Source organism: Gossypium hirsutum, chromosome A12 (assembly GCF_007990345.1).
Source record: "Gossypium hirsutum isolate 1008001.06 chromosome A12, Gossypium_hirsutum_v2.1, whole genome shotgun sequence".
Taxonomy (NCBI): domain Eukaryota; kingdom Viridiplantae; phylum Streptophyta; class Magnoliopsida; order Malvales; family Malvaceae; genus Gossypium; species Gossypium hirsutum.
Window position 1 is genome coordinate 90,466,322 of NC_053435.1, and position 72,089 is coordinate 90,538,410.

General features: G+C 32.6%; 4 protein-coding genes across 11 annotated transcripts; 2 read left to right on the forward strand and 2 right to left on the reverse strand.

Moving 5' to 3' along the window:
• Window positions 1-22,624: 22,624 nt before the first annotated feature.
• Window positions 22,625-25,517, reverse strand: LOC107928662 (protein terminal ear1). Its single transcript, XM_016859918.2, has 5 exons — window positions 24,551-25,517; window positions 23,788-24,451; window positions 23,563-23,685; window positions 23,277-23,418; window positions 22,625-23,175 (listed from the first exon to the last, which is right to left on the reverse strand). Exons 1-5 carry the CDS (start codon window positions 25,248-25,250, stop codon window positions 22,867-22,869), a joined length of 1,938 nt encoding a protein of 645 aa, XP_016715407.1. The 5' UTR covers window positions 25,251-25,517; the 3' UTR covers window positions 22,625-22,866.
• A 13,585-nt stretch (window positions 25,518-39,102) lies between these two features.
• On the reverse strand, window positions 39,103-49,017 carry LOC107928660 (D-cysteine desulfhydrase 2, mitochondrial). The gene is made up of 7 exons (XM_016859916.2): window positions 48,818-49,017; window positions 47,718-48,038; window positions 47,133-47,175; window positions 46,654-47,001; window positions 40,646-40,775; window positions 40,326-40,502; window positions 39,103-39,628 (listed from the first exon to the last, which is right to left on the reverse strand). Exons 1-7 carry the CDS (start codon window positions 48,887-48,889, stop codon window positions 39,388-39,390), a joined length of 1,332 nt encoding a protein of 443 aa, XP_016715405.2. The 5' UTR covers window positions 48,890-49,017; the 3' UTR covers window positions 39,103-39,387.
• A 1,088-nt stretch (window positions 49,018-50,105) lies between these two features.
• LOC107928697 (actin-related protein 3) lies at window positions 50,106-56,144 on the forward strand. 3 transcript variants are annotated; one of them, XR_005906296.1, is made up of 11 exons: window positions 50,177-50,798; window positions 50,909-51,368; window positions 52,109-52,255; window positions 53,431-53,523; window positions 53,672-53,791; window positions 54,132-54,242; window positions 54,791-54,916; window positions 55,008-55,106; window positions 55,328-55,426; window positions 55,644-55,750; window positions 55,827-56,144. XR_005906296.1 is itself a non-coding variant. In XM_041083050.1 (10 exons), the coding sequence occupies exons 1-9, from the start codon at window positions 50,752-50,754 to the stop codon at window positions 55,406-55,408; spliced, it is 1,284 nt and encodes a 427-aa protein (XP_040938984.1). In that variant the 5' UTR covers window positions 50,106-50,751; the 3' UTR covers window positions 55,409-55,426; window positions 55,827-56,144. The 3 variants fall into 3 exon arrangements, 2 of the variants coding, with proteins under 2 accessions (XP_040938984.1, XP_040938983.1); XM_041083050.1 differs by lacking the exon at window positions 55,644-55,750 and having other exon boundaries at window positions 50,106-50,798; XM_041083049.1 differs by having other exon boundaries at window positions 55,644-56,144.
• A 5,416-nt stretch (window positions 56,145-61,560) lies between these two features.
• Window positions 61,561-65,727, forward strand: LOC107928651 (T-complex protein 1 subunit epsilon). 6 transcript variants are annotated; one of them, XM_016859906.2, is made up of 9 exons: window positions 61,566-61,968; window positions 62,390-62,708; window positions 63,152-63,500; window positions 63,673-63,805; window positions 63,928-63,980; window positions 64,268-64,370; window positions 64,923-65,083; window positions 65,178-65,291; window positions 65,391-65,727. In XM_016859906.2, exons 1-7 carry the CDS (start codon window positions 61,770-61,772, stop codon window positions 65,066-65,068), a joined length of 1,302 nt encoding a protein of 433 aa, XP_016715395.1. In that variant the 5' UTR covers window positions 61,566-61,769; the 3' UTR covers window positions 65,069-65,083; window positions 65,178-65,291; window positions 65,391-65,727. The 6 variants fall into 6 exon arrangements, with proteins under 6 accessions (XP_040938987.1, XP_040938985.1, XP_040938986.1 ...); XM_016859908.2 differs by having other exon boundaries at window positions 61,569-61,968; window positions 63,152-63,416; window positions 64,923-65,087; XM_016859905.2 differs by having other exon boundaries at window positions 61,570-61,968; window positions 64,923-65,087.
• The last annotated feature ends 6,362 nt before the right edge of the window (window positions 65,728-72,089 follow it).

Here is a 72,089-nt window from a genome sequence, read left to right on the forward strand (position 1 = left end):
AAAATATTGATAGAAAAATTTTACCGATTTAGTGGTTAGTTTGAAAAAGAAATTATTGAAGAAATTGGGTAAAATAAGGTATCGGGACCTCTATCTCTTAAAATTGAGTCGAAAATAATTTTATAAATATTTATGAAATGTTAGTAATGTGGTATTAAAATTTCCTTAGGAAATTTTAATGTTTGGATAGTTAATTAAATGAAAAGGACTAAATTATAAAAGTTGTAAAAGTGGATGAGATGATTAAATAGCTTAAGTGTCTAATGAGAGAGGATTTAAAAGGAAATTAGACCCAAAATTTATTTGGGCTGGATGGTAAGGGCATGAAATCAGCAGGAAAATTGATAAATTAAGGGCAAAATTGGAATGTTGCAAAATTAACTAAATAAAACTAGGACTAAATAGGAAATATCTAGATTTCTCTTCATTTCTCTACAATTCTAGCAGCTAAAAATGCCATAGGAGGGTTCTCTAAGATGGTTTTCCATAAGTTTTGCACCAAGTGAGTTAATCCTTGCCTTTTTCTTGTCATTTTTATGTTTCTAAGACTATTACAACTAGGCCTACTATTAAATTCATTAGTTTTTGATTTCATGGATGAAATTGAAAGTCACCATGGTTGAGTGCTGTAAGTTTATGATGAAATAGAATGAAATTAAAGCTTTAATTTGTTTATGAGATGATTTTATTAGGTAAGTTCAATAGAAATTGATTTTTAGGACCTAATTGTGAAAATGTTTGGAATTAAAGTCTATTGCTGAATTTTTTATCCCTAAAGGTTGTAAACTAGTTTAAGGTGATAGAATAAAGTGTTAATTGAGAAAAATCAGGTCAATTGAGAGGTTAATTGAGTAGGGATGAAATTGTTATTTATTAAAAGCTTAAGGGAAAAATGGTAATAAACAGCTTGCACTAAAACAATATTGAACAGTAGCAATAGACTAACTTTGAAAAATCACTATAAATTGTAGAAATCTAATTAGAAGATGAACAGAATATGAAATTAAACCTTATTAAGTCTAGTTTCTCATAGAAGAAACAATGTAAGCAATGGATCTATAAATCATCAGATATAATGAATTTTGTAAGACAAGTTCAGAATGAATTCGAGTTCCCCTGTTCTGACTTTGAAAAATCATAAAAAAATTGAATAAAAATAATTATAGGTTTAAATTTATATTTCTAGAATATTGAATGCGTCTATTTTCAATAGAAATAAATAGAAACATCATAAAAATTCTGTATGAAGAGATAATTAATTTTTAGTGAAGAAGGGTTAGAACTATCAGACAGCAGAACAGGGGTGACTTTAAAGAATAAACTATACTTATTGGATAAACCAAAAATTCTAAAAATTTTATGATAAGCATATATATGAGTCTAGTTTCAGGGAAAATTCATAGATCTTAATTTGAAGTTCCGTAGCTCGAGTTATAAATAATTTAGTGACTATGACTCAAATAGACAGCTTTGAATAAACTATAAATAATAATAATGAAATTATAGAAATTGTTGCATATGAACATGAAATGTATTAAATTGATAATTAAATTTATTTATTTAGATCCGAAAGATTCAAATACGAAGCTAGATCGAGGAAAGGAAAAAGTTCAGGATTAGTAGATTTTTGTACACGAACAAGTATCAAGGTAAGTTCATGTAACTTGAATTATATTCTTAAATGCTTGAAATGTATGTTATTGATGTGAATATGATTTGAATGTTCATTGTATGAAAATTGATGAAACATTGATATATTTCATAAAAAGGGGAAGAAATCCCTGTTGGATGGAAGGAAAATTCGATGGATCTCTGAGAAGGAATTGACGGTAAAAAGGATCTAGCCAGGACGGGTGATCCTATCCTGATATAGCCCTCCCGAAGAATATGTGTAAAATGGATTTATCCTGGACGGGTAATCCTAATTAGGGTCTGAATTTAGCCTGGACTGGTAATTCAGATCCAAGCTCATTAGAATAATTGTCCTTGCAGGGGAGTTAGCCTGGACTGGTAATCCCGACAATACTCTATGAGTTTATATTACAGGGGATTTAGCCTGGATTGGTAATCCCGCTATAAGGATAAGGTTCGTAGCAGTGTGCTCTTTGAAATGGAAATGCGCGCACATGAATATGAATTGACGGATCCGGAAATGTACACTAAAAGTGTACCTCTGAAAATCTATCGAAATTCTGAGAAATTCAACTGGATAAATATGGGGAAATAACAAGGAAATGGAAATCATGGTATTGATGAGCTCATCAATCATAGTATATATTATTGGTACATGGAAATTATTGTACTAACTTGAATGTTGAGTTTGTGCATGTTAGGGTAATAATGCATTGAATGGATTTATGAATGTTTATTGTATTGTATTGAAAATATTAGGCGAGTATAATTCTTATTACATGAGTTTACTAAGCACAAAGTTTATAAAGAAACTTTATAGTGTTAAGAGCTCGGAGGTCGAATTTGGTCGAAGACACATCACACTATCAACCTCAGGATTTCGATATATAAAGAAACTTTATTTTGGAAATCAATGGCATGTATAAGCTAATAAAGTAAATGTTAACGTGAAATGAATGTAAAGTTAGCCATTAGTATGGTTAACAAACCTAGTTTTGGGTATGTGATGACGTTATCTTATAAAATTGCATGAATTTATCTTGAAAATATGTTGAATTGGTTTGGTTGATGTGGATCGGTCTCGATTTAATATTGCAGGAAAGGTTAGATATTTATAAAAGGACTATATTGAATATAAAAAAATGGTAAACTTCGGTAATACCTCGTACCCTATTTTGGCAATAAATACGGGTAGGGGGTATTACATTTGTTGGTATCAAAGCTACGGTTTAGCCGGTTCTCGAACCAATGTAGTAAATACGGGATTAGCTATACATGCCATTTAAATTATTATTGATAGTGTGATATCTCCTGACCATTTAATTGTGTTTTTCTTCTAGTAAATGTCTACCGACCGAGCTCAATCTGAGGAAGCTTGGAGTCATGCTTCGGCTTCAGTACAAAGAGAAGAAACTAGCAGTAGAAGGCCCGAGACAGAGGGTCGAGGGGAGGAGGCTAAAACAGTCTTGTTTCAAATGATAAATGAATGGTCTAGTCAATACTTAAGAACTAACTCTGTAGTGCAGCAAGTTCAAGCTCCCCCTCTTGCTCCTCCACCGGTTCCTGAGATCCTACAGAGTACAAGTACTGAATCTGTCAGAAAAGGAAAAGCTCCAGTAGATAGAATTCTAAAATATGGGGCCGAAGAATTTCGAGCAGCAGTTGATGATGATTCCGAATGGGCTGAATTCTGGTTAGAAAACACTACTCGAGTTTTGGAGGAATTATCTTGTACACCAGAAGCATGTCTAAAATGTGTTGTCTCACTGCTAAAAGATACAGCTTACCATTGGTGGAATACTAAAGCTTCAGTTGTTCCGAAAGAAGAAATTACATAGGAATTCTTTCAGACCCAGTTCAGAAAGAAATATATCAGTCAGAGGTTTCTCGATCAGAAGAGAAAAGAATTTCTTGAGCTGAAACAGGGTAACAGATCAGTATCTGAGTATGAAAGAGAATTTGTTCAATTGAGTAAATATGCTCGAGAATGGGTACAGTCAGAAGCTAAAATGTGCAAACGATTCGAAGAAGGGTTGAATGAAGACATTAAGCTACTGATTGGAATTCTTGAAATTCGAGAGTTTGCTACGTTGGCAGAGAGAGCTTATAAAGAAAAAGAATTGAGCAAAGAAAAGAAACAGGCTAAAAGGGAAGCTCGAATTTTTAGTAAAAGACCGATGGGAAAATCTCAGTTTTTTGCTCCAAAGAAATTGAAGAAGTACCAGGATCGTTCTACCTCAGCCACTGGGTATTCGGGTAGAGAGCGAGGTTCTCAACGCACTAATCCAAGACCTTCCACTCCATCAGTAGCCAGTGTTGGCAGTGTTGGCACTCCTAAGTCGAGATGCCAGTACTATAATAAAGTTCATTTTGGTGAATGTCGATTAAAGAGTGGGGCTTGTTACCGATGTGGTTCTTTTAACCCTTTCCTCAGAGATTGTCCAGAAAGAGGTAAAAAAGAAGCTGAGCAGATATCGAAGCTAAGTAATTCAATTTCGAGAGGCAGACCACCTCGACCATCTAGTAATGTCAGTGGTAACCGAGGAGCTACGAAAGATATTGCAGGACATATGCCATTCGTGCCAGAGAAGATGCCTCAGCACCCGATGTTATTACTAGTACATTTTCTTTACTTGATATTGATATTACTTCATTGATTGATATATATATGTGTGTTAAACTTGCAATTGTTAAAAATTTATCTGTTGAACCTACTGAATTTGTGGTTAAAGTCTCGAACCCCTGGGTCAATCTGTTTTAGTGGATAAAATTTGTAAAAATTGTCCACTGAGGGTAAGAGGTTATTGTTTCCCGGCTGATTTGAGGTTACTACCATTTGATGAATTTGACATGATATTATGGATTGGTTAACCCAGCATGATGCAGTAGTAAATTGTAGACAAAAATATATTGTGCTAAAATGTCAGAATGGTGAGTTGATCCGGGTTAAATCTGATCAAACAGAGGGGTTATCTGCTGTGATTTCAGTAATGGCAGCACAAAGGTATGTCAAAAAAGGGTATGATGCTTACTTGGCTTCTGTACTCGACACCAAGGTATCTGAGTCAAGGTTACAGGCAGCGCCAATAGTATGTGAATTTTTCGATGTGTTTCCAGAGGAATTACCAGGGTTGCCACCAGAAAGAGAAGTGGAATTTTCCATAAATTTGATTCTGGGAACACTTCGATTTCCATAGCTCCGTACTGGATGGCTCCTACTGAATTAAAGGAGTTAATGACACAGTTGCAAGAGCTTGTTGACAAGGGTTTTGTCCGACCAAGTCATTCACCTTGGGGTGCTCCGGTTCTGTTTGTGAAAAAGAAGGACGGGTCTTTAAGACTGTGTATCGACTACCGATAGCTTAATAAAGTAACCATAAAGAATAAGTACCCGTTACCTCGGATTGATGATTTATTTGATCAGCTGAAAGGTGCTACTGTGTTTTCAAAGATTGATCTTCGATCAGGTTATTATCAATTACGGGTAAAGGAGTCAGATGTGCCAAAAATAGCCTTCAGAACCAGGTACGTGCACTATGAGTTTCTAGTTATGCCGTTTAGGCTAACTAATGCACCTACAGTATTCATGGATTTGATGAACCAAATATTCAGACCGTACTTAGACAGATTTGTAGTAGTATTCATTGATGATATTTTGGTTTATTCTTGGGATGAAGAAGAACATGCAGAGCATTTGAGAATTTTGTTGCAAATTCTGCGAGAGAAGTAGTTATATGCTAAATTTAGTAAATGTGAATTTTGGCTTCGAGAAGTGGGTTTTCTTGGACACATTGTATCTGCCGAAGGCATCAGGGTAGATCGAAGTAAAATATCAGCTATTGTCAATTGGAATCCACTAAAGAATGTATCTGAAGTTAGAAGTTTCTTGGGTTTAGCTGGTTATTATCGGAGATTTGTACAGGGATTCTCTATGATAGCTTCTCCAATGACTCGATTATTGCAGAAGGATGTAAAGTTCGAATGGACTGATGAATATTAGCGGAGTTTTAACCGATTGAAAGATCTACTAACGAAAGCATCTGTATTAGTGCAGCCTGAACCGGGTAAGGAATTTGTTATTTACAGTGATGCCTTATTAAATGGTTTAGGTTGTGTCTTGATGCAAGAAGGTAAAGTAATAGCCTATGCTTCAAGACAACTTAAACCACATGAAAGAAATTACCTAGTACATGATCTTGAATTATCTGCTATTGTATTTGCACTGAAGATATGGCGGCATTACTTGTACGGTGAGAAATGTCATATTTATACTGATCATAAAAGCTTGAAATATTTGATGACACAGAAATATTTGAATTTGAGACAGCGCAAGTGGCTTGAACTGATAAAAGACTGATTTGATTATTGATTACCATCCGGGTAAAGCTAATGTTGTAGCTGATGCTTTGAGCCAGAAATCTCTGTTTGTTTTACGAGCTATGAATACCCAGTTGTCACTGACTGATGATGGTTCAATCATAGCTGAATTGAGAGTTAAACCGACATTTTTACAGCAAATATGTGAAGCTCAGAAGAATGATGAGAAGTTACAGGTTAAACGGGCACAGTGTGAGTCAGGTAATGATTCTGAATTTCAGATTGGTTCTGATGGTTGTTTATTATTCATAGGTAGGTATGTGTACCTCAGAATTCAGAGCTCATACAGAAGATTCTACGCGAGGCTCACAGTGGTACTATGTCTGTACATCCGCGGAGTAATAAAATGTATAATGATTTGAAAAAGATGTACTGGTGGTCGGGAATGAAACATGATATCTCTGAGTTTGTATCAAGGTGTTTAATATGTCAGCAAGTTAAAGCTGAACATCAGGTACCTTCAGGGTTACTTCAGCCAATTACTATACCGAAATGGAAATGGGAAAGAATCACTATGGATTTTGTATCGGGGTTACCTTTGTCTCCGAGAAAAAAAATGCTATTTGGGTGATTGTTGACTGATTGACAAAGTCAGTGCACTTTATTTCAGTACGTATGGATTATTCTTTAGATAAATTAGCTGAACTATACATATCTAAGATTGTCAGGCTACATGGAGTGCCTGTCTCTATTATATCAGATAGAGATCCCCGATTTACGTCTCGTTTCTGGGACAAATTGCAAGAAGCCTTGGGTTTAGTTGTATTTCAGCACTGCATTTCATCCTCAGACAAATAGTCAATCTGAGCGTGTAATTCAAGTATTGGAAGATATGCTTCGATGTTGTATACTAGAGTTTGAAGGTAATTGGGAGAGGTATCTACCTTTGATTGAATTTGCTTACAATAATAGTTATCAGTCCAGTATTAAAATGACTCCGTATGAAGCTTTGTATGGTAGAAAATGTATAATATCGTTATATTGGACAGAACTCAGTGAAAGGAAGATACATGGGGTTGACTTGATCTGGGAAACAGAAGAAAAAGTAAAGGTTATTCGGGATAGTCTAAAAGCAGCTTCCGATCGTCAAAAATCATATGTCGACCTTAAATGAAAAGAGATTGAATTTCAAGTCGGTGACAAGGTATTCCTGAAAGTGTCTCCTTGGAAGAAAGTTCTTCGATTCCGTCGAAAGGTAAACTGAGTCCAAGATTTATCGGGCCATATGAAATCATAGGAAGAAATGGACCGGACGCTGATCGATTGCCATTACCACCGGAACTTGATAGAATCCATAATCTTTTTCATGTATCTATGTTATCGATCAGATCCTTCACATGTTATTTCTTCGACAGAAGTGGAGATTCAACCGGATATGACTTACAGTGAAGAACCGGTCAAGATATTGGCACGGGAGACAAAAGAGCTTAGAAATAAAAAGATAAATTTGGTGAAAGTATTGTGGCAAAAGCATGGGATTGAGGAAGCGACATGGGAACCGGAGGAGGCAATGAGGAAACAATACCCAAATCTCTTTACTGGTAAGATTTTCGAGGACGAAAATCCTAAATGGGGGGAGAGTTGTAATGGCCTAAATTCAAGGCTATCAGAATAGTGGTTTCGTAACCACAAATTTGATTTAAAGAGAAATTTATTTCAATATTTTTGCATGAAAATGGATATGATAGGAAAATCGTATGAAAATATTGATAGAAAAATTTTACCGATTTAGTGGTTAGTTAGAAAAAGAAATTATTGAAGAAATTGGGTAAAATAAGGTATCGGGACCTCTATCTCGTAAAATCGAGTTGAAAATAATTTTATAAATATTTATGAAATGTTAGTAATGTGGTATTAAAATTTCGTTAGGAAATTTTAATGTTTGGATAGTTAATTAAATGAAAAGGACTAAATTATAAAAGGTGTAAAAGTGGATGGGATGATTAAATAGCTTAAGTGTCTAATGAGAGAGGATTTAAAAGGAAATTAGACCCAAAATTTATTTGGGATGGACGGCAAGGGCATGAAATCAGCAGGAAAATTGATAAATGAAGGGCAAAATTGAAATATTGCAAAATTAACTAAATAAAACTAGACTAAATAGGAAATATCTAGATTTCTCTTCATTTCTCTTCATTTCTCTTCAATTCCAGTAGCTAAAAACGCCATAGAAGGGTTCTCTAAGCTGGTATTCCATAATTTTTGCACCAAGTGAGTTAATCCTTGCCTTTTTCTTGTAATTTTTGTGTTTCTAAGACTTTTACAACTAGGTCCTACTATTAAATTCATTAGTTTTTGATTTCATGGATGAAATTGAAAGTCACCATGGTTGAGTGCTGTAATTTTATGATGAAATAGAATGAAATTAAAGCTTTAATATGTTTATGAGATGATTTTATTAGGTAAGTTCAATAGAAATTGATTTTTTTGACCTAATTGTGAAAATGTTTGGAATTAAAGTCTATTGCTGAATTTTTTATTCCTAAAGGTTGTAAACTAGTTTAAGGTGATAGAATAAAGTGTTAATTGAGAAAAATCAGGTCAATTGAGAGGCTAATTGAGTAGGGATGAAATTGTTATTTATTAAAAGCTTAAGGGGAAAATGGTAATAAACAGCTTGCACTAAAACAATATTGAACAGCAGCAGTAGACTAACTTTGAAAAATCACTATAAATTGTAGAAATCGAATTAGAAGATGAACAAAATATGAAATTAAATCTTATTAAGTCTAGTTTCTCATAGAAGAAATAGTGTAAGCAATGGATCTGTAAATCATGAGATATAATGAATCTTGTGAGACAAGGTTAGAATGAATTTGAGTTCCCCTGTTCTGACTTTGAAAAATCATAAAAAATTGAATACAAATATTTGTGGGTTTAAATTTATATTTCTAGAATATTTAATGAGCCTATTTTCAATAAAAACAAATAGAAACATCATAAAAATTCTGTATGAAGAGATAATTAATTTTTAGTGAAGAAGGGTCAGAACTATCAGACAGCAGAACATGGGTGACTTTAAAGAATAAACTGTACTTATTGGATAAACCAAAAATTTTGAAAATTTTATGATAAGCATATATATGAGTCTAGTTTCAGGGAAAATTAACAGATCTTAATTTGAAGTTCCGTAGCTCAAGTTATAAATAATTTAGTGACTATGACTCAAATAGACAGCTTTGAATAAACTATAAATAATAATAATGAAATTATAGAAATTGTTGCATATGAACATGAAATGTATTAAATTGATAATTAAATTTATTTATTTAGATCCGAAAGATTCAAATACGAAGCTAGATCGAGGAAAGGAAAAAGTTCAGGATTAGTAGATTTTTGTACACGAACAAGTATCAAGGTAAGTTCATGTAACTTGAATTATATTCTTAAATGCTTGAAATGTATGTTATTGATGTGAATATGATTTGAATGTTTATTGTATGAAAATTGATGAAACATTGATATATTTGATAAAAAGGGGAAGAAATCCCTGTTGGATGGAAGGAAAATTCGATGGATCTCTGAGAAGGAAAACCCGAAAATGTACACTAAAAGTGTACCTCTGAAAATCCATCGAAATTCCGAGAAATTCAACAGGATAAATATGGGAAAATAACAAAGAAATGGAAATCATGTTATTGATGAGCTCAACAATCATAGTATATATTATTGGTACATGGAAATTATTGTACTAACTTGAATGTTGAGTTTGTGCATGTTAGGGTAATAATGCATTGAATGGATATATGAATGTTTATTGTATTGTATTGAAAATATTAGGTAAGTATAATTCTTGTTACATGAGCTTACTAAGCACAAAGTGCTTACCCTATTTTATTTTCCCCTGTTTTGTAATGTTAAGAGCTCGGAGGTCGAATTTGGTTGGAGACACATCACACTATCAACCTCAAGATTTCGATATATAAAGAAACTTTATTTTGGAAATCAATGGCATGTATAAGCTAATAAAGTAAATGTTAACGTGAAATGAATGTAAAGTTATCCATTAGTATGGTTAACAAACTTGGTTTTGGGTATGTGATGACGTTATCTTATAAATATGCATGAATTTATCTTGAAAATATGTTGAATTGGTTTGGTTGATTTGGATTGGTCTCGATTTAATATTGCAGGGAAGGTTAGATATTTATAAAGGGACTATATTGAATATAAAAAAAATTGTAAACTCCGGTAATACCTTGTACCCTATTCCGGCAATGAATACGGGTAGGGGGTATTACATTGTAGGTCCATATTAGGGACTTAAAGATGAAATTTGAGAAATTTTAAATTGAAATATAGATTTAGAACTCAGTTTTATTTGTTTATTAGTGTGTAATTTCAGTAAACCCTGTCCGGGCGTCGGATACGGACGTAGGGTGTTACATCCCGTGAGATGAAAATTAGATGGTCGATGTCTTAGCTACCTTAGCTTCCATGATTAAAGTGAACAAATAAGAGGATGTAAAACCTATCTAGATGAGCAGTTATGAGGCTCTGACCCATTGTTACAACATTGAGGAAGAAGAAAGAGATTATCACCCTTGGTACCAGGACATATTACGATATATAAAGAATCGTAAATACCCTAAGTAAGCAATCCAGAATGATAAAAGGACTCTAAGAAGGCTGGCCAATGAGTACGTCCTAGATGGGGAGATTCTATATAAAAGAAGAGAGGACCAAGTGTTACTAAGGTGTGTAGATACTGTTAAGACTATGAAGATCCTAGAAGAAGTCAATAAAGGTGTTTGCGGAACACATGCTAATGGTTTTACAATGACCAAACAAATCATTAGATTTGGATATTATAAGTCCACCATGGAAGGGGATTGTATCAATTATGCCAAGAGATGTCATAAGTGCCAAATTTATGAAGACAAAATTCACGTGCCTCCCTCACCTCTTCACGTTATGACTTCCTCATGGCCTTTCTCTATGTGGGGCATGGATGTCATTGAGCCGATCTCGCCAAAAACCTCTAATGGGCATCGATTCATCTTTATGGTCATCGATTACTTCACCAAATAGGTAGAAGCAGCTTTTTATGCCAATGTCACAAATTCAACAGTTAGCAAACTCTTGAAGAAAGAGATCATATGTTAATATGAAATGCCAGAAAGGATCATATCTCACAATGCATTAAATTTGAACAACAGCACGATAGCGGAGGTCTGTAGTCAATTCAAGATCAAACATCACAACTCGTCACCATATCACCCAAAAATGATTAGTACAGTAGAGGCAGTCAATAAGAACATTAAGAAGATCGTGCGGAAAATGACAGAGACTTATAAGATTGGCATAAGAAGTTACCATTTACTCTTTGTGCTTATCGAACGTCTGTCAGAACCTCCATCGTGGCAACACCTTTCATTGGTTTATGGAATAGAAGCAGTCTTTCCCATTTAAGTCAAGATTCTTTTTCTTCGAGTTTTATCATAGTTAAAGTTAGATGAAGCAGAATGGATCCAATCTCGATATGATCAGTTGAACTTGATCGAAGAGAAGAGGCTAAAAGCTATTTGTCATGGTCAGATATACCAAAAATGAATGATGCGAGCTTATAACAAAAAATTTCATCCTAAAGAATTTCATGAGAGGGACCTAGAGTTGAAAAAATCTTTCTCATATAAAAAGACTTCAAAGGAAAATGGATGCCGAATTGAGAAGAACCTTATGTAGTAAAGAAAACCTTTATTGGAGGAGTATTGATTCTCATTGAGATGGATGGTAAAAACGTGCCCAATCTCGTGAATTCAGATTCAGTCAAGAGATACTTCACCTAAAAAAAGAGAAAAAAAATAAAAAAAGAGGAAAGACCAATACGAAAACCCGTAAAGAATGTCTTAAGACCAAAGGAGTTTTGAGTTGAAAACACAAAAAGGGCGACTCAAATTTCGACCAAAGAATGGGCATGTAATAGTTGTTTCAACTCAATGGTAACAAGGAGGAGAAACTTTACATCCTGGGGCATCGATAGAGTACTCCAAGTCTCCCAAACACATATCAGGCTTAGATTGATCCTCAGCAATTTTTATCGGAGAAGCTCATACTATGATATCTAGGGCATTTAGCTTTATTTTTACCCACTTTATGTTTTATTAATGTTTACCACTTTGATTAATCTTTTCATTAAGGGTTTTTCTCCCAATAAATTTCAGTCTTATTCATTTTTTACGGCCTTGTTCAAGCATTTTTGCATTGAAATAACGGTTAGTGGACTAACAATGTTAAAGTATAAAAGGATTTATGTATATCACTCTGAAATTTTCTAATAGTACAGGGATATGAAATAGGACCACTAGTTAGGACTAACCAAATTTGAAAGTTGGAAAGATCTTGGAACGAATAGTCCAGATTGTGATTACCTCTTCGAGTTTTTTGTTAAAGATACTAGACCTGAACAAGAAGACATGGTAATACGTCAATGATAGAACCTTGACAAACAATAAGCAATGTCAACCTAAGCACTGAAAAGGGGACCATTTTCAAAAATGACATTCTGCATTTATACAAATATCATTCAAATATATCTAGTTAGGAGCATTTGATTCATTCTGATTATAACATCCTAATCACTTGGCATAAAATATAGGCTTATGAAATGGATTCTGCAGATCCTGTTCCCCTAGAGAGTGGTGTAATAATCAATGAAGCTACAATTCCTATACTTCTGAAGTTGCAGTGGGTCAGAATAAAACTACAATGGCGAATTTTATATCCCTAAAGTTGCAGTGGACTAGATTGAAGCTACAATTCTTATACCCTAAAGTTGCAGTAGGTTAGAATAAAACTACAACATTGAATCCTATATCCCTGAAGTTACAGTGGATCAGATTGAAGCTACAATTCCTATACCCTTGAAGTTGCAATAGGTCAGAATAAAACTACAATGGTGAATCATATATCCCTGAAGTTACAGTGGATCGGATTAAAGCTACAATTCCTATACCCCTAAAGTTCTAGTGGGTCGGAATGAAACTACAATGGCGAATCTTACCTCCCTGAAGTTGCAATAGAGCAAGATGAAGTTATGATTCCTATACCTCTGAAGTTGCAGTAGGTCGAAATAAAACACCAATAACGAATCCTATATCCCTGAAGTTGCAGTGGATCGAATTAAAGCTACAATTCCTACACCCCTGAAGTTGTAGTGGGTCAGATTAAATCTACCATAGTGTATCTTATCTCTCTAAAGTTGCAGTGGAGCAGATTGAAGCTACAAATTCTATACCCTAAAGTTACAATGGGTCGGATTGAAGTTACCATAGCAAATCTTATCTCTCTGAAGTTGTAGTGGAGTAGATGAAGCTATAAATCCTATACCCCTGAAGTTGTAATGGGTCGGATTAAATTTACATTAGTGAATATTATCTCTCTGAAGTTATAGTGAAGCGAAATGAAACTACAAATCATATACCCTTGAAGTTGCAGCGGGTCAGATGGAATCTACCATAATAAATCTTATCTCCCTAAATATGCAATGGAACAAGATGAAGCTATAAATCCTATACCTTTAAAGTTGCAGTGGGTCGGATTGAATCTACCATAACGAATCTTATCTCTCTGAAGTTGCAGTAGAGCAAGATGAAGCTACAAATCATATACCCCTGAAGTTGCAGTGGGTCAGATTGAATATACCATAACGAATCTTATCTCTCTGAAGATGCAGTGGAGTAAGATGAAGCTACAAATCCTATATCTCTGAAATTACGGTGGAATGGATTGAAACTACAACAGCAAATATTATCTTCTTGAAGTTGCATTTGAACAAGATGAAACTGTAACACTAAAATCTTACCTTTCTAAAGTTGTAGCAAAACGGATACAGTGAAGTAGAGTAACCAATGGACTGAAAGAGTGGGCTACTTGAAAAAGAAAAGCACCAGAGAAGTCGAGATTCAATAAGATCGGACAAAATTGGTCATCCTTTAAAGTCTTTGCTCCCTTTCTCGTTACACGATAATGAGCAAAAAGGGGAAGTCGTAGAAGCCCAATTTTACCTAGCCCAAACAAATAAAACAAAAATAAAAACAAAAAACAAAAACAAATAAAAGTCTATTAACAGTCCAAATTACAAGCCTAATGACCAATACCATTTGCAAACCCTAAAATCTAAAAAAACCTAAGCCCAAAGCCCACTATCCTAAACACATCAGAAACCCTAGTTTCCCCTTAGCCCTTCCAACAGTCGCCTCTGCCATGTTAGCAAACATGCCTCCTCTACCTCATTTCACCAAAATGGTAATGCGTGGCTCCTCAACGCCGTTGACCGCCCCAAGTACCTATAGAAAAGAGAAAGAAAACAAAAGAAGAAATAGAATATCAGAGAATAGGAAAAGAAAAGCAAAAAAAAATGATATTTTGTAATATATTTTGATTATAAAAATCGAAACCATGTAACGTAACAAAAAAAGATGAAGAAAAAAATCGAATACAAAAAAAAACTAAGTTGTTATCTATTTTTCTTTTCACTTTTTATTTCGAAAAATATAAGAAAATAAAATAATATTTTAAATCTTACCCGTTCATCGCCACTGGGAGGCCCTCTTCCGCTCTGTCAGGTCTCCGAACCCCTTAAGGTTCATCAACGGCCACATCGGAAAAGAGAGATAGAAAGGTCTCTCGGCTTCCAGTCGAATTCTGATTGAGTTTTCAAATGATCTATCACCAGATCCACAACCTACGCAAGAAAAGGGGCTCGGAGGAATTTTTCAATTTTTCGGTCACCGAAGGCTGCGATCGCCGTTCCCGATGACAGGTGACGATGGCGGAGACTCGCTGGCCCCGTGACTGGAAAGGAGAGATCTTGAAAGAAAAAAAAAAGAGAGAGGAAGAATGTTTTTTTTAACAGGTTTTAAAATGATTTTTTTAAATATTTTTTAACTTATATAGGATTAATGAAACTACGTCGTTTTGGCCTGGCTTCAAAAGCCCCAAAACGACGTTGTTTTAACGCTGACCAGAAGATCTAACCCAAATAACCCTAGAATCCAAGTGTTTTTTGAAGGGTTGGGAAATTTTCTTCCCAAACCCTTTCGCTTTTTTTTCTTTTTTAATTTCATCCTATACTCTTTTTTATTTATTTCATTTTTACCTTTTTATTTTATTTTCTTACATTTTGGTCCTTTGACCCACTGTTGACCTAAGGGAATGACATGGGGTTGGGAGAATTACCTATTTGGCCCTTTGTATCTTTCGCATGTTTTAATTTAACCCTTTATTTGTTTTTTTTTGTTTTTTTTTAATTTATACTTTGAATTTCATTTAGGTTTCAATTTAGTCATTTGCCTACTTATTTTTTTTATTTTTATTTTCATGTTTATTTTATTATTAAATATGATATTATGATTATATTTATTATTATTTACATTGATCAATGTTATTATTATTATCATTATAGTTATATTATTAATATTGTACTATCATTACCATTGCTACTATTATTTTATTATTTTATTATTTATTTATAATATTATATTATTTGTACTATGTAACAATTCCATTTTTGCTAAGTATTCTATTACGTTTGCACATAATCATACAATGCCCAAATAAATTAATTGCACATCACATTAAATATTATATTCATTTTTACCCGACGCATAGGAAATAATTAAAACCAAGACGATGTTCTTTAATTAGGGAATTCGAGAAATCGTGCCCTAACTTACGAGGTACGACTTTCTCCTTGAACCAAGATAATCGAACATCCTTTTAAAATAAAAACACATAAGAGTTAAGTAATAATTGAATAATGAGCAATCTTATTTTCAAGGATTCGAGATGTCGTGCCCTAACTTACGGGACATGACCTTTTCGTTTTGGTTACCTCGAGATAAGAAGGCCTTTTACATAAGTTTTAATTCAATTAGCAATATATTAATTAAATAATATCATGTAAAAAGGGATTGCATTTTAAATTATCTTCAGATTCTCAATATTCGTCGTCAAGACATTAAGTAATCAACTAAGTATCAATTTTGGGCATTATGAGGGTGTTAATCCTTCCTCATACATAACCGACTCCCAAACTCATTTCCTAGATTTTGTAGATCGAAAATCATCATTTCAGTAAGCCAACATTTTATTAAAATGGCTAAGTTTTGAGGTGATCCAATCACACCTAATTAAAAAGGATTTGTGACGACTCCATTTTCATTTTAAAATAAAAAAGTCAATATCCAAAAAAAAGGGTTTTGACAAGCAATATTACATTTTTAATTCCTATTAACCAAATCATATAGAATGGATATTCAGATCAATCCACCATCATACCAAATACGCATCAAGTGTTAATCGGGCATAAATGAACCGATGGCATAAATGAACCGATCACACCAACCACACCAGAATATGCCCGTACTCCTAGGGCATTAAAGATCTATCACAATATGTAATGCACAGCGCTAAATCTCCCACCTATCAAAACGGACCTTATGACATGCCAACTATACTCGTGACTCTATTCGGCAACGTTAATAGAGCAAATATCATTATTAATTTTATAATATCATCAAGCATATGCATATTCATTCAACCAATAGATCACAAATCACTCAATCAAGTATAAATGTACCTGTCGAACACATTCTTTTTTATAGTTAACAATTCCTGAACATATATTGGTTCAAACATATATATTTAGTTATTTTATGAACTCAAGTTATTAGAACATAAACTAGAGTATCTATCCGTTGACGACTTTGGATTTCCTTTTGTCTGAGGATGATCATGCATTGTCTTTAGCTACAAAATTAAACCCGAATAGAGAAAATTCATTAATTAGACAATCCAACATATTATAAACATGAATGCATTTTATTTGATTTAGTCCCTATACATCCTAATATCTGAAATGCTCGTTTCCCACCATTTACCCGGTCAAATTTAAATTTAACTTAATAAATATAGTACAAAGACCTCCTACAACCATTATTCATTTTTAACCCTGAATTTATATCCTTACAATTTAGTCCTTAATTACATATAGTTTAACTATATAATCTAAGTTGAATTTAACATTTTTTTACTATAATTTTAACGTAATCTATTACAGTCTTAACTAGTTGCAACATGCATGAATTAAATCTCTAAATCTTAAATTTTCTCAAGCTTTCCATCAACGGAAAAATTAAATAAAACTTATCAACACATTAATCTAATGCTTGGTTTTTCATACCTAACATTGTTTAACAAGGATTCAACAAAAATCACAATGAAAACTTAGCAATTTTCCTTTAGCAAGCCACGCCGATGGTAAAGGCTCGAGAGGAAAATTCTTTTCTTTTATTTCTCTTGTTTGGTTAACTTAAGCGGTCAAGGAAGAAGAGAATTAACTTTCTCTTTCATTCCGCTTCACTCACTTTTATACTTGGATTAATGGTAGGTCTAATTTAGCATACAACCATAATAAAATTTAAATTATATTACTAATGATAGTTGACATAATCATATCAGTCCTCTATCTTAATTTTATTTTGATATAATTATTCTACAGCCCCTAGTTTTCTTATAAATAACTATATATTAGGTATACAACAAATCATATAAATAACTAGTTTTGTTGCCCATTTGGATCTCCTTGGTTCTACTATTAGTAGCTTTATCAGTGGGATTATTGATTGTAAGTGTTATTAATTCCTTTACAAAAGTTGATAGAGTTTAATTTGTTCCACAATTTTAACATTATGAGGAAACCATTCCCACTCAAGAAAATTTGCATTTTTGTCTTTAACAAATCCTTCATACGTATCTTTATGAATTGTATCATATATGCCTGAATAGTAATTTTATCAGCCTTAAAGTAGTAGAAGTTATTGCAAAAGCTAATAAAATAATGATGCTAAAAATATACTTTGTTTTGAATAAATTGTTTTTATTTTTAAAATTGCATATAATTTTACTCAATTTTTGATAAAATAATAACTAAAACACTCAAATTAAATAATACATATCTATTTTTCTTGGTGAAACATGACAACTATAATGAAAACTATTAAATGAGGACTATGAAAACCAAAATGTTTTTAACCCTTAAATCGAGTCATAGTTTTATGATTTAATTTGAAATAAAAAACAAAGCATCCAACCTTTACTCTCTTTTTTTAATTTCACAGTGTTGTTATAGGTATTAATTCTCAACATTATTAATCAATTGGCATGCACTACAACCAAAATATGAGTAAAATATTTATCAAATCCAGAGTGTTTAATGGCAATACTAACCAACCCACATATATTTTGGTATTAATAATATTGAGAATATGAGTTGAAATTGGAGTATGCAAAATGAGTGAGCATGTGAATGTGATGCCAATCCTCAAGGACAAGATTTACATCCAACATAGCATCCAATGCGCCATCCCCTTCAATAATCAGATTTTCAGTATCTCCAATCAATCTTGAATTTTTTGAGTTTCCTAAGTTCAAGCACTTTTGACCTTTCAAATCAAATAAAATTTGAACATTTGCATTCAAAATTTTGAAACCAATACCACAAGCACTATTCTTTTTTATTTTCACAATATAAAATTCAGAATCAAAATTTGTTAGAAAAAGAAAGTGAAGGTGTCAGATATAATGCCGCAAGAAATGTGGTACAAAATACCCCCAAAATGCTGAAAATAGAGGAATAGTGAGGCAGGAGGCAGACAGCTACAAGCGAAAAATGACAGGCAAACAACTGCAAAAGTATTACCAACAGTGGCATCAGTCATGTAAAAGCCATCTGTCACCCTTTCCAACCCAACTCTTCACTTTATCCATCGGTTTTCCCTCTTCATTTCTCGTCCAAATTCAATCAAATACTAACTTATTTGTATTGGTTTGGAGCTCTTTTGGATTACTTTTTCCAAGTGTGGTTCGATCAAAATTAACAAATTCCTCAAAAGAGTCAATATTATTTCCGGTTAAGAGTTTTTCTTTTGACTATAAAAGGTTCGAGAGTCTAAAGATGTCGCTTGAAATGGGAGTTTATAAAGTAACTGCACCTATTAAGAATGAACGTGTATGGGTATAATCACTTACAAAAGAAAATGAGAACAAACAGTACTATGCCTCTTCTCTATTGATCTATATCCTATAGGTTGGAGATTGAAACTCTACCATAGGTAAATGATCACGCACTATCCTTCCTCATAAGGTATTTTCGTTATGTAAACTTGTGCTTCAAGTAATCTTTTTAAATATTTAAGCTCTTTATAGAGTCGAGAGATAAAATAACAATTTTAATTGGAGACAATGTTAACTTGCTAAACAAGTATATTGTGACTCTACTAATGATTGATGTCTCCTAAGTTGAGAGTTTAAATCCTACCATAGATAAATAACCATTATTTGAAGACCTTAAAACAATACCATCTATTAGGATATTTTCGGATAAGAATACCTTTCCTCAACAAAGATGAAAACAAATTACATTAGAATAAAAATATTTTAGAATACCTTTCTTTATAATGCCAACTAAAATCACTAACCAAGACCAAGGCCTATAGCCATTGCTTAGAATGATAAAAAATTCGGTGCTTTTAACCATGTATTTGGACAATTGAAATAAAGTGTAATTATTTAGTGCCCTCTTATAATTATTAAAAAAAAAAGTCAACTTTAACTATAGCTCTTATACTTATTGATGTGTGTAAATTTAGTCTTTCTATTTTCATTTGTTCAAGAATATCTTTTTACTGTTTGAATTGTTTATTTTCAGTACTTTCATTAAATATTTTTCATCAACTCGGTATTCAATTCGGCCTTAACTCTTTTTCTTAAATTATAAAAACATATAAAAAAAAACAAAAACTTACCCTTAATTGTTACTAGAGATTTTAATATGCAATTCTAATTCAACAACAACAAATAGGTGTGTATTTTCATCAAAAATCATAAGAAATTTAGCGTTGATGAATCTAAATGTTAGCAAATAATGTTATGACGGGCCTCTCTTTCAAAATAAATTTGAACTAACTTCATTAATGTCTTGGATAACATTGATTTTGACAATAGGCATTCTATTTATCATAAACCATTAAAATTCATTTATATGGTATGAAGTACTCCAAGACCCAAAGAGGCAAGTGTTTAGCTAGTTTGCTGTTTATATAATATGTATATTCAAAAAAAAAAGAGGTTGGTTACATCATCATTTACTAAATATACAAAGTATTTGGTGTTGAATGAGAATTGTAGGTTAAATTCTTTAGTAGTGATTAATAGGAACTTTTTATTCTTTTTCTATATTTAGTTTTTTGACACCTTTGTATATGTTTTAACATTATTAATTTTTTTATAGTTAAAGCAAAAAAAAAAAGGGCGTCAATTTGACAAAAATTGTAAAGGTTGAGGGGCTAAATTTGCATTATTCCTAATATTTTTAGCAAAGTTGACGGGAAAGAAGTTAAAGGGTGGACTGAAAATGAGCAATTTAAAAAGTAGGACGGATTTTGAGCAAATAAAAATAAAGGGACTTAATCCGCACAAAACAACAAATACAAGGATTATTCTTGGAATTTAACCTAAGATATTCTAACATCGACTAATGAAGTATAATTATTTCTTTAAAAAAATTTAAAAAATAAAACTAAAATGGATTATAACTAACTAGATTTTGTCAACCACAATATGGATGAAATAAAAAAAAATAAAATAAACCATATACTTCAATTATATTATACAAAAACTAACCAAAAATTGTATTATAAGTAAAATAGTAAAGTGTTTATAAGTGAACTTTCCTTGGGTTTAAACCATAAACATTATATTATTAATTAATCATTTACTTAAAAGAGTTTTTAAGTATTTTTATTGATTTTTTTAATACATAATTTCACTGATTAAATTAATATTGAATTACTCGTGACATTAACTCAATAAATCACATTATAAAAATATAGATATAAATTATTCCTCAAATTTTTAACCTCTTTATAGAACTTGTTGCACATATTCAACCTTTCGATTATACTTCAATCAAAGCCATTAATTATAATAATTATTCAGATATATTAAATATATATAATTATAAATAATGTTGTACTCATTTAAATGAATTCATTAAGACTCTTTAATTACAATGATTAGTTAAATATCTCAAATATATATAAATATAAATAATTACAACTAGTTCAATTATCACTTAGGGCTTCTCAAAAAAAAATTCAATTTCAGATTTTATAACTAAAAAAAGTATAAATGAAAAATATAAATATTAAATAACTTATTAATAAAGAAAATAAAAATAAAAACTTAACTTAAATGCCAAACAAAATCCCATAAAATATTAAAAATCTATTAACTTTATAATTGAAAACTGCACAATCCTACTCGAAAGTTTTTTTTTTTCCAAAACCAAGATACATATCAGGTGTGACTAATTCACTTGTCGCGAGTGTTCTTCAAAGTTGGCCGTAAAATGTGATTCATCACACCTTATAATTACTCGAAATTAAAGTAAACGTCCGAAGTATAATTTTCAAAAATATTTTATTAACATATTAAATATTGATGTGATAATGAACTGAAGTTAAAGAAATTGAACCCTACAATATAATTTTCGAAAATATTTTATTAACATATTAAATGTTGGTGTAGCAATTGACGTGACAATGTAAAAAATTACTACCATGACATTTGACATTTTATGTGGAAACATACTAAATAAAAAGTTTAGGATAAATTACAATAGTAGTCTAACTCTTTTTTTTTTATCATTGAAAAGCTAAAAAATGTCACCTAATTTTTTCTATTGCCCAACCATTCAGTTTTATCTTTTTGGTTATTAGTTGAATAATGGTGACAATTTTTGAAATTAGCATAATAATAACTATAACTCTCAATATTTATATATTGTGTTAATTTATTAATTTTAAAAAATATAACACTCAATATTTACCTATTGTGTAATTTTAATTCTATATTTTTATAATTTTTCTTTAATAAGAATTTCTATTTTAAAATATTCCATTTTTTATATATTTTTTAATTAAATTTAATTGATAAATTTATTTTTTTAACTTTTTAAATGAAAAGATTGTAAAGAAAAACTTAATTACACACTGCATATTAAAGGTTATATATTTCGATATAATGTATAAATATTAAAAATTAAAAATATTATTATATTAATTTTAAAAAAATATATCATAGTTAATCAATTGGTGACAAAAAATTATAAATAGTTGGATAATTATTATAGTAATTTACCAAAATTTTAATTAATTTTTAAAAATTATTTAGGATTTAATTGATTTTTTTTTAAATTATAAAAAAATTGTTTATAAATGAATCAAGTTTTAAATTATTTTAAAGGGGAAAAAAACTGTTCACCATTTGTAATTTGATTAGACTGCATTCTGAACTAATCGAATCCAGTGATTTTAGGAGGAAATGGAGGGGCAGAGAAGAGGTGGTGGTGAGAGCAGTAAATGGATGTGATTGTGGTCGGCCCCAGCTAACCTGAAAGAGAGAGAGCGCACCTTAGGCTAGCGGCGGGTTCGGGACTTTGGGCACCTATATGAGAGGCTCGGTGATCAACATCAACACCATTGGGCATTGGTTGGTGCAGCTATTTCTAACACCAAAAACAGCTGTGAAGCGTGAATGAGGGCTGCCTTGGTTGCATCAAAAACGAATATTATATTCTATTTCATTCAAATTTTCCATGACTCTTGTCCATGCAAAGTAGTACTACTAGTAGTAAGTCACAAAAAATATATATAATTTCTGTTCAGGGTGTCACTGTTCAGGCCATAAGAGCAATGATTCTTTCTTTGATCATGAACCAACATCGCCGTCGTTTGGCCTTTGGCTGACGCTGTTACTGTGAACTTCCCCCTCCTACTGGTCAACTGGAGCACACTAGTTGAAGTGATTGATGATGGCATTATTTTCTCCACCGTACGAACTTGCACCACCTCCATCCTCAAGCGATGTATCATTATGACACTTATCGACGCTATCGCTATGTTCATCGTAATCATCTTGTTTTTCATTGGGTTTTGGCGAGGGACCACCGATGGAGTTCTGCTTTTCACCAACTACAGGAAGTGGAAGTGGCTCAGTCAGTTGTTTCCCGTCTCGAGGCGGCTCAAAAACTACTGGAAGATAGTGATCCATTTCGCATGGGAACTTTGAGTTTCTAAAATGTTCTTTCAACGCCTGCAATCCCTATTTTAATCATTTCATAAACAAATTAGACCCATATAAATGATGAATGAATGAACCTAATGATTTTTGGTCCAACATGAGGCTAATATTATATTAAAAACCTGAACTCTGGCATAAGTGACTTCACAGATTTTTCTTGAGTTGAAAACTTCCCAATGTTGATGGTGGAAGGCCTTGTAAAATCTCCAAGTTGCTTGCGGGGATGTCATGTTCACAAATCCATATCCCACATTACACTTGTTGCTGGATTTTTTAAATTCAAAGAAAAATGTGCAAACAATGAATCTTACATACAATAATCTTGATTTCAATACACTATCAACGGATTTATATATAGGATCTATGTACAAACTCAAGGAAAAAAGGGGGGGCGGAAAAGAAAATTACTTGAAATCAATCGGGAGGTAGACGAAATCGTAAGAAGATAAAGGCTGATCATCGCCGGCGTCGACAATTTGCTCGTTGCAGTGAATACAGTGATTGTCAAGCATGTTCAACAACAACTGCTGACTGCAAAATGCCATATTCAAAGGCACATAAAAATATGAAATAACAAAAAGAAATGCAATCGTGTTATTTTCTATTTAAGTAACAGTTGGTAAAAAGACAAACCTATATTTATTGGGTATGTTCTTAATCATGACGGTAGTCCTTGAATCTTTACAGTTCGATTCCGCCATAGCATCTTCGCTTATTAAGAAACGAGGATCAAATTTCCTCCCTTGTTTGCCTTTCCATGGCCTTCCCCTACATTGCTGCTGCTTAACCCCGTTGCTAATCCTCTGTGGGGACTGGTTGTTTTGGTTCTTCGCAACCTTGTTTGCAGCTGCTCCACCACCAACGACCGCCGTTGCAACTGAACTCTTCTTGCTTTCCTTAATCTCATTAGGGCTTCCCTTGCGAGAATCAGACAGGTTCTCGGTAGGGGATTGGCTTCGAGAAAGAAAAGAACGAGGAGGGATGTTGGCAGAATATCTACCGGAACCGGAGAATCTACAAGCTAACGACGGTGAAGAAGAAGGGTGATTATATTTACTGGCAGTGAATGAAATATTGGGAGTGCAAGGTTTGAAAGGCTTAACATGGTTGGCAATATTAGCATTGAAGAACTTGCTGTTATACCCTCCGGGTCGACTGAATTCAATGACAACTTGCTTCCCATTGATTTCTTTTCCATTCATTTCTCGTAAGGCTTTAGCCGCATCTCTTACATCATAAAACTCCAAGAACTTTTGGTGCTTCTTCAACGGCGTTTCTCTCAGTTCCTTCACGGGACCTATCAACAAATTTATAAAACAAGGCAGCCTAAGTACCAACCAATCAAACCCTTTTTGACTGTGTTTTTCATATAGGAAAGGCGAAACACTTAACTTACCATAAGCTTGGAAAATTTCTTTGAGTTTAGAAGTGGAAGCACCGGGGTCCAGATTGAAAACTACAAGACTTCCTTGATTATTCCCGTCAGGCAAAGCATTAGTGGCCGGAATAATAAAGTGGGCCCAAACAGCTCTCCTCGATATCAGTCCAGTCTCAGGAGTATAGGCGTTGGTCTCCCCTGGTTCGGACCCGGCTGCACCACCCCTGGCTTCTTGTTGCATGTGCTGCTCTCGTATTTCATTCAACGCTCGCTCCGCATGTCTCACATCATAGAAATGAACCGTCACGATTCCTTCTCCCACCCTTTCCATCTGGACCCCGCGTATTTCCCCGAACACTTCCAGTTCTTCCCTCACTTTACACTCGCTCACATCGCATGGAACGGACGTCAACACTAAAGCCCTCGTCGCCGTCGCAGCAGGGGGCGGAAGAGAAAGCGGCGGTTCGGGTAAAACCATCGTGGAATCTGTAACGTACGCTGCTGGCAAAGGTGCAGGTACAGGTACCGCCACATGGAACTGTGCTACGCCACCACCAGAAAACGACAACGTTAAGGGTGCAGCGTAGGGGTAGTAAAGTTGGGACGGTCTGAAGAGAGGAATTTGGGGTTGGAATAGTGTGTTTTGGGCGGGCCAAAATTCTTGTGCAGACGGGTCTAGGTAATTTCCAGTGAACCGTACCGGCCCGGTTTCCGCCATGGCTGTCTCAGAGCTGAGAAACAGTACCCAAAAAAGAAAAGCTAAAAAGGACAAACCTTTGCTTTGCTTTGCTTTAAAAGAAAAAACTGAAAATTTATCTACGAGGAACTGTGTTTATTGAGTTAAAAACCCAAGTAATCAAATTTTTCGTCTGTTTGTTTGTTGTTTTCCATCTCCCAAAAGTGTTCCACAGACAGAGTTGAGAAACTTGAAAGTCGCTAGTATAAATGTAGAAGAAAAGGAGTGATTTTGGTGTTTTGGCCCCTTTCCTTGGTTTTACAATACATGCATTTATACATGGTTTCCAAGACAAAGGCTGCTACAAACGCCAATTGCCAATTACCACCTCATTGAAGACATGAATTTACCAGTAAAGCCATTTGGTTTTGGGATAATATATAATTTAACCCTTGAACTTCTCTATTTGTACCTAGTTGGTCTTTAAATTTTTTTAGACCTAATTGGTCCCTAAACTTCTATTCTATCAACCAAGTTGAACCCTCCACACCAACACCATTAGTTTGTGCTTATGTGACATTTATAACAAATGTGGCGATGCCACGTGGTAGCCTCACACCAACACCGTTAGTTTGTGCTTATGTGACATTTCTAACAAATTGGGTGATGCCACATGACAAATATAATTTATATATTTATATTATAGTTTTTAATTTATGTTTGTCATGTGTTATATGGAGAGATTGTCATGTGGCACCATTGGATTGGCTAATAATGTCAAGTCAACATAACTAGTAATGTTAATGCAAAGATACTCATTTAGTTGATGGAATACAAGTTAATGGACCAACTAGATTCAAAAAAATTTATAAACCAATTAAATACAAATGGACAAGTGCAGGGCCAAATTATACATTAACCCTATTGTTTTGTTTTTTATTTGGGATGATGATTGATGAAGAATCGAACGTACACGTGGCAATAGGACAAATATTTGTGGGGTTGTCATTGCCAAATTGCCAAAACCCCCACGGACATGCTACTCTTCATGTTAGTTTTCTGACGAGTAAATTTTTATAAATTTATCTACATCTTGTGTTTATCAAGTCTAATAGATTTATATTGAATTATTCTAATTTTAAATATACTTGTTGGCATCGACTCGATTAAGTAACGAAAAATAAAAATAACGTAAGAAATTAAGAAATTGAATACAAATTTAATGTAAAAAAATTTCTCTACAGAGGATAAAAAATCACAGGCAAAGATAATTTTATTATAATAGAAAAAGAAAGAAGAGTATAAAAGACGGAAATAAAAACTAAACCCCAAACTCGAAAACAAAGAACTCTCAAAACGTAAACACAAAATTCTCCAAAAGTGTTATGAGATCTAATCTTTTAATAAGTGTATTTTCTAATGTTGTAAAAGAGTCTATTTATAGGTTAAATAAATTATGCTAATAAATGCTAAATATATTATACTAATAAATACTAAATCTTCTAGAAATAAAATATATTTTGTTTAACTTGATTTGCAAGCAATTTCTTATTTAACAGTAATTTAGGTCACAAACTCTAACAATCTCTACCTTGACACGAATTATCACAACGTCATCTTTGTTGAAGCCCGCCACGGGCCTATCTTGAATTATATAGGGAATTAACTAAGTCAAATTTGTGCATTCGACTTGTGCACTACCAAATCAAAACTAACTCGAGTCTGATTTTCACAAACACAATGCCCTAGCCTTTCAAAACATGCATAAAAAAGAGAACATCTTTTCAACGAAACAGTCATACTTTTTTCCCTCCTATGACCAAGTTGTCTCCATTCCAAATGAATTGACTCCGACTCCATAACGGACAAGGGATGTTCGGTTTCACCGGTCACTGTAGAATCTTCCATAATATAAAGATTGCCGGCCATTTTACCTTTTAACAAAACAAGAGCTCTACGATACACCTTAATGCCGCTCGACTCGATGTTGATTCTACAACCTTTTGAGTCTAAAATACTCAAGGAGATGAGATTCTTTTGTAAATCAAGTACACATTGAGAATGTCCTAATCGTCTCATCGTGCATTTTAATTTTAATAGTACCAATATCAATTACCTTACTGAATGAATAGTTTCTCATATGCACAACTCTACCTTCAACCGAATTGTACGTGGAGAACCATTCTCTATTGGGACACATATGGAAAAAAATCTCAGATCTAAAATCCATTCGGAGCTCACTCATTGGCACTAATAAGAAATCATCACCTCTTTCGTCGGCCAAATTAGCACCAGCTACATCTTTCTCATTACTCTAAGTAGTCCTTTTATTTCGGAGTTTATAACTATAACAATTCGTTTTCAGTGAAATCGGAACAGTGGTTTCGGGACCATAAATCCGAGGTAGAAAGAAAATTTATTTTAATATTATTTTATGGTCTACAGTATGATAGAAATATTGTATGAAGATTTCGTTAAGAAATTTTACCACTTACATGTTTAATCTGATAAAAATAACTAAATTGCATAAAGTGCAAAAATTAAATTCTAATAGCTAAAGGTATTAAATAGTTATGGAATTTTAAATTGGAGGTCCTTATATAGTAAATAGACCATTTAGAGTAGTTAGTGGATAAGAATGATTATTCATCATTGGAAATTTAATAAATTATTAAGGTTAATTTTGAAAAAATAAATGATAAATGGTGATAAATAAATAAAACAATCTAATATCATAATCTTTTACCAAATAAAAGAATAAAAAAATGGAAACCTTAGTCATGGAAGCTTGAAGTTAGCAAGCTTATTTTTACTCATTTAGGTATGTATTTTTATCCCGTTTTTAATAATTTTTATGATTCCAAGATCGTAATAGCTTAATCTAACTATCTCGAGGAATAATTTGCAAAACCGTTAAAGCATTAGGATTTTTCCATGGATGAGTATGCTTGAATTTTGAAGTTTTATGATAGAAAATGAAAGGTTGTTGTTAGATAAACAACTTTTGTAAAGAGAATTTTGATGAAATTATCAATTAGGGACTAAATTGAAAAGATGATAAATTTATAGTAAAATTTGAATTTTTTGAAATATATGGGTTGCTATTAATATGTATAAAAATCAGCTAGGCTTGAATAAGAATTAAATTGTATAAATTTCATTTTCCAAGTCTAGGGATTAAATTGTAATTAACTAAAAGTATAGGGGCAAAATAGTAATTTTACAAAAAATATGGGTTGGATTAAATTGAATATGAATTATATTAAATTGAGTTAAATTCATTCTAATAGATCTGGATAGACCTAATACAAAATTAGATCGTGGCAAAGAAAAAGTATCGAACTAGTAGCCTCTGTATTTACGAAAACTTAACGAGGTAAGTTCGTGTAACTAAATTGTATATTTATATGTTTTAAAATTGAATGTTGTTGTGTGTGATTTGTACAAATTTTCATGTGTAATTATAATCACATATCCGATAATTATCGAATCCCGTTTGAACATTAGAAATTAGAAAGATACAAATGACATGTTATTAGGGTTCCCGATATGGTTGTGATCCTGCATGTGTCGCGGACACACCACAGCTCTCATGAGCTTTCCGATACTTGGCTCTCATAAGCTTCTCAATATTTGGCTCGCAAGCGCTTCCCGATATATAGCCCGTATGAGCTTCCCTTTACTTAGCTCACATGAGCTTCCCGTTATATGGCTCGAAAAAGCTTCTCGTTTACACGCTTGTATAAGCATACAAGTACATGAATTGACGGGTTACAAATTTGTGCACTTTATGTGTATTACTCGTGTATCCAACGATATTTTAAATGGTTCAACAGACAAAGTTCTGATATGAAACAATATGAGTTCGAATTGAACAATTACGGGTATATACTTGAATTACATGGAAATGATATTACATGATATATTGAAATATGAGATGGATGATACATATATGTGAATCTTACCCAGTGATTATGTACATCCATGTTTATTGGTTATGGAAAGTGTTACATGGCTAACATATTGAGCATATGTGTTTAGGTTTTTTGCCAAATTATTTTGGTTATATTAGCATGCTTACCTTAAATATGATTAAATGGTAAGCTAATTTCCTTGTTATACGAGCTTACTTATCTTAAATGCTTACTCTATGTTATTTTTCATGTTTTATAGTAATTCGGAAGCTCATTTTGGTTGGAAGCTGGTCGGAGCAACTTCACACTATCCATCAGCCTTTTCGGCATAATTAGTAAATTAATTTTGGTTATAATGGCATGTATAGGTTAATTTGGCCAATGATGGCATATAAATGTTTTGTTGGAACTAGCCATTTGAATGGCTTGTGATGGATAAATTTTGATGTGTATGTAAGTGGCCTTATCATGTTTGACGTGTGTTTGAAATGGTTGAATGATGGAAATTTTATAAGTATATTGATGATTGGGTTAAATAGGTATATTTGGTAAATTATGCATATATGTATTTGGTCATATAGGTGAAATCGGTTATTTGATTTATATAAGTTATGTTGTCATTTAAAGAGCCTGAGGGCATATTGTTGGTATATGATAGTATTACATGTTTAAGTATTGATTCTGGCTTGATTTGAATGCCTTGTTTATGGCTTGTTGATGTCCAAAATGAAGATTTAGGTTGATGACAAACTGGCTGAGAAATATAGCTAGGAAAATGACCTATTTTTGTCCACAAAGGCTTGTGTTTTAGTCGTGTGTGACACACGACCAGGTGACACGGTTGTGTATCCCCTACATATTTATTTGCACAAAACAAAATGCTCACACGGCTTAACACACTGGCGTGTTGCTTGGCCATGTGACCCAAGTCAGAGAGTTCACAAGTTTGGACACGGGCTGGGACACAGTCGTGTGAGCCACACGGGCGTGTGTCCCCTATACCTTTGAAAATTTTAATGTTTTCTAAAAAAAATTTTAGTACCCGATTTAGTCTCGGCTTATTTTTAAAATGTATTTTGGGCCTCGAAGGCTCGTATAATGGACAGTATATTTGTTTTTTATTGGTTTTCGATATGAATATTATTTTATATGAAATATCTGTTTATTTGATTTGTAAACTCCAGTAATGTTCTATAATCCTGTTCCGACAAGAGATACGGGTTAGGGGTGTTACAATAACAATCTACTTTGACGTGGCCTAACTTCTTACAATAGCGACACTTTTTGTTTCACTTCTTTGATGTTACCAAATCGGAAACTTGCTTATCTGCATTGTTATTCGAACCAAACTCATTGTCAAGTTTGTCTTTACTCAATAAATGACATTTCACATCCTCGAACTGGAGTTTGTTTCTACCATAAATTAATTTCTCCTTGAAATACTTGTATGAAGAGGGTAAAGAGCACAATAATAGCATACTCTGATCTTCATCGTCAATTTTAACCTCAACATTCTTTAAATCATTCAAAAGATAGTAATAAATAGACGTTGTTTCAACACTAAATGATTAGTAAAAAACTTAGTCGTATAAAGAGTTTCTAACATTTTCCACAAGACGGATAAGGTTTTCTCCATTAATACCTCCTACAATACCCTATTTGTGAGGCACATTTGGATTGCAGATAGGGCCTTTTTATCAAGCTCTTTTCATTCTGTTTGATCTAAATTCTCAGGCTTTTTCTCGGTAATGACCTTTTTCAGGCCGGTCTGAACTAAAATTGTCATCATCCAAACTTGCCACAGATTAAAATTTGTGACACCATTGAACTTCTTGATATCAAACCTTATTGCTACCATCTCTAAACGGGCTAGTCTACAAAATTGAACTTACTTCGATACCACTTTTTGAGGATCAACCTAATTAATCAATAAACAAGTAAAAATAGCAGAAAAAATTAAGAAATTAAACACAAATTTAGCTGGAAAACCCCTTACAAATAGGATAAAAAACCACAAGCGAATATAATTTTACTATAATGGTAAAAGAACAAATAGTATAAAAGATAGAGATAAAAACTAAACCCCGAAACCCGAAAACAAAGAACCCTCAAAACGTAAACACAAAATTCTCCAAAAATGTTATAAGTTTTTATCTTTTAATGGGTGTATTTTCTAAGGTTGTAAAAGAGTCTATTTGTAAGCTAAATTCGTAGGTCAAATAAATTATGCTAATAAATGCTAAATATATTATATCAATAAATACTAAATCTTCTAGAAATAAAATATATTTTATTTAACTTAACTTGCAAGCAATTTCTTATTCAACAGGAATTTGAGTCACACAACTCTAACAATACTTTTTGTAATTTCAAATGCTTTGGTATTTGTTGATACAAGTGGTCAAGAAAGAAATAAAGAGGAAGATGTGGTAGAGTAAGGAAAATCGATTTACTTAAACAAACGGAAAGCTGAAAAAAAAGAGGTAAGTAACAATGAGGACGAATGAGGTTGAATGGTGTAAGAGCGTAAGGTTTTTGATAGGCTAGAGGTTCGATCCTTTCTCATCATTCTAAAATATATTTATAGAGAATGAAGTCTTGTACTTAGTGAGGCCACATCATTGAAAAACACGAGACATAGTGATTATGTGGCCAACCAAGTGGCAAGGCTGTTGTACATGTGTTGTCGCGGAGTGCGATGTGACTCTGACATAGTACGAAGTTGTTACGCCTAGTGGTACCTTGGTGGTCTCCCTACGGAGATGAATGTGTTCTTGCTAATTGCGGGTGGCATGAAAGATGAGGCACTTGGGTGGCTGAGTGGGTTTAGGGTTCAGGGTAAAAAATTACCAAAATTATGTATCAATGACATGGAAGAAATTGTTAAAATGTCATTAAATAATTGTAAATGAATTATAAATGATATGGTGGAAAAGGTCCATGAAATAATTTCTCATAATTAAATGGTTTTTATTTTTATTTTAAATAATTTAGTAGATTAAGATGTTATTAATTTAACGCAGATAATAAAAACTTAGTTTAAAAAAAGTTAGCCAAATTTGGATTTGAAAATGATAGATGGTACACATGTAGCTCATAAAAAAATATAAAAAGTGGTTTATAAGTACTTGGCCAAATAAGACATCATATCTATAAACTTTATATAAAAGGATTTGGACTTTTCTTTTGTTGGCACGTGGCCCATTTTGCCCTTTTACATTATACAAAAGTGGTTAAATTTTGATTTTGATTTTTTTATTTAAGATTTAATTTTTATACTTTAATTTTTAACATAATTTGATGATATTTTTTTATAATATTATTAATTAATTTAATATTTAATATTATTAACTTTTTATAAAAGTATTATGTAATTATATTTAATTTGAATGCATTAAAAATTTTAGAGGTTAAAATGTGGCTTCATATTTCTTTTGAGTTTGCCTTACTTTTAGGGGTGTTTGGTAAACAGAATTTTGGGCCATTTAGTTGATTTGGGCACAAATGAAAGATTAAGTAGTCAAACTCTCTAATTTGTGTTGGGTGAATGGAGGTTTGCAAGTACTTGTTAAGCTAAAACCTCCAAAATAAAAAACAGAATGATGGATAACTTTTTTCACAATCGATTGTGAATGAAATATGTGGAATATCATATCTGATCATACTTGTTTAAAAATTACTCCCTTTGCCACATGTATATATTTCTTGAATATTTATGTACTCTTATTTTATTCTTAATTTACTTATGTAAAATGATTTTTTATACAACTTTATGTTAATTGAAATATGCTACTTGACAAATTTATTCAGAGTGTGACGTAATTATCACTAATTTACATACTAAGAACATGACATAATTATCACTAAGAAATTTGTAAATAATGAACTTAAGGATTTTGTTTATTTAAAATTTTAAAAATATTCACTAATTAATTTCCATAATAGATGTTTTAATTCCTTGGTAATAGTGTTTTATTTCAATAATTTTACTTAATAAAGACTAAAGTATTATAAACAGAAAAATACTTAACAATAAAATGTGTCATGCCCTTATTTATCATTTTACACATATTAGCTTTCAACTATCAACTAAGTTTTACCAAACACTTTTAAATAAAATAATTAATAGAATCAAGTGGTCAAACCAACCGCTGCAATCAACAATCAATGATCAGCCAATTGTCAAATAGAGCCTTTTTCCTTTTTACATTAAGAAAATGGTCAAGCTTCAATTTTTGCCCATATATTATGTTGAAACTTGAGATTTAATCTATATGCTTTGATTTTTTTATATTATTTGTTTACTCTACATGTTTAATGTCATTAGTTAGTTTAAATAGTTAATATTGTTAATTATTTAAATGAAAATGTTGATGCCAATTTTTCAGCTGATTTTTAGAAATATGTTGTAAAAAAAACTTATTTGAGAAAGTAGGTTGTTTTTTTTTAAATTTATCGATCTACATTGTTTTTTGAGGGAGAAAGGAAAATACATCCTACAGGGTGCGCTTTCAACCACATTAGCTGAAAACGCGTCTTATAAGATGCATTTTCACTAAAAATTGATAACTTGGCTTTTTTGGTCATGTAGTTAAGTGTTAATGTTTTTAGCATTGAGTTCCGGGTTCGATTCCTCTCTTGCTTACATTTGTATTTTTTATTTCATGTTGTTGAAAGCTTTTTTTTTTAATTAACTTTTTCTACCCATTAACTCTTATGGTTAGATGGCTAAATAATTATGATCTCATCCTTAAGACTTAAGTTCAATTCCTCCTATAAATATTTTAATATGTATTTTTTATTTCATGTTATTTCAAGTTTTTTAATTAATATTTATAATTAATAAATATATTATTTTGAATATTTTTTATTTTTAATTAGTAATTCTTTTATTTATAAAATCAAATAATAAATACATAATTGTTTTTTAAAAACATCAACTAATTCTTTCGATATATTTTTCTTTATATATAATATTTATATGTCAAATATTTATTTTCTCCACCTATATTGTGGAGGTATGGCGATTTCTAATATTATAAAATAAAATAATTATTTCAAATATCATTGTTTTTCATCTAAAAATATATAATATGTCAATTTACTACACTCATGATATGAATTGAAAACTAAATATTACACATATAAAAATCATATTTATTAAAAAAAATGATATTTTTAATATTTATTTGATTTTATAAATAAAAGAGTTATTAATTAAAAATATGAATTAAAAATAAATATTTATTAATTATAAACATTAATTAAAAATAAAAAAACTTAAAACAACATGAAATAAAAAATACATATTAAAATGCTTATAAGAGGAATCAATCAAACTTATGACTTAAATATGAAACCAAAATTATTGAACCATCTAACTAAAAGAGTTAATGTATCAAAAATATTAATTAAAAACAAAAAAAGAGTATAAAACAACATGAAATATAAATGTGAGTAGGAGAAAAATCAACCCTAAAACTTAAGGCTAAAGCACTAACCCGTGACCATCTAACTAAAAGAGTAAGTTTGTCAATTTTCAGTGAAAATGCGTATTGTAGGATGCGTTTTTAACTAATGTGGTTGAAAGTGTATCCTATATGATATGTTTTCTTTTATTTAAAAAAAAACAGCATAAATGGTAAACTTTTTATTTAAAAAAAAACAGCCTATTTTCTCAAATAAGTTTTTTTTCAACACATACATATAAATTAGCCTAATTTTTCTTAAGAACACTACTTCAACGAAAAATATATTTTACTATGATGATTTTGGATAAGTGTTTTTAAGAAAAAAATCTTCACCAGTATTTTTAACATCATTTTTATTATTATATGACTTGTAAGGAAATATATTTTTTAATTTTAAAATATTATACCGATAAATTTAATAAAATAATTTTTAACTATCTAAATTTTTTAATTTAAAAAATAAAAAACATATTTTTAATTCTTTAGTAATTTATTTTATACAGTTTTATATTGAAATTAAATCTGTTGACTTGATTTCAAAGTGGGACAGAGGGTATGTTCCCTGATGCAGGCACAGGAGTTGATGGGCCACTCCACTCGGTATACGGGATATATAATGATAAAAAGAGTGTGAAAGGGATGTTTCTTTCATTCTTTGATGATCTTTTCCATGGCTAGAGAACCCCTACCTTTTTCCTTTCCTAAATGGAGATTGTGATATATAATATATAATCACACCAGAACAACCATTCTGTCTGCACACTAGCCTTTTTACTACTTTATTTTGTGTAGGAGAAAGGCTACTAACAAGATTTTATACGTAGAGAATGATTAAGTTAAAGTAAAAATAATGCTGCAAATCTTATATATTATTACTGAATCAATAATCTTGTTTCCAAACCAAAAAAAAAAAAAAAGGCTTTCATTAAAAATAACTTTTTCTAAATTTGTAGGTAGATGGCATCCTTATTTTTTACTAATAATATACTGTCAATATATCAAATTTATCTAAAGGTTTTAATATTTTCTATCAAGAGAATATCGTTTATATGCTCGACAAAAGTTCTAATCACTATTCTAATTAAATATAAGTATATTATATACATTGATAAGAATATTAAGCATTGAAATACAACTTACATTGATAAAAATTTGAATAAAAAAACTAAATCTATTAAAATTGAAATAAAAGGTAAACAAATATTAGGCTATATATTTATATAGATGGTAAAAGTAAGCACATTGTTTTTTTATTTGATAAAAAAATAAAAAATGAAAAATAAAAGAAATTAATAAATTTGAAAAAGAAAAAGTTTTTTTAAATTTGCATATTTAATTTATAATATCACTTACCATAGTTAAATTTATACATGATTTAGTTAATATTGATGAAAAATCTTATCATCCTTTTGGATAGATCATCGTCCAATACATGATCTAATTACTCACATAGTTTGGAAAGCAGGGTATAAGAATAGGGTTTGCATGTATTTTTTTTAAATTAATGCATAGATGAGGGAATTGGAATATATTAGAGGTAGGTAGGGCAGACAAAGGGGACCATTAGAGTTTAGATCATCCTTAGATGCTCCCCCTTTCTCCTTGTTACCAGGAATCTTGCCTTCCCCTTCTTCTGCTTCTTTTAATTTAAGCTGCTGGCCCCTTTTCCAACCCACCATGCTACATTCTTGTTTGCTGCTTAGAGATGATGGAGTGAGATGGGATGGGAACTATTCAAATATATATTTGTAAGTAATCTATCAGAGGATATATTTCGTTATATGTATAATAAAAAAAGTAAATTAATAATTTTAGAAGTCGGAGTGGGGATAGGACAGGAAATCATTTACCTAAATGATCCCATTGCGTCATTTTAAAATATACTCGCCATTCAAATAAATGATCTGTACATAGAGGCAGGAAAAGGTGGTAATTAATGGCATTGGCAAATGGAGAGGTGGCCTCGCAACTACAACTTTGGTAGGCGTGTGCGCAATAAGGAGGTTGTTTTGTCGTGGTACTGGGTCACCGTGGCGACTCGAACAATGAGTCCTCCACTTTCCATAAATTATTTATTTATATTCTAAGCTTTTAAAAAAGTGATGAAGAATATTGTTGGATAATAAAATTATGAAAAAGGACCTCAACTTTAGATTATTAAAATGGGCTTCCCTTCTCCCAAGATTTTACAGTATGGGACAGACATGGAGACAGAGGCGATTGTTAATGATCAGTGGCATAAATACATGGTTCAACCACATAACTCGTTTTTCGATTTAATGGAATCTGCCCTAACTGCTCCTCTCTCTCTCCCTCTCTCTTTTTAATTAAAATATCTTTCATCTTGAATTTACATTAACTTTTTTAAAAAAAATTCTTGATTATTTCTTTTAACTTAAATCATCATTACGTTCATTGTTACTGAATCAATCATTCACATTATTTGACTGCCCGATTTCTTTACTTTATTATTGTAACATCCAATACTTCATATTATATTTATACTAATAATAATCTTCAGACACGAACTCAAAAAAAATAAAGACATGGTCCCTATTCCTTTCTCAAATACAATCTCAACATTCCTAAATCATTATTTTTAATGCTCTCTATATCATCTGTAATGTGAATCACTACTACTTTAGCAACTTTTTGCATTCTTACGGTGTGAATGACCATCATTTTACTATTCAAATATTTGATATAACTTAATTTTTATAATAGTTGGCGTTTTCTGCAAGAAATGAATAATAATTTATTGCTTAAACGGCCCAAAACATCTCTAAAGAACAAGTTAAGAAAACGAATTTTACAACCAATAGGTGACTAGTATTATCAAAACTAATATTACAACCAATATGAATACGAAAGCAACCATTATAAATATGAAAGCCACCTATATGATCAAGACGATTATTATTAGTATGGCTATGATCAGAGGCAATATTATCAACAACCTATATGATCAAGGGTATTTCAAGCAACAAGAGTTTCCGGTATCCCATTGCCTAACATTATAGTTTCCAAGGAGTTCACTTTATAAACTTCTCTTTAAATAGGGGTGAATTGTTATACCCCATGCTATTAAAGAAAGAATATCACCAATGACAACTATCACATTAGATCCAATTTCATTAGTGTTTCTAACTTCCAAGCTCAGGCGACAATCTAAATTTCTTTTCAATGGGCCGAAATTGAATTATGAACTTTTGAGAGGTAAAATATGATTTTGTCATATATTACTTTATGATTTCATCATTTTTAAAGGGTTACATAGAATTTTTTATTTTTGCGGAGTAAAATATAATTTTATTGTATATTAACTTATAATTTCATCATTTATGAGGAGACAAAAATACAATTTTTCTACTTTGGGGGGCTAATACCCTTACCTGCTTCTCTTTGATTTGCCTTTAGCTAAGCTCACTAATCTCGAAGGAGATCAAATTTGATCTATATTCTAAGATGAGTCTAAATTGAATTCTACCGAAAAAATAATTATGAGATGAAAGACTCACTCATAACACCACCTTCATCTAATCCCATCTTCTAAAAGAAGAATAAAAGACACATCATCTACACACTACTTAAATACGATTTCAACATTCTTAAGATTACTATTCTTAATGACTCTACACCATTTATCACATGAACCTCCTCAATTTTAACAACTCCACATGCTTCCTCCAATGTATTTTATAGAAGTTAATTGTTATAACAGTTTTTATAAGCAGATCATATATATATATATCTCAAAGACTTGGTTGGATTCTTTTAGAGCAATTTTAAAAGTGCATTTGTTTTAACTTTTTAGCAAATAGAAAAAAAAAACCCATCCTTTTGTGAGTTCAATACCTTCCAAGTTATTATTTGCAAAATCAAGCTTTAGTTGAGAAAATAGAACTCCTCTCATTAAATTGGACTAACATTGATAGAGCATGTTGATTATTATTAGGGAATGTAATATTGTATAAACGTGACAAGAGAGTTCGGCTTTGGATCAACGATCTATTCCAGTGTTATATGCACATATATGTATACATTTATGACTGGTATTTTGCAGGTAGGACGTTAGCTTTATGGTAATGCAGCTTTATGTCTTTTCCTATCTGAAAATTAAACACATGGGCTCCATTAGCCACTTAACTTAGATTCCTAAGGTATGACTGCAATACAGCCAATGTCAATGAAAAGCTAAGTCCATTTCTTTTCCTTATAAAATAGTCTGAATAGGTAGGTTATAAATACTTAAATAGGAATCTAAGCTTATTGAATGTCATTTGACTACAAATTAGTGCGCTCGAGAGTCCCTAATGATTAAATAAATCAAAATTAAGAGTCGTCACTATAATTGGATAACCAGCACTGAAAACTAAACCATGACTAGTGAAAGCAGCAGGCATGAGATGAGTATGGAAGGCGGGTTCCTGCTTCAATTAGAGAGTGTGAAAGAAATGAAATGAAATGAAAAATAAACCCTACAAGTTTGAGGATTCCACAACATTGAAGTACTGCCATTCAAACCCAAAATTTAAGATCATCATGTGCCGAGTTAATGGTATTCACCTCATTTTCTGTCAGTGTTCTGAAACTACACAGTACACATTAAACGTACACACAGATATGACTCCAGTTTGAATACCAAATTTCGCAGAAAGATTTACAAAAATTAACTCTTTATGTCAGTATGAACACCAAATAGTAGGACCCTGTTCGTTTCTCTCTTACCCTGTTTCTCGTATTCTACCTCCCCGCCAAGATTAACATGAAGCTCTTACGAATTAGAACACAAAATCAACTCTTTATTGCATAGTTCAGCATACCAAAGTATGATTTGTACCTCTGTGCTAATCCGAACATGCCCAGTGTCCCACCAGTGTGAAGTATCACCACATTGGAATCATCTTCATGTGCACGGGTAATTCTTGTGGCCATTTCCCAAGCTGCTAAAGTATATACAGGATCCAATGGAATACCAGTTTGCTGTGCAACTTGTTGGCAAGCTTCTATTTCTCCTTCCAAAACATTGCCAAATCTATTACAAAGAGCAAAAACGAAATCTAAATTGATTTAGTCTGAGAATAAGAAGCTATTTTCGAGAATTAAAACTATGATACAGATGGTTATCGTTTATCGTTTGACATTTCTTTTATTAACTTCATGAGTTCTTATAGCATTAATTAGTTTCACAGATGCTCCAGCATTACCTCAGTCACTGGTGCTAATTTGACTGAACATTGCAATTTGTAGGTTTAATTTTAATTCATTGCCTCTTAAAGATGCGTGTAAAGATCTCGGTTTTCATTGCTTCTCCCTTCATTCACCCAAGTGAAATGATTCAGAAGAAAACTTATAACTACACCCTCAAATGTAAATCAAAACAATAAATTCCATCATTGAAATTTAAATCATAAAGAATGGAGTAAATGAAAACCTGCAATTCTCTCATGTTGACACATTATACTTCATAAGAAAGCCTAGTTCAAGTCTACTTTTGGTTGGTCAATATCCTTCTCAATCTTAGATTTCTTTGGGAACACATCAAGCACGCTTACCTTTCTCTGCCATATATTTAAAGGTCTCATTTCTTATATTATATAAATAAATATTCTCAGTAAAGATTGTGTCCATCATAGGTGATGCCCCTCGTGCATCAAAGAGGTTGGGAATTAGCTTATGCAGAAGTTAAACTGTAAGCAATGAAAAAGAAAACAAAAGTAGCAGTACTTTACTTTCTTGGATGGCAACGGTCTACCCAGTGCACAATTCCATCATTAGCTCCATTTAGTTTGTGACAATCAAGAAGAAAACGAAATTGCCTCTTGAATTCAGCAATTAATCGTCTCTCTTGTTGTCTGTAAGTGTCCATTGTGTCAGCCAACATTACTGCTGTAATCTTCCATGGAAGCCTGGGAAATTGCAAGTCCAACAGTATCAATGAGTATTTAGTGAAATGCACTTCAATTTAAGAAATTCATTCATAAGAAAATTATGTAATTATTTGAGAATATTAGACTTAACCAGAAAGATATATGATAAAAACAGTACACACCCTAGATACATGGCAGCAAGGCCTAAACCAACAGCAGTTGTTCCAGTACCAGAATCCACAACAAAATTGAAAGCCCCTTTTTTTCCAAGTAAATGGTCCTGAGATAAGTGGTCAACCAGCCGAAACATACCTATATGAAAGAAACCAATTAATTGAAGCTCCCTAGAAATCAAAGAATAACAACTTAAAACCTGAAATTGATAAATTAGTGGCATATAGAGGGATTAAGAATTTACAAACTCTAGAATATCAATAAAGAAAGAAATGGGGACAGATTGTAGACAAAACCCTAAGGTTTTTAAAGACTATGCTCTTTCACAGAAGCCATGATGAGAAAGCCGTGAGACCGAGGCAGTTGAAGTATTCTCTAGTGGATGGCCCTGGCCATTTGTCATGAGTTACCATTATCAACCAGATCAAAGTCTAGAATAATAAAGGCAATTATTTTCACCTGCACATCACTTTCGAGCTGAATAATCTACATAAATTATTTATGCATACAAAGCAAGCAATTTATTGTTAACGCAAGAATTATATCATAAGGTTTTCTTGGAACCTGTCATTGTGATTGTTGTTCCAATAGGGTCGGAAGCGTGTAAATTATTGTACTAAAAAATCACACAAAGTTCAATTCCCAGAAAAGAGAGGTGGATCACATGGATCTCTTAAATACCAAGTCTTTCTTTAGTCAGAATATCCCTTCTATAGTAATTTAATAGCACAATTAAATACTACTATTATACCCTCAAATATTGAAAGAAAAATAGGACAAGAAAGAACACAAGAGTTTTAACGAGGTTCGGTAAATTATACCTACGTCCTCGGGCACTAACACCAGATGATAACTTTACTATCTTCAAAATATTACAAACAAATAGAATTCCTTGAGAATTCTCAAATGGGAGAAGAGAGAAAACTAAGAGAGAAAGATTGGTTGGGATGATTTGAAATGAGAAATGAGAAGGCCTATTTATAGTTGAGGTTTAAGGACCAAACAATAAATAGCCCATTATCTCAAGGACCAAAAAAAAAATTATCCCATGCCACTTTTTCAAAGTCAACTTTAGGGTGCTAAACTTGCACCACTTTGTATTGTTTGCCATTAATGTTGTCTCCCATTAATGTTAACAATCTCCACCTTGAAGATTTGATTAGGATAATCACATCTTCACACACTTCCTTCAACTCCCCAAATTCGATAAAGCTATCTTTTGTAGTGCCTACAAATGCACTCTCGAGCGCCATACACCTGAAGGTGCTCAAATTCTCAGGATGTTAATCAAGTTCAAACAATGATTAAACTTGATTGTTGTTACCACCTTGGTCATCATATCTGCGGGATTATTTGCTGTTGGAATCTTCTGAAGTAGAATTTTTCCTTTTTCAAAGACTTCCCGCACAAAGTGATAGCTTACGTCGATATGTTTGGTTCTTGAATGATAGACTTGATTTTTCGCTAAATGAATAGCGCTCTGACTGTCACAATATAAACTTATGTGACTTTGAACAACTCCTAAGTCTTTCAACAATCCATTAAGCCAAATAGCCTCCTTAACAGCTTCTGTAACTGCCATATATTCTGCCTCTATAGTAGACACAGCTACTGTAGACTGTAAGGTAGACTTCCAACTCACTAGGGCTTTCGCAAGAGTAAACAGATACCCCGTAGTTGAACGACGTTTATCTAAATCACCAGCAAAGTCGGAATCAACATATCCAACTACAAACTGACCAAGTGCTTCATCCTGTTCAAAAATTAAACCAACATCTACGGTTTTTCGAAGATACCGTAGAATCCATTTCACAGCTTGCCAATGTCCTTTTCCAGGATCATGCATATACCTGCTCACAACTTCAACAACTTGTGAAATGTCAGGCCGCGTACACACCATCGCATACATCAAACTCCCAACTGCATTAGCATATGGGACTTTTGTCATATATTCTCTTTCTTCTTCAGTTTTCGGAGATAATTGAGCACTAAGTTTCAAATGAGAAGCAAGTGGGGTACTTACATGTTTTGTGTTTTCATTTACACCAAAACATTGTAATACTTTTTTCAGATATTGCTTCTGATTCAAACAAAGCTTGCCTCTCTGTCTATCTCTACTTATCTCCATGCCGAGAATCTTCTTGGCCTCACCTAGATCTTTCATCTTGAACTCTTGATTCAACTGAGCCTTCAGCTTATCTATCTCTTTTTGGCTCTTCGAAGCGATTAACATATCATCAACATACAAGAGTAGATAAATGAAAGATCCGTCATGCAGCTTCTGCAAATACACACAATTGTCATATTTGCTTCTTGTGTACTTCTGCCTTCTCATAAAGCTATCAAATCGCTTGTACCACTGCCTCGGGGATTGCTTCAATCCATATAGCGATTTGTTCAGCTTACAAACCCAATTTCTACCACCAGCATCTGTGTATCCTTCGGGCTGAGTCATATAGATCTCCTCTTCTAACTCACCATGCAAGAAAGCCGTCTTAACATCAAGTTGAGCTAGCTCCAAATTCAACTGTGCTACCAAGGCCAACAAAATTCTAATGGAGGAATGCTTCACAACAGGGGAAAATACATCATTGTAGTCAATTCCCTCCTTCTGAGCGTAGCCTTTAGCTACCAATCTTGCCTTGTAGCGAATATCCTTCTTGCTAGGAGATCCATCTTTCTTTGCGAATACCCACTTGCATCCGATTGCCCTTTTACCTTTCGATAATTGCGCCAACTCCCAAGTATTGTTCTTCCGGAGAGACTGCATTTCTTCATCCATGGCGCTTTTCCATTTATCACTTTCTAAGCTTTGCATTGCTTCTTGATAAGTGATAGGAATATCATCAACAACGGGAAGGGCGTAAGCCACCATATCAGTAAATCGAGTAGGTTTACGAATTTCTCTCCGTGGCCTTACAACTGCAACTGGTTCTGGTGTACTTAGTGGTTCTTGGGTCAGAACCTCTTCAACCTCTAATTCCTCCATTGTGGCTGGAGAATTAGACTTATTAACTGGGCAAATCCCCATCTGCTCAAACTCCACCTGTTTTGGAGTACACTCCACCTGCTGTGGAGTATTGCTCGTCTGAATATCTTTATCTGCTACCTTTTTCAATGTGGCAGATTCATCAAAGGTAACATCTCTGCTACAGATCATTTTCTTTGTGCTTAAGCACCAAAGACGAAATCCCTTCACTCCAGAAGTGATTCCCATAAAGAGAGCTTTCTTTGCCCTCGGATCTAACTTTGACTCCTTCACATGGTAATATGCAGTGGTTCCAAACACATGTAAGGAATCATAATCTGTAGCCGGTTTTCCAGACCATACCTCCATAGGAGTTTTTCTTTCTAATGCAGATGATGGCAAACGATTAACAAGATGGCCAGCGTATGTCACAGCCTCAGCCCAAAATTGCTTGCCCAATCCAGCATTGGACAACATACATCGAACTTTCTCCAGCAATGCTCGATTCATACGCTCTGCCAATCCATTCTGCTGTGGTGTATCCCTAACTGTGAAGTGTCGAACAATACCATACTCTTGGCACACATCGAAGAACGGATCACTTTTATATTCCCCTCCATTGTCCGTCCTAAGCCGCTTGATTTTCTTGCCAGTCTGGTTTTCGATCATAGTTTTCCATTTAAGAAAAACTCTAAGCACTTCATCCTTAGTTCTCATGGTATACACCCAAACTCTTCTGGAAAAGTCATCAACAAAAGTAACAAAGTAGTGTTTTCCTCCCAATGAAGGTGTCTTGGAAGGCCCCCACACATCTGAGTGAACATATTCCAAAATACCTTTTGTATTATGGATAGTAGTACCGAATTTCACTCTCTTTTGCTTTCCCAGAACACAATGCTCGCAAAATTTTAATTTGCAAGCCTTTGTACCTTTCAACAATCCTTGCTTTGCCAGAATTTGCAAGGATTTTTCGCTGGCATGTCCCAACTTCATATGCCACAACTGCATTGAGTCCAAGTCTTTGTTACCGGAAGCTGCAGCGACTGCTCCAATAACTGTACTACCTTGGTAGTAATACAAGTTATTTTTCTTGATGCCCTTCAATATCACAAGTGCGCCAGATGTTACTTTCAAAACCCCATCTCTCATAGTAACAACTGAACCATTGGATTCCAAGGCTCCCAATGAGATGAGATTTTTCTTCAAACTGGGCACGTACCGAACATCAGTCAGAACTCTGGTTGATCCATCTTTATTCTTTAATTGGATTGAACCTATCCCAACAGTTTTACAGGCATTGTCATTGCCCATATAAACAACTCCTCCATTTAGTTCTACTAAATCAGAGAACCACTCCCGGTTAGGGGACATATGATAGGTACAACCCGAATCCAATATCCACTCATCTGAATGGAACGACGATGATGATGCAACCAGTGATAGTTCAGAGTCACTAGTATCATGCTTAGCAACACAAGCATCTACAGCAGCTTTTCCCTTATTTTTCAGCGTTGGACAATTTTTCTTCCAGTGGTCTTTCTCATGACAAAAAGCACATTCATCTTTCCCGAGTCTGGACTTTGACTTTGATCTCCCCTTTTGAGTTTTCTTCCGAGTGTATGAACGACCTCGAACTACTAAAGCTTCTGTATCTCTGATTGAGTTTTTCTGTTTGTCCTTTCTTTGTTCATAACTGTATAAGGCTGCACAGACTTCGCTCAGAGATATATCACTCCTGCCATGAAGTAGAGTAGTTTCTAGGAACTCAAACTCCTCAGGAAGTGACCCCAACAGCATCAAAGCCAAATCTTCATCTTTGAATGTCTCATCCATATTCAGCAAATCAGTGACTAACTGATTAAATTTGGTGATGTGATCATTCATTGTGGTACTTGGGACGTATGTGAAGCGAAACAGTCTTTTCTTCAAGTGGAGCTTATTTTGACTGTTTTTCTTCAAAAATTTTTCTTCAAGTGCCACCCACAACTTATTTGCAGAAGTCTCCTTTGAAAAAACATACCTCTGCTCTCGAGAAAGGCATGATCGAATTGTGCCACATGCCAACCGATTGATCGCCTTCCAATCTTTCTCCTGTACATCATCTGGTTTCTCTTCATCAATGGCAATGTCTAGACCCTGCTGAAAAAGGGCATCTAGAACCTCACTTTGCCACATACCAAAATGGCCCGTGCCATCAAAGATCTCCACGGCCAATCTTGCATTTGCAATTGTCGGTCTTGTCCACATGGACGATGTTGAAGCTCCTACACCGACCGTTTTCTCCATAATCTTTCAATATACCTAAGGAAATCTTTTCTGATGTGGAAGATCAGTTCAAACTGCAACCACAGAGCATACTACGATTAACCTTCGGCTCTGATACCACTTGTTGTTCCAATAGGGTAGGAAGCGTGTAAATTATTGTACTAAAAAATCACACAAAGTTCAATTCCCAGGGAAGAGAGGTGGATCACATGAATCTCTTAAATACCAAGTCTTTCCTTAGTCAGAATATCCCTTCTATAGTAATTTAAGAGCACAATTAAATACTACTATTATACCCTCAAATATTGAAAGAAAAATAGGACAAGAAAGAACACAAGAGTTTTAACGAGGTTCGGTAAATTATACCTACGTCCTCGGGCACTAACACCAGATGATAACTTTACTATCTTCAAAATATTACAAACAAATAGAATTCCTTGAGAATTCTCAAATGGGAGAAGAGAGAAAACTAAGAGAGAAAGATTGGTTGGGATGATTTGAAATGAGAAATGAGAAGGCCTATTTATAGTTGAGGTTTAAGGACCAAACAATAAATAACCCATTATCTCAAGGACCAAAAAAAAAATTATCCCATGCCACTTTTTCAAAGTCAACTTTAGGGTGCTAAACTTGCACCACTTTGTATTGTTTGCCATTAATGTTGTCTCCCATTAATGTTAACAGTGATGACAGGAAATGTTGGATGTTAACAAAGAACACGATTATATTTGTGAAAAGTATTCAAGATTTTATCCAAATAGAGAATCTACAATTTTCTTTTACCTAGTAATGCAACAGCATCTTTAGCACCTTCATTGACTATCGCAACCTTCCTTGAGTAGTTCTCGGTGCCTCTAGGAGCATCCCTTAGCACAAACTTTGAACACTCAAATGTCTGGGATGCTAGAGAAGAATCAATAATATCATTGCAATATACGACGCCACCTGTATGGCCTGCAACCATACTAGCATGTGTCTGTAGCATTTCTTCCCTGTGGGCATAAAAAGATCTTGGAACATATGTTACATTTCCGTATATTGTTGAAATCAAGTTATAGCCAGTCAGAATTTGTGGCTGCTCTCCTCGTAGAAGCAAGTGTGACTTCAGTCCTCTCTCTGCACAAGAAACAGCTGGAAAACACACAAATGACTAATATGAAGCAAGGCTTTATGTGACTGGTATATAACAAAGCTTGTTAGAATTCTGGGAAAGAAAGTTTAAGAGGAATTTACACTTGTAACTGAAACAAGAAAATACCTACCAACAGCTGCTGCATGCGCGCTTTGACAACCACCACATGTAACCTAGAAAAGTTCTCAATATGAAATTATCTAGTCTCCAGTGTTTGCAAGATTGAAAAGGCTCTCGACCGATTCACTTAAAGAAAAAGACAGAAAGCAGGGAGGACGGGTGCATCTAGGAGACAGTGCAACAATATCTGTCTATACTCTAGAGGTTGTATGTGTGTAAGATATTTCCTGCCCTGAGAACAAAATGTTGACCATAACTGTTTATTCCATAATTTTTCTTTTCCAAAATTACAACCTATTTCTATTCAAGCCACCCATGTAAACATTGTGAATAAATGGTAACAATTAATCCTTAGTCTAGTAAGCCCTTAAATAGCATTGGTCAGCATCACATATGCATATAAAGTCTTACATAAAGAATGATATCAGACCTGCCATCTGTCCTACCAGATTTGGATAGAGATATAAGGGAGTTCATAGAAGAGAATGAAGCGAAAAATTAACATGTGGAACCAGATGGATAATGCATATTCATGTAAAAGATAGGTAAATCTAATCCACTTGCCATCTTAAATGTGATGGATGCACAATCTTACCACATCAGTCACACCATGATCTTCAAGAGGAAGCAGTCCGTCCAGTTTTCTTGCTTTATTGCCATTGACAAAGGGGTGCAATAAATCATCCCTTACAATATAGAAAGATAAGCCTTGATTTTCATAAAGCATCATGTTGCCAAGACGAGGCTGATTATTTTTTAAGAAAGAAACATTGCTAAACAATCCCCCTCCTTTTTGCCCTTGTTTTGAAGAAACTGTAATTTGATGAATATTGGTATCAGGACTGAGCAATGTCCACCTTCTGCGAAGCAATTTTGACATGAACTCTTCACCACTTGGTTTGGTGTTAGGGAGTGCCTGGAGTTGGGAAAACACTGCTCAACTGTTAGTATGAATCCCAAAAAACTACAATAATAAGATGGACAATAGTATCAATAAGCCATACAAGTGCATATTGATCTTTAGGTATCATAAATGGCTACTAGCAATAGCTTGGTAGCACCAATGGCTGCAGCAGCAAAAGGACAATGCAAGGAGAAAGCAAGCAAGGAATTTTACTTTCAAGGGAGAGACAAAAGGGGAATCAGAAAGAAATGGTGAAATAAAGCATTGAAATAACTTATTAACTACTTCAACCATGATTGATATGATACCAAGTTGCCACCACATGTAAAGGCCAAACTACAGAGCATATTCTTAAATCTAACACCATAAAATTGCAAAACCAGATATCACTTTATTCCTCAATTCTTATATGCTGCCTCTAACATTTACCAAACCTACATATCTACATTTCTCTTTAAATCTAATTAACAGATGACAGATTTTAACAATTCTAGAGAGCAACATTGACAATGACATTATTTACTTCCAAGAAGTTGAAGGCAACATGTTCTCCTGCCAATAGAGGTCCATGAAAACCATAATCTGAAGGAAAATTAAAACATTTCTAAATTGTTTAGACTTTAAAGTTCTCACTATTTAACTCTTTGCTTTCTTGCCAAAGTGAATGCAAACTAAGACATCAGTCACCACTCAAATCCCAACGAATTTTATATCAATCCGCTGACCCCAACACAGAAACTTAAAGCAATTAAGAAAATCATAAAATTCCAGGCAGATAATAAGAAGAGAACCTGAGCTGAAGGGAACCCATTTTTGTTGATAGCTGTTAAAGCAGTTTTAGCGGGACAACAATGAAGTTTCATTTCACTCAGCTCCCTGAATTAGCTCAGACCCGGCCGGGACGCTTGTTTTTGTTGTCTTTGTGTTCGCGTTTTTCACCCTTTGTTAGGACCCAAAAGGGTGGGAGAGAGAGAGTATTGGCATGCCAATTGTCCACTTTTTAATCAATAACTGGTATATATTTCGAGTAACTAAAGCAGTAATAAAAATATTAAAACATTTTATTTATTAAATATTTATTAATAGTTTAATATTATAATATTTCTATCTTTATTTTATCAAAAGATAAAAATATTATCTTAAGCGTTACATGTTGAGATAGTTAAATGACATATAAAATAATTATTCATTCAAAAATAATATTAAGTATTAAAATAACTAACTAATATAAATAATAAAGTGCAAATTTTGCTTAATTATAAAATATACAATTTCAAAAATAATAAAAATTAATTTTCATTAAAAAAATATTAATTATAAATATAATTATGATGAATCATAAATCTTATTTTGAAACTTTTATATTTACAAAAAAAATATATATATTGCATTAAAATAATTACTCATTCATAAAATTTATTGTTTAGCACTTTTTGGACATAGTTCAAATCATTTTTGAATAGTTATGTTATTGATTTTCATATTTAAAAAAAAATACTAATATTTTCTTTTTTCAAGCTTAGCAATTAAAATGAATAAAGATTTTGTAGTCAAATTTTTTTATTCTATTATAATTTAGATTGATTGCATTATATAATTAAACAATCTTCACTAGGATTGACACTCAACAAATTTGCCTCTCTAATTTTGCTTACAAGTTAAGTATGTGAGAAAGTAAATGAAGATAGTGGAAAACAAACTTTTCTTGATTTCTTAAAGTGATTATCATATGTGCATTCCTCCCCTCTGGTAATGGGTCAACTCTATTTGCGTTTACTTTGTGGGAAATGCCATCCTTTTCAACCATGGAAAAAGATAGGAGAGTTAGTGAGCCGAGCTATGCCAACAGCCAAAAGCTGGCTTTCTAAAAATTAATACCGACGGGTTAGTTAATCCGATATGTTTGGGAGTGAGAAATTGACTCATTCCGATAGCCTTGAGTGATAAGCCTTGAGAAATGGATTCAACTGGACTCTTTCAAGTAACATGCTGAAAATTGAAGTGGAAATTGGTGCAGAATCACTTGTTACCAATGGTATGACACAAAAGGGAAGCAAGTTGTCCCTTAGAACTTGTTTCTAATATTGGTTACTTTTGCATCTCTTCCAATTTTTTTATATTAATAGGTAAAACGTTACGTGTAACAACCTTCCTCGCAATTTGAAAAGAAGTTTGATCTCAAGAGTCCAAATTGAGTCGTAACTCCCGGGATAAAATCAAAATGAAAGTGAAAATATTACCTAGCGCTAGTAAAAATTTTACTAAGCCAAAGCTTAAGAGGAAAATAAAGAAAGGAAAGTGGTTGTTGCTTTGTCTTTTTATGATTTCATTTGATTACTAAGAAAAGTATAGATGAAGAGAGAAAAAGGAAAAGAGGGAATTTGTTGATAAAATGATGAGAAATATTTTTATGGAAGGGAAGGGAGGTTTGCAATGGGTAATGTTATTGGATTATCTTTCGATATCGCCAACCACTGCTATTCGATACCATTGAAACGTCACTGCTTTCAGTTGGGATCCAAGTTTGTTGTTGTTGATATCGAGTCAATACCATCCTCCTCGGCAACAGTGGAGTTCGCTTCTCCTTATCTGCGCTTCTTCAAGCGCACTTCATGACCATGATCCTTTGTCCTCAATTTTCTCTTGGGTCTCGCTCGCAGATCCACCGCCACCGCCACCGCCACTACAACCAAAACCGATTTCCTACCTTCCGTTTCTCTTCTCGATGGATCCCACTTCTCGCCCCGCTGTCGTCATCGACAACGGCACTGGGTACTGTTTATCTTCTCGTTTTTGTAACTGAATATTACTCTAAACTACGTGCTCACTATGTCATTTTTTGTTATTATTCAACTGGTTCTCTTTTTTTAATTTGTTTGCAGATATACTAAGATGGGATTTGCGGGTAATGTAGAGCCGTGTTTTATTCAACAAACAGTAGTAGCAGTTAACGAATCTCTTCTAAATCAATCTAGAGCTTCTTCCAAATCTAATTGGTTAGCTCAGTATTCAGCTGGGGTAATGGCAGATCTTGATTTCTTCATTGGAGATGAAGCACTCACGCGATCACGATCAAGTAATAACTATAACATTACCCATCCCATTAAGCATGGTCAAGTGGATAATTGGGATGCTATGGAACGATATTGGCAACAATGTATTTTTAATTATTTACGGTGTGATCCCGAGGATCATTACTTCTTGCTGACTGAGAGTCCACTTACTGCTCCTGAGAATCGAGAATATATGGGTGAAATCATGTTTGAGACGTTTAATGTTCCAGGGCTTTATATTGCTGTGAATTCTGTCCTTGCTTTAGCTGCTGGGTACACGACATCTAAGGTTTGTGAATGGTTTCCTGTAGTGTTCTGTTTTCTGGTATTATATATCTTCATGTTAGTTGTTCACTAGTAAGTTGGATGAATCAATTAGGGTCCTTGATTGTACATGATTTTCAGTATCTTTTATATTTATAAACTACACCTTTTAAGGTTGAATCTTGAGTGTGAAAGTTGGTTCTAGGATGGTTAGGTATTCATCAGACTACTAGCAATTGATTTAAATCCATTTAGTGATTGAGAAAGAATTGTCATATAGATTATATCACTGATCCTTAAGAAAGGCTGAAATTTTTGCTTAATCTATTGTCTTAAATTCTTCATTAAAAATAAAATTGTATGCTTAGAACTATAATTATTATGTTTTATAAGAAACTGTGCAAATTTGAGGAAAATTCACGACCACGATCGCATCCGAGACATCTGCAATTGCAGTAAACATGTAGCGATTGCGATAACTGTTAATCTCTGGTGCCTGCCTTATTATGTTTCCATACGACTAAATTTGTTTATTTGTTTATTTATTTAATTATTAGAGAGAACTATGATGGAGGCATATAGCTGTTGCTAATCTTGTGGGTGTAAGCTGTGGGTTATGTTGAATACTTCATGCTTGTAGTGTTTAAAGAACCGCTCTAGCTTCTATTTAGCTTCAGACCATTTTGGGTGTTGTTTTTCTTGCTAACCGTCATCATCCTTATATATTGATCATTTTCATTTAGTTTGACCTACAGTTTTCTGTAGTGTGAGATGACAGGGGTGGTAGTGGATGTTGGAGATGGGGCTACGCATATTGTTCCTGTTGCAGATGGTTATGTTATTGGGAGCAGCATTAAATCAATACCAATAGCAGGAAAAGATGTTACTCTCTTTATACAACAACTGATGCGGGTATTTTTGTTTTTTTCCTATGACTTGTGATCTGAAATCATTGATTGCTATTTATTCAATTGTCAAGTACTTAAGGTTATTATCATGTCTTGATGAGAAAAAACATGCACTCCTTGGCATTACTCAGCCTTGTCCATGGTTGGATTTATTGGTGTTCTCAAGTTCTTCACCTAGGCACACCTATGCTATGTGCCTTAGCGCTAGGCAACAAAAGCACCTCAACCCTTTCAGGCGAGGCACATTTGATCAGGCACATTTCTGGTGCTCTTAACTGCATTCTTTTTTGTAACACTATGGTTGGATTTATCGGTGTTCTCAAGTTTTGCACCTAGGCATGCAACAAAAGCACCTCAACCCTTTCAGGCGAGGCGCATTTGATCAGGCACACTTCTGGTGCTCTTAACTGCGTTTTTTTTATAAGGTGATATGCATACAAAATGCTTGCCTGATTGAATTTGGAGCTTTCTATCTTTGTTTACTAGTAAGAAAGGGGACGATATTGAACTCTCTACTTCTCAATATTTGAGTATTCAACATTCGTGAGAGCAGAAGGAAATCATGCATATTCCACAAAAAGTTTCTTTTTGTACAAAATATCGCCTTATTTCACTTAAGCGAGTGCTTCTCACTCTTTTTTTGCCTCTCACATGAGGCAATATAAGGATTCTAGCACCTAGAGTATGCCCTTGACAACATTGGGTTTTATATGCTTATGCACTTCCCTTTATATGCTGTGCTTTCAAACATTCTGTTCCAGTTTGTGAACATTTTGCATCCTTCCAATTGTTATTTCGGCTATGTGGTGGCTTCTCTGAGGAAACACAATTTCATTTTACATATATGCAGTTTATTGTTTTGAATTGTTTGCCTTTTAAAGCGATGCTAATCTGAATTTGAGAACAGGAACTGCTCTCTGGTGGCAAACTAAACTAAAGTGTCTTCCTGTTTCTATTTACCTTTTCCTTTTGGCACTTCTGGAACTTTTCCTTTGTATTATCGTTGTTCTTGTGGTATTTGTTTGTAAAGGCTCGGAAACACTGGGCTTTAGTATTGAATCTTCTAATAGTTGTTATTATGTGTGTTTGTGTGTTTATCCTAGATTTGTGGATATAGAGACTGTAAAATAATGTGTTCTGTAATCATGAATTCTTGCCTTTTCACTCTGTTATTTGCAGGAAAGGGGAGAGAAAGTTCCACCCGAGGACTCATTTGAAGTAGCTCGGAAAGTGAAGGAGAGATATTGCTATACTTGTTCTGATATTGTCAAGGTTATTTTGCTTTCATTGGATTGTGATTTTGGAAATACCTTGACTCTATTGTTTGCCTCATGATTCTTACCCAACATGACTAATGATGTTCAGAGGTTCTGCATTCTTTTAACAATTTGGTCATAACCATGTTTTGCATGTATTGCAGGAGTTCAACAAGCATGATAAAGAACCTTCAAAGTACATCAAACAATGGAGAGGTATTAGACCGAAAACAGGGACACCATACTCCTGTGATATTGGTTATGAACGATTTTTGGGCCCAGAGGTTTGTCCTATTTTTCCTTTTAAGCTTATTTCTAAAATTTAAGATTACTGGCAGAATTCCCTAATATTAGCGTATATGTCAATCTCATAAGATTACTTTTAGGGGTGTTAGTTTAGGATTTATATATACATTTTGTACAAAAGGAAAATCTTGATTGCCCTGTGCTATTTACATTTCTTAATGGCATGCTTTGGCAATTTCCTACTTTGGTGATACAGCTAGGTATGTGATGATTGACTTTGTTTTCCAAGAAAAGAAACACTACCCTAACTTGGCTGCTTACAAATTGCTTCTGGAATGTTGCTTGTTACTGATTTTTATCTAATGGTTGGTTTGACAGGTTTTGTTTAATCCCGAGATCCATAACAGTAATTTTACAACTCCTTTGCCGGCTGTAATAGATAAGTGCATTCAGTCAGCTCCAATTGACACAAGAAGGGCTTTGTATAAGGTGAAATATGCATAGGCTCAAAAGAAAAAGATAAGAATATTGCAAAATTTTCATTCTTAGACAAGATAAATCTAAATGAACAAGAAGAAAATATTATATTTGAAGGTTTAGATACATGATTAAGGATTAAATTGGTAGTCATGCACTTTGCATCTTGATTGGTTCTTAGCTCAGCTTTCAGTTTTTTCACGGATGTCGTTCTTGGAAATTTAGGTTTTTTTTATTTAATCTCTTGCATCAATCTCCAGTACTCGTGAGTTGATTATAATTTCCTTTCTCTAACTTGGTTTGGTATAAATCTATATATTGAAAGTGTAGCTAGTTGATTCCTATTTTTTAAGACCAAAAAAATAAAAAACCCTTAGCCTAGTTGCAAGACATTGGTACTTGGCTGTGTCGATTGCTGTTTACTTTCTTGATAATGACCAAAAGTTAAGTTCATAGATTAATGAATGAATTGAGAAGAGAAAAAGGAAATCTGCACATGTTTTCTTTATTTTAATATAAGATCTTTTTACACTTCTTTTGTCACTATTTAACTCTTTCAGAATATAGTGTTATCTGGTGGATCAACCATGTTCAAAGACTTCCACAGAAGGTTGCAGCGGGATCTGAAAAAGATTGTAGATGCCCGAGTTCTTGCTTCTGATGCTCGGTATGGTGGGGAAGTAAAAGTAAGCACTTTTGGGCCTTAATTTATTTTTCATCCCATTAACATTTAAGAAAAGCTCAGTGCTAACCTCCTTTTGGGGCTTCACCATCCAGGCACAACCTGTGGAAGTTAATGTAGTCAGTCATCCTATCCAAGGATTTGCAGTGTGGTTTGGAGGTTCTGTACTTGCATCAACACCTGAATTTTATGCGGTATGTATCTCTCTTTCTAAGCTTATCTTTCACTTTTGTTTCTATACTGGCTGCTGAATGGCATCGAGTTTGGCTTCTATTGTCAGCTAATGTTCTTGCTTTGGTTGATATGTCAATTTTCTGATGCGCTTCCCATTACTGTTGCCTTGCGCATCAATCTTAATCTCATATGCTAAAACTTGGCTTTTGGCTGAAAGTTTCCTGACCTCTTCAATGTGCAGGCATCTCATACAAAAGCAGAATATGAGGAACACGGAGCAAGCATTTGCCGCACAAATCCTGTGTTTAAGGGGATGTATTGAGGCAAATATCCTTTTCAGGTGATTAATGAAAAAATATTCTCTGATGATGCTCAAGGTGGTGACTTGCTATTTCAATTGCCATCAAGCTCATCAGTTTATTTCAGTTATTCCTGCTTTTTGCTTGGTGCTCATGTGTATTGGTTGTAAGAGGTCGGTTGATGTAGAGCATATTAGGTAGCCAGTCTTAATAGCAATGGTAAAAAAATTTAAATTATTACATTCATTCTTTAATTAGGAGTAAAGGGTCCTAATGGCAGCACTATAGAATGCAGTCAGATTTGTTACCCGCAAGCACTGCCTACGCTTGTTGATCGGATGGATATCAAATAGTTGGAAAAAAATGTGAGCCGAATTGCAGATTTAGTTTCAGCTTACATAGGACTTGATAGGGATTTAAAAATATATATCTATGAAGCAGGGTGGTTGGTTGTGTTTTGGTGGGAGCAGCAGCAAACCCGGTCGTGTTTAGGTGGGAGCAGCAGCAAACCCGGTGGTGTTAGCAAACCCGGTGGTGTTTAAGTGTCATTTCTTTCACCAGTGCATTTTCTGTTAGCAAACAAGATGGGAATACTTTGTGTTAGAAATTCAGTTTTCTTATTATTGACATTTTGTAATTTGGTGTTGATCTTTTGTGTAATATATAAAGTTGGCTAATATTCAAATATGGTTTGCTTGTAATTAAGGTACATTTTACGACAATTATGGTGTTCTTTATATGGGATTTATTTTTCTCTTATCATTTCTCTAGGGGTGTGCTTGGACACTTGGTTGGGGAAAAGTGGAAATAAAATTAATTTTTCCAGATTGGAATGATAAAAATGAGAGATTTGTATATTAGTTTAAAATTATATATTTTTCAATTGTTTTATTTTTTTTTCTTTCATTTTGGATTCTACCAAGCAATAGAAGAAAAAAAATATGAAAAAGAGTATTTATGTTTACCATCATTCTAGTTTTTAATCCCTCCAATTTTCTTTTCACTCTACCTAGCAAAGCTTAAGAGTGTGATTGGTTGAATTAAAGGATATGAGTGAGTGGAAAAGTGAAAAGAAAATAAATTAAATATGCTTGGTAGGGAAGCAAAATCAGAGGAAAGACAATAGAAAATATGATCATTTTTCATTTTAATACACAAAAATTGGTCTTTCTAAATTGAAATAATAAGAGGAAAGAAAATGATAGAGTGATTTATATTAGTTTAGAATTATGCATTTTTCAAAAGTTCTATTTTCTCTTTTTAATTTTTCAACACTACTTAATAATAGAAGTCAAGAAAATTAATTTTTCTTTCAATTTTTTTTTCTTACAAAACATACTTACAAAAAAACCTTTTTTCACTTTATTAAGCAAAACCTACATTGAAACTTGAAAAAGTAGCATTTGAGTCCCAACATTAATTTTTCACCTTTTAAAAGCTTGATTTGTAATAAAATCAAGTAGTAGGAACTCAGCCAAGCTTGTTTATGTTTGATTTGATATTAGGGATGATAATACTGCATGTTTTCTGAGATTGATTGTAGCCTAAGCCTACGCTGCGATACAGCTGACAATTTCACTCGGTTTAGTTGTTACTTTTATGGAGGCCACAAGAGGATAAAGGTCGAAAGGTTGAAAGGGGATGACTATATGGCCGTATGAAGTTCCAATTGAGATTACATTTATGATATTTTTTTAATTATATTAATAATTATGTTATGTAAATTTTAGACAGCATTTTTCTGTGTGTCTTGTTTTGTCTTATAATTTTTTGTATGACATTGAATATTGGCCCCGACTTGATAAACCAATAGTGACATCTTTGCTTCAACATAATATATGATTAATTAGTATTTAATGCCTGTGTTTTTTCCCCTTTTGCTTCCATTACATTGATTAATTGTAAAATCTCTTTTTTCCCTCAGAACCACCATGTGCTTCGGGACTGAGAATTAATTAGAAAAAAAACTCTTATCCACATGAATAGTACTTCATTTTGAGGTTGGTCTCAATTCCAAACGAAGAAATCAAATGTTTGCTCGTCTATTTGCTTTTACAAATAAATGTGCTTGCATATGGTCAAAGTATCAACAAAGATCACAACTTGATGATTTTTTTACTATAAAAACTGTAACTTCCAATATGACAAGTTATGAAGCTAAACCTATAGTGACATTTCTCTCATAAGGAAATTAAAGAACTTGATATTAAAACCAATCATTGATTTACTAGTCATGGGAGAAGCTACCAAATTGTACCCTACTACAAAGCACAATTGTTGATGCTGTGTTTAAGAACCGGCTTTATCCAAGGGTTTAGAAATTAGGAAGTCAAATGTTAGAAGTTATATTTCTGGGGACGAGGAAAAAGACTGTTAGTTTAATGTCGTCTTTCTTATTTGTAAATACCGAAAATGATAGCAACATATGGAGTACCAAATTCAGCCCCAATCTGAATCACAATATGCCATAACCTGCAAATAACTTGTTGCATCGATATCAAACAAGTGTTGGATTTTTCTTTATAGATGGAACCACTCTCAATGCAATATCTGGCCTCGTCTGTGTCAAGTACAAGAGTTTTCCTATTAACCTCTTACAGGATTCTGCATTCATCAGCTTTTCCTTTACTGGTTACTTGATTGTGTTCTACTACGGTCAGCTTCGAATCTTCTTCCATAGGTGTATTGAAAGGTTTCGATCTTTCCATTCCAGTTTATACTTTTTGGATCTCGCCACTTTAATGCCCCAAAAAAATACTTCAAGTCACCCACATCCTTTTATCTTAAAATTCTTATGCAATGTCATTTTCAACTCTGAAATCATTCGTTCATCATTACCAGCAATCAACAGGTCATCTACATATATCGACATTACAACAATTTTCTCATCTTACCTTTTAGAAAACATGGAGTAATCGTGAATAACCAGTAGCTGTCAAGGCTTGAGTTAATTTTTGATTCCACTGTCTTGAAGCCAATTTAAACCATATAGACTCTTGAGAAATATACACACCATATTCTCCCCCTGATTGTGAAATTCAAGGTAGACTTCTTCGTAAAGATAAGGAAATGGGTCTTTAATTTAGGAATTAACCAAGTTCTGGAAGAACGTACTTTACGTAAGTGTGTAGGAAGAATCATTTTAATTCTTTATGTATCAGTTTATTTATAGAAGTTGTTTCTTTGGCAATCATGCTATCATTAAGTCAGTTAATATGCAAGTATCTGTACACCTAAAACTATGATTTTGAAGTTTTTAGTTTTAGAAAATAATAAGCTAAAATACATATTTCATATGACGATAACAAATTAGTATGTAATGGGACCCTTTGTTATTCATAAACAAATTCAACCAGCCTTTTGCTCGAAAATCTCAAACTTAGAAGACAAAGTAGCCGGCAACAGCAGCAGCTCCGGTGACAGCAGCCGTTACCCCAACCATGGTTGCACCATCACTGCTAGGAGGCTGGCCAGTAGCAACACCACTGATAGCACCAGCAACCGCACTGCCAACAGGGCCTTCAACTGTACCAACACTAGAGGGTGCACCTGCAACTTTACCAATGTGTCCAATGTCACCATTACTGTCGGGTGTAGCGGCAACAACGGTGGTGGCGGCGGTCTTGATGTCAGCAGAAACCATCACGAAAAGGGAAATTAAGACGAGAGTAAGAGCAAGGATTTGGCGTGCCATTTGTTCTTCTATAAGGTTTTATGATTAACAAAAGAGATTTTCCTTTTTCGATAATGATTAACAAATAGAGAGTTCCCTTTTTATTAATAGTTAACAATAGAGATGTAGATGCATATATATAGGCCTATGAATTTTGGGGAAGAATTGGATATGCATGAAGAGGGGAGGAGGTTCGAAGTTTTACGTTGAAACACTTTGCGAGGATTAAGCAAAACCATTGCATATTTAGACTGTTGCAACCATGGAAACGAAATACAGGTATTATACACGCTAAATTTACAATAATTAAAATATATTGGAATAATGTCACAACTGGCACCTATAGTTGCATAAAATATTTAATGTCGTGCTTGCATTTTGAAAATGTCTAACGTGGTGTTTCAATTATCAATGTGTGTTTTATTATGATACTTGTACTTTCATAAAGTGTCTAATATGGTAGTTGTACTTTAAAAATGTCTAATGTGTCGCCTAAACTATCAATATATATGTTTTATTATGGTACCTAGTGTTAACAACGTTAAGTGAAATGTTAAACCAACCAATAAAAATTCGACACAAATTTTTTTCAAATAATTAAATCTAGATGGATAAAATAGCATTAGGTGAAAAATTAAATAAAACTAAAAAACAAATTAACAAGTAACTAAACTTATTATTTGTACTTTCATAGATAATAAAAAATATTATTTAAAAATCATTAAAAATATTTGTACTTAAATGGAGAAGATGACATTTTTGCTTATGTAAATAAAATAATTACTACATTTTTATTAACAATATGTTTAGTTATTTATTTATTTGATTTGATTTAATTTTTTGTTTTATTTATTTTTTTACATAATATTATATTATCGGTGTGGACTTGATGGTTTAGAAAAGAAAAGAAAAATTCTATGTCTTGAATTTTAATTGACTGGTTTAACATTTCACTATATATTGATAATTAAGGTACAATATTAAACATTTTCAAAGAAAATGTACCGTATTAAATATTTTATGAATGTACATATACTACAATAAAATACATATTGATAGTGCAAGAATTATATTAAACATTTTTAAATACTAAGTACTACACTAGATATTTTATAAAAATATAGATACCAAATGTGATATTATTTATGCATATTTAGGTACCATGAAGGACGGAACACACTAAATTAATTATCAAATTACGTTAGTTAATTTTAAATCTGTGAGATGTATGCGCAAATAATTATAACCTTGAAGTAATTAGGAAATTTTGCTAAAAATCTATTTTTATTTTATAAATTTTCGAATATAAAGTAAATAATTAAAGATGTACCACATTTAGCAATTTAAACAAATATCAAAATCTTATTATAATAAAGCCAAAGCCTCTAACAATAAAAATTATCTTGTATCAACGGTTATATCATGTTATATGTGTAACACTTTAATTTTTTCAATGATAAAAATATTAAATTTTATTAATTTTATTATTGGAGTGCATTTTCAACTATTTTAGAGTTTTGAGTTTAATCAGATAAAAATATAAATTGAGAAGTAAAATAATAATTTTTACTCTCGAGGTTTTTTTTTTTTCATTTGGGACCTAAATATGACTAATATTAAAGTTTATGGTGATGTGTGGTTAAAGTTTATGTCTTCTAGTTCTATGTCTAATCTCATTTTATCTCCCTTAATTGATGAGTACAAGATGCTCTTTCATATTAAGGGTTTTAGTTCTACGAAGCATGTCTTTCGAGAGAGGAACAAATGAATTAAGGAACAATTTTCAATTCTGTCTCCCTCAAATGTTGTTAAATTTTTATACTTATTTTATATTTGCTCTATTTTTCTTAGTTATGTAATCCCCAAAGTATTTGAGTAAAGGTTTTCAAATACATTCAATTATGAATAAAGTGATTACCTCCATTTATAGTTGAGCTCCCTCAAAATCAACTATACAAATTAAGTTACATCGATTGTCAAGATTAGTTCCCATCTATAATAAGAGAGTTTTAAGGAATTTAAATTCTATATATGTTTATCCCTTAAGATTTTACAATAATTATCTTCGTAAAATACAATTTATTGAAGTGTTTCAACTTAATCAAGATTCAAGTAGATTAGCTTCTGCTTCTATTTCACGAATCAAATCAATTACAGTGTGCTAGATAAGATCCATTTCATCTGTTCACCTTTATGGGACATTTCTTATGCATTGGTCACGAGCTTTGATCCGTGACCATGACACTGATAAAATATATTTAGGAATTAATTATGTACTAAATTTTAGTTTATGATATATCATCTATTCATTAAGGGTAATTAAGAGAGGAATGATAAATCGAGAGCAAATTATAACTTTTGGGTGGCAAAGGGGAAAATAATTAAACACGATTTAATAACCAAATGTATAATTTACTGTATAAAAACCGAATGAATGATACACATAGATGGAATGCAGAGTGATTGAATTTAAGCGGGGAAAAACGTCTGTTGGGTGGGATCTTAATGGGCCAAGCAGTGACGAATGGATTTACCAAAACAGTCAGGGGTGTTAGGGCTTTGGAAACACTGTGAAAAACGAAAACATTTACCTCACAATCTTCCAAATTCTTCCTCTCTGTCTCACTTAACTCTAGAAAGCCCAGGACACTGAAACACTAAACAACAAGCAAGCAAGCAAGAAGCGTAGGAAACAGTAAAGGCCTGAGAAAATGGCGTTGGCATTCGACGAGTATGGGAGGCCGTTCATTATACTAAAGGAACAAGAGCAGAAAACCAGGCTGAGAGGGATCAAAGCTCAAAAAGCCAACATTTCCGCCGAAAAAGTTATCGCCCGGGTTCTCCGCACCTCCCTCGGACCTAAAGGCATGGATAAGATGCTCCAAAGTCCCGACGGCAATGTCACCATCAGTTAGCTCCCTTCCCGCCTTTCTAAAAAAAATAAAAATTCCTTGATTTCCAAGTATCTGATTACTTGAGTATGATTTTGGAAAATAAATTTTCTTTAATGGATTTGTTTGGCACGAATTCCTAAATGATAAGTAGACTTTAGGACTAAGTTATTTGTTAAGAGAAATATAGGTTTAAATTTTAAGTTTAAGAATTCTTTTAGTTAGTTTATTAAACTCACTAGTTATTGGACTGAAAACTTTGGTTTTGGTAAAGTTTGCTAATTTGAAGTTATAAGTTTAACGTTTCAGGACTGTGCTTCTTGAAGTTAATATTTGTGGTGTAAATGTTAAAATTATTTGTGTTGGGTGTTTTTTAGTGAACTTACACATTGAGGCCGTTTTCAAAAAGTTTCCTGATTTCTTTTCTTTTTGGAGGTCAGCAAATGATGGGGCAACGATATTGGAGCATATGGATGTTGACAATCAAATTACTAAGTTGATGGTTGAACTATCCCGAAGTCAAGATTATGAAATAGGTGATGGAACGACTGGTGTTGTTGTCATGGCTGGAGCACTTCTTGAGCAGGCAGAGCGGCTATTAGAACGTGGGATACATCCCATTCGGAATGCTGAGGGTTATGAAATGGCTTCTAGAATAGCTGTTGAGCATTTGGAGCATATAGCTCAGAAGTTTGATTTTGGACCAATAAATATAGAACTTCTGGTTCAAACTTGTATGACCACTCTATCCTCCAAAATGCAAGTTTCCTAGCTCTTTTCCTGGTCAATTACTTAGTAGAATTTCTTGACCCTAGCAATGTTCTACAGCATCTAAATGTTAGTTGAATGCCTTAACTTGCAGGGATATTGGTTAATCCTGATTTCTTGTCCTTTTAACTGAATCTTCTGTTATAAATTTTACCTGAATGGAACTTGTTTTAATGTTTGGAAAACAGAAATAGCCAGGGTTGTTTTGGCTGTGACTGGGGTTTTTATGGTGGAGTTTTGCAAAATCTGAATTTGATGGCACTTAGCTCAATTAAAATAGCTCTTGCTGTCAGATAGCAATTCATATGCTTGTTAGTACTGAGAAGTGAGACTCCTAATATTGGGATTCATTGCAAAAAATTGAGAATGCAATGCTAGACTGGTGTATAGTGTATATGTTCTGTAATCTGAAATTGTAACCATTTTTTCTTCAGTGTGAACCGATGCAAGCGCCCTTTGGCTGAGATTTCTGTTAAAGCAGTTCTCTCTGTTGCTGATCTAGAGAGGAAGGATGTCAATCTAGATCTGATTAAGGTAGAGGGGAAAGTTGGGGGGAAATTGGAAGATACTGAGCTTGTATATGGAATCACTGTCGACAAGGACATGAGTCATCCACAGATGCCGAAGAAAATTGAAGATGCAAAAATTGCCATACTAACTTGCCCATTTGAGCCACCTAAGCCGAAGACTAAACATAAGGTAGACATTGATACAGTGGAAAAGTTTCAGACTTTGCGTCAGCAAGAGCAAAAGTATTTTGACGACATGGTTCAGAAGTGCAATGTATGACTGCTGATTGGAGTTCTAATGAAATTTCCTTCTTTTTTTTTTGGTTTGATCTTTTACATTCTTTCATGCTTTAAATTATTCTATTTGGAGAGAGAGAAAAGGGGTATTGGTTTGGCTACCTTTGCAATTTTGGGGTAGACAACTTTTGATAGTAATGTTGTTGCAGGATGTTGGTGCCACCTTGGTTATTTGTCAATGGGGGTTTGATGACGAGGCTAATCATTTATTAATGCCCCGTAACTTGCCTGCTGTCAGATGGGTTGGTGGTGTGGAGTTGGAGCTCATAGCAATAGCTACAGGCTTGTTCCTTTTTATTGTATTCATTTTAAAGACATGCTAGCCAATTTCATGATAGATAGATGTTTTGCTGCTAATAATGCATGCAACCTTGTCAACGGTCTTATTAGATTTATGTTCATAGGTGGAAGGATTGTGCCAAGGTTCCAAGAGTTGACCCCAGAAAAGCTGGGAAGGGTATGTTTTGCTCCATTCCTTGTCTATGTTATGTTGCTTAGAAATGTATGCTAGAACTAGATAAAGTCATCTGTTGGAAATTTTCCATGCATCATGTAGAGGACAACCAGTAATGCTCTAGTGGGATGATACAACATTTAATGAATTTTAGTTAGGGCAACCACTAGAGCACTGCTCATTTGGCCTAGCAATTTATGTTTGATGAAGTTTACACTTCTTAGAATCCCATGTTAATTGACTGGTATCGAACCATTTACCGAGACACTTACTTGCTATTTTAATTTTAGGCTGGTTTGGTCAGAGAGAAGTCTTTTGGCACCACAAAAGATAAAATGTTGTACATTGAACACTGTGCAAATTCAAGGGCTGTAACTATATTTATTCGCGGAGGTAGATTATTTCTCCTTGTTTTATCTTGATTTTATTTATGGCTTGTTGGATTATGTTGGGTTGATAATAAGTCATTTTTATTTGTTTATTTGATTTTGTGTCTTGAATTGGCTTGTATTTAATTTCCTGTTGCTAAATTGCTGGTTATGCTCATTGGCATTTTATTGGACCAGTTTTGGAGCAAGACTGTTCTCATCATATAACTTTTTGAAACAAATTAAAAAAAAAAAAAGAAAGAAGGAAAATGACTTGGTTAAAGGAGTAGTGTAAAGGAAAAAGGGAACTACGTGACACTATTGAAGCAAGCCAAGAGACTTCTTGCATTCTTGTTTTGAGGTGTATGAAAATCTTTATTCTTGGCCAACACAAAACTGATTGGCCGTTTACAGAAGGCAAGGGTTTGTTTTTACACTGTACAATGTTGTAGAGAGCCAACAGTAACAACGGGCAGAATATTCCATGGTGAACTGCCCTAAGTTGAACCTAGATAGATTATGGATGTGTATATATGCATCTCATAGATGGCGTCCTTTGTGTTTGATGATGCATTAGGGAACAAGATGATGATAGAGGAGACAAAGCGGAGTATTCATGATGCACTGTGTGGCCAGGAATCTCATTCGCAACAATTCTATTGTCTATGGTGGTGGATCAGCCGAGATTTCTTGCTCAATTGCTGTAGAGGCCGCTGCAGATAAATATCCCGGCGTTGAGTAGGTTCGAAGAAGCGCATTTAATCATCCAAATTTTGGAGTATTCCTTTTTTGTTGTACTAATCATGTTATATCAATTTTCTTTTGTATGCAGTATGCAATCCTGGCATTTGCTGATGCTTTAGATTCTGTCTCCATTGCCTTGGCCGAGAATAGCGGCCTTTAACCTATTGAGACACTGTCAGCAGTGAAATCTCAGCAAATTAAGGTAAATTACCAGTAGTTACAGTATGATGATGCCTTCGATTTGTATAATCTCATTGGCATAGGATATTGTAGATTATTTATTTTCACATGCAAATTACAGGAGAATAACCCTCACTTCGGAATAGATTGCAATGATGTCGGAACTAATGATATGCGCGAGCAAAATGTGTTCGAGACGCTGATCGGGAAGCAGCAGCAGATCTTACTGGCAACACAGGTTGTCAAGATGATTTTGAAAATTGATGATGTTATTTCCCCATCAGACTATTGAGGTTTTATATAAACTGGTTCATCAAGAGGTTAACCCATTTTCATGGTTTTGATATGGTTCAATCTGGAGAGGGAAAAAAAAGAGAATGTTTTTGCTTATAAATTTTTGAACTGCCACTCCCTTTGATTTGTAGAATGATCACCTCTTTTTGTTGTGGATTTTTTTATCATTATTGTGAGGATAGACCCGGTTAAGCAACAAGTAAAAAAAAGATAGCGGAATAAGTTGAGAAATTGAACACACAAATTTAACGTGGAAAAATCCCTTCAAAGAGGATAAAAATTCACGATAAAAACTGAACTCCAAAAATTCGAAAACAAATAACCCTCAAAATGTAAATACAAAATTTTAAAATTTAATTGGTGTATTTTCTAAGGATGTAAAAGAGCCTATTTATAAGTTAAATTTATAGGTCAAATAATAAAAAAATAATTTAAACTAATTAGTATTTGATTGAAACAAATAAATAGAGTTTAACTGAAAGATTATTTCTCAAATTTGACTGAAAATAGGAGTCATATATAACAAATCTCCACCTTAACTCATATTTTCACGTCATCTTTGCCAATGCTCGACACGAGTCTATCTTAAACTATGCAGGGAATTAACTGAGTCGAATTTGTGCTTAGAAACTGGAAGACTTCTAGCCTTCGACTTGTACACTACCAAATCAAAACTAACTCGAGTCTGATTTTCACGAACATAATGCCCTGACTTTTCAAAACTTGCATCCAAAAGAGAACCTTTCTTCAATGAAACAGTCATACCTTTTTTCCACCTATGACCAAGTTGCCTCTGCTCTAAACGAGTTGACTTCGACTCCATAACGGACAAGGGACGTTCGATTTCACCGGTCACTGTAGAATCTTCAAGAATATAAAGACTGTCGGGTTCTTTTACCTTTTAACAAAATGAGAGCTCCACGAGATACTTTAATGCCGCTTGACTTGATGTTGATTCTGCATCCTTTCAAGTCTAAAAATACTCAATGAGATGAGATTCTTTCGTAAATCAAGTACATACCTGACATCTGAGAGTGTCATAATCGTCCCATCGTGTATCCTAATTTTAACAGTACCAATACCAATTACCTTACTAGATGAGTCTTTTTCCATGCGCACAACTCCACCTTCAACCGAACTGTATGTGGAGAACCATTCTCTATTGGGACATATGAGGAAAGAACATCCCGAATTTAGAATTCACTCGAACATGAGCTTGGAGTTATCACTCGTTGACACTAACATGAAATCGTCACTATTTTCATCGGCCAAATTAGCACCAGCTACATCTTCCTTGTTACTCTCAGCAGCTCTTTTATTTTGCAATTTATAACAATCTACTTTGACGTGACTTAACTTTTTACAATAGCGACACCTTTTGTCTCGTTTCTTTGATGCTACCAAAATGGAAGCTTACCTATTTGTCTTACTATCCAAATGAAACTCCTTGTCGAGTTTGTCTCTACTCAACAAATGACCCTTTACATCTTCGAATGTGAGTTTGTCTCTGCCATAAATCAGAGTCTCTCTGAAAGACTTGTATGAAGGGGTTAAAGAGCACAATAATAGCATAGCCTGATCTTCATCGTCAATATGAACCTCAGCATTTTTTAAATCATTTAAAAGAGTAATGAATTCACTGATGTGATTTCTAAAAAGCTCACTTTTGTGCATGCTAAACGTAAATAGACGTTTCAACACTAAACAGTTAGCCAAAGACTTAGTCGCATAAAGAATTTCTAACCTTTTCCACAAGGTGGATGAGGTTTTCTCCATCAATACCTCCTGCAATACCGTATTCGCGAGGCATAACTGGATTGCAGACAAAGCCTTTTCATCAAGCTCTTCCCATTCTATTTTATTTAAATTCTCAAGTTTTTTTCCCGGTAACAACCTTTTTTAAGCCGGATTGAACTAGAATTTTCATCATCCGAACTTGCCACAGATTGGAATTTGTCTCACTATTGAACTTCTCAATTTCAAACCTTATTGTTGCCATCTCTGAATGAGCTGATTTATAAAAATTGAACTAGCTTTGATACCACTTGTGAGGATCGACCCGATCAAGCAACAAGTAAAAAAATAGTGGACAAAATTGAGAAATTGAACACACAAATTTAATGTGGAAAACCCCCCCAAAGAGGATAAAAAACCACGGGTAAAGATAATTTTACTATAATGGCAAAAGAACGAAGAGTACAAAAGATGAAGATAAAAACTAAACCCCGAAAATTCGAAAATAAAGAACCCTCAAAACGTAAACACAAAATTCTTTAAATGTGTTATGAGTTCTAATATCTAATAGGTGTATTTTCTAAAGTTGTAAAAGAGCCTATTTATAGGCTAAATTTATAGGTCAAATAATAATAAAATAATCTAAACTAATCAGTGTTTGATTGAAACAAATAAACAGAGTTTAACTGAAAGATTAGTTCTCAAATTTGACTGAAAATAAGAGTCATATTTAACAATTATATTATTTTAAGTTCTCAAAAAACATACCTTTTTTTAATGTTACAATTTTTAGTTAAATTCCTATACTTTTAATTAGCATTTATATTAATTGACTTTTTAATTTGTATCTAAATAAATTTATCGTCCTTAAATAAATGTTAATATAAATAATTATTTGGCTCAAAATCATTAAATAATTAGTAAGTTTACGTTTTGGTCATTTAACATTAAAAAATTATAAAATAGTTTATTAAACTATTTGAAAGTTTCATCTAAGTCGTTGAACTGTTAAAATTACTGTTGAATGATCTTTTTCTTTTTCATTTGTATCATTGGTATTAATTAAAAGTTTTTTTTCTCTTTTACAGTGTAATTTTTTTCTTTATCATAAAATAATTTTAAATATCAAGAATTTACGAATCAAAATATATACAGTTTCCGTTTTTTATCTCTGATAATGACTGATAGATCGATTTGAATTTAAAATATATTCTTCTAAATGAGTATTTTCAAATAATTTGGTGAATTATTTGAAGTAAAAATTTTATTTGGATATAAACAGAAGATAAAAGATATTATTTATGTATGATTGAAGTGATATGGTTTAAAAAGTTGCATTTAGTATTTTAACAGCATTTGAGAAAAATATATAGTTTTTTCTTCAATATTTTACCTGCAGCAATTTTTATTAGTGTCAATTAGTATGATACACAATGTCTCGATTGTACTCTCTAGTGATTTCTGAATTTTTAACCGTCTTTAAAAATGATTGAAAATTGTAAACTAATAAACTTAATATTACGTCTTGTTTAATATTTTCAATGATGTAATTTATATGCATGTTTGATATTTTAAAATAAAAATAATTTGAAATAATTTTTTTTAAAAGAGTGTGAAAAACAATAAATAAATAAAAAATATATGGAAAATATTTTTAATTAATTCTATTTATTTTAATTTTATATCATCTTATAAAAATTTAAGTTTAATTTAGTTTTTATTTAGAATAAAGTAAAATATTTAAAATTAAGGATAAAATGTAAAATTTTATTTTTTATAATTTAAAAAATATATTACAATCTAATTATATTTCATAGTTAATTTTAATTAGTATATCAAATCATTTTATAATTTAAATTCAGTGGATTGATGTCAAAGAATAAATGAGAGATTTTTTTTTGTTTTATTATATGGGGAAAGAAGCATGGTTAAAAGCTCATTAACTTAAAAATCATGTGCCTGCTTCTATAAAACTTACATCACATATGCGGTAATAGATAGAGAAGAGAGAGAGCATAAATACCTGTGTATCACATATATTTGAAATTGAAGGGGTTTGTAAGAGGAAACTAAGAAATAAACACAATACCATCTTCTTCTTCTTTTTTTTTTTATGGTCAAATATATAAATAATTACTAACATTTTTTAATACTTTTATATATAATTGTATGTATTAATTATTTTTATGAATCTATTTAATTTCTATAATATTTCATTGATAATTTAATTACGAAATTAAATAATGTTGGTATATCAGCATGTAGTAAGTGAAAAATGTCTTAAAATCAGTTTAGAATGAAGGCCACGTTTGATTTACTTGATGTAAAAGAGAGTGTTGTGTTAAATAACACCAAGTTTCAAAATGATGTATGAAAGATAGAAATTATTGTTTGGTTGATGAAAATTGTGATATGTATTACTCCTCTTATCTCATGTCTGCTATGGGTTAAAAGATAACTGTTATTTATTAATATGCTAATTTACCCTTATAACCTTTTTCTTTTTTTCTTTTTACAAATATTTCATAGGTGTAGGCTTAGTTTGATTAAAAAATCCATATATATATATATGTATATGAATTTTATTTTATAATTTTATTTATGAAATTTAACTTTAAACTATATTCTTTGTAATTATATTTTTTGAATTTTAAAAATTTTAGGATAATTTGACAAAAAATTGCAAGTTTAAGGGCTAAAAAAGATGAAAAATTAAATGGAGGGCTAAAATAACATTTTTTTTTTGTAAAGTTAGAGATCCAAATAAATCATTATGCCTAAATTCTATATCTAGTAACTATATATAAATTAAGAGTTTAAATTCTATTAGATTACCCTAAAATAATAATTTAGTCGTACATTAGATAATCTTAGTTATCTATCGACTTAGTCTTGTCTGAGTTGACATCAATATTGTTGTTAATGCAAGAAAATAGAGTTCAAGCATGTTGAAACGTGTTTATTCTTCTATTTAAAAATTGAAAAGGGATTATGACCTTATGAGTTATTCTAGACCTTATATAAAAAAAATCTTAATAATCTTAATTTTTTGTGTTATTTAATTATCTTTATTTTTGTTTATTCCTCCTACATTAATTTGTTTATTCCATAATTTGGTGTTTATGATAATAAATCTATTCTTTCTTTTAAATAACAAATATTATTTTAAAGATATTTTTATCATTTTATATTTTATATAAAATTTAATAATATATATTAAATGAGATTTGAACCTAAAATATTATCATAATTTTTAATATCTTTAAATTTTTCATTTCGCTCAAAATTTCATTTATTTTTTATATTAAAATTTTATAAATACATTTATTACATAATTTTTTCCACTAAATGTGTCACTTACAAAAGTGCAATAAGATATTTTTATTTAGTTTTTTTATAAGATAATTTTGAGGATATCCTCTTAAATTAAAACGATAAATTTGATGACAACTTACTCCAATATTTATTTTGGCATTTATGATAAATTAAAAATAAATATATAATCCGATAAACTGCATTTCCACTTTTAACTTTTAACAATAATATAAAAAGTGGAAATTATGAACAAGAATATTTTAGTGATGGGCAGTCATGATTATGCTTAATAAAGTGAATGAGACTGCACTTTTCACCATTATTACTTAGATTCTGCATATCATTAAAGTAATAAAAGAGTATTCTGTAACACTATTACTATTCATCTAAATACTAAATAATAGATCCACTCATTCACGTTAACACTCCTAATTTCTACTTTAAAAATAATTAATTGTAATTTAACTGATATATATATATATTATTGTCAATTTAAAAGAATATAAATGTGAGTTGTTGAAATGCATTATTCTCTTATTTACAGATTGAGTAAAGATTATGTGTAATTTTAAATATTATATCAAAAAGAGTAAATATATAAATTTATTAAAAAAAATAACCAACTATACTTTTCTATAAAAAGTATAGATTATTTTTCATGTTTTTTTTTAAATTTTATAAAATTAAATTTATTAAAATATTTAATACTTTCACCATATTTTATAGAGAAATGTTCACACTTTTAAAACATTTACAAAATATATATGTGATAGCTTTAAAAAAAAAAGTAAATAATGGTTCATATAAAATCAAATTATAATTTTAACTATATATATGTTATATCCAGTTTTATCCATTTGAATTGGTTTTGATAAATTTTTTTAAATTAAATATTATGGTGTTTTAATTTTTTATTAAATTTAAAATAAAATATTAATATTATATTATAAAATAAAAATTATTAAAATGAAATTTGATTCAATTGAATAATTAAAATTTTCTGACTTTTTTTTCCATATGATTAAAACAAACATACTATATTTATTATCTATATCGAAAACAATTTAAATTCAATAAAAAAATGGGATCAAGCTTATTCAAATTAAATCATATTTCTATAAAAAAAAATTAGCTACTTTCTTATTATATGAACAATAAAAGAAACCACCGAACCATGTTAGATTCGATTTAGACGTGGGAATCAAACATTTAGGAAAGAGATGGGGACCTGCCTAGCCTATGGACAAACAACATTAACCAAAGGATGTGATTTATGTCCACATATAACTACAACATCAAACAAAGATTTCATCCCCTATTATCATTTTCATTTTCATTTTAAATTCGGTATTAATTAGATTTTTCTATTATTAAAATCGTTAATTTATTTATTAAATTACAAGTTAAACATTACGTGATTTAATTTAAAATGAAAAAAATAAGTACAATTTAAAAATAAAACAAAACTAAAAAAAAA

Bases quoted from the DNA above. Each gene is read 5' to 3' on its own strand.
- LOC107928662 (XM_016859918.2), bottom strand. From the start codon at position 25,250: ATGGCGGAAACCGGGCCGGTACGGTTCACTGGAAATTACCTAGACCCG. The intron at 24,452-24,550 runs GTAAGTTAAGTG...ATTTGTTGATAG, and splicing joins AGAAATTTTCCAAGCTTATG to GTCCCGTGAAGGAACTGAGA. The intron at 23,686-23,787 runs GTTTGTCTTTTT...GGCATTTTGCAG, and splicing joins AACATACCCAATAAATATAG to TCAGCAGTTGTTGTTGAACA.
- LOC107928660 (XM_016859916.2), bottom strand. From the start codon at position 48,889: ATGAAACTTCATTGTTGTCCCGCTAAAACTGCTTTAACAGCTATCAAC. The intron at 48,039-48,817 runs GTTCTCTTCTTA...TCCCAACTCCAG, and splicing joins ATGGGTTCCCTTCAGCTCAG to GCACTCCCTAACACCAAACC. The intron at 47,002-47,132 runs GTAGGTATTTTC...TGTGTTTTCCAG, and splicing joins CGCGCATGCAGCAGCTGTTG to CTGTTTCTTGTGCAGAGAGA.
- LOC107928697 (XM_041083050.1), top strand. From the start codon at position 50,752: ATGGATCCCACTTCTCGCCCCGCTGTCGTCATCGACAACGGCACTGG. The intron at 52,256-53,430 runs GTATTTTTGTTT...TGTTATTTGCAG, and splicing joins TTATACAACAACTGATGCGG to GAAAGGGGAGAGAAAGTTCC. The intron at 53,524-53,671 runs GTTATTTTGCTT...CATGTATTGCAG, and splicing joins CTTGTTCTGATATTGTCAAG to GAGTTCAACAAGCATGATAA.
- LOC107928651 (XM_016859906.2), top strand. From the start codon at position 61,770: ATGGCGTTGGCATTCGACGAGTATGGGAGGCCGTTCATTATACTAAAG. The intron at 63,806-63,927 runs GCTTGTTCCTTT...TTATGTTCATAG, and splicing joins GCTCATAGCAATAGCTACAG to GTGGAAGGATTGTGCCAAGG. The intron at 63,981-64,267 runs GTATGTTTTGCT...TTTTAATTTTAG, and splicing joins CCCCAGAAAAGCTGGGAAGG to GCTGGTTTGGTCAGAGAGAA.